The sequence below is a fragment of the Harpia harpyja genome, chromosome 3 (assembly GCF_026419915.1).
Source record: "Harpia harpyja isolate bHarHar1 chromosome 3, bHarHar1 primary haplotype, whole genome shotgun sequence".
Classification (NCBI taxonomy): domain Eukaryota; kingdom Metazoa; phylum Chordata; class Aves; order Accipitriformes; family Accipitridae; genus Harpia; species Harpia harpyja.
This window is the reverse complement of record NC_068942.1, coordinates 63,013,492-63,085,580: the sequence shown is the minus strand read 5'-3', so window position 1 is coordinate 63,085,580 and position 72,089 is coordinate 63,013,492. Positions and strand designations below refer to the sequence as shown.

General features: G+C 40.6%; 1 protein-coding gene across 1 annotated transcript; it reads left to right on the top strand.

The window, feature by feature from the left end:
- Positions 1-17,201: 17,201 nt before the first annotated feature.
- On the top strand, positions 17,202-57,153 carry KCNK10 (potassium two pore domain channel subfamily K member 10). The gene is made up of 6 exons (XM_052783754.1): positions 17,202-17,517; positions 28,168-28,285; positions 31,761-31,921; positions 50,171-50,357; positions 53,513-53,655; positions 55,654-57,153. Exons 1-6 carry the CDS (start codon positions 17,296-17,298, stop codon positions 56,275-56,277), a joined length of 1,455 nt encoding a protein of 484 aa, XP_052639714.1. The 5' UTR covers positions 17,202-17,295; the 3' UTR covers positions 56,278-57,153.
- The last annotated feature ends 14,936 nt before the right edge of the window (positions 57,154-72,089 follow it).

The following is a 72,089-nucleotide window of genomic DNA, read 5'->3' as shown; positions in this document are numbered from 1 at the left end:
GGAACAAAAGGCAATCACTAGCTACTATGTGTGAAAAACCTTAGTGATGAAAGAATTATAAAAGAAATGGTACTGCAGAAACTCCCAGCTGAAATGAAGGAAGCAGCTCACACATGTCCAAGACATTCCCCTAGGTTAACTCAGATCTGTCACTGATTACTTAAATATTAAGACTGCTAAGTTTGGATTGCACAAGAAAGGGTTGTGCAGAGAGGCCTTGGGTAGCAGTAATCATGACAGCTACAGAAACATCACCAGACCTACCTCTTCATGATGCTACAGCTACCATACTAAATTGCCTTCATGGGAAGCAGAGTTCATTACTGGGTTACAATGATATACTGACATGGTCAACTTTGCGACCTGATTTTCTCGTTGTTGCCATACATTATTTGTTGATTCAGTTTTCTAAAAATAAGCATCTGCTGCCATTTAAGGCACTGTAAGGCAGCTGAGACATTTGCATCAGCCTGATACATATGATAATGGACCTAAGGGAGACCTCTGCCCTTCTGGAGCAACAGCTTAAGGCCAATTAGGAGATCCTAGGACCTCTCACTTGGTACTATGTAATATGGATGGGCAAATGAATTACGCCATTTGAGTGTGACTTAACTGGAGAATAAAACACCTAAATATAGGTGGGTATCTGAAATGCAGAGGTATTCTAAGTTTCTAAGGACCTGCTATGGTTAGGGGAGATATAGTCAAATATGGTTCATAGAGCCTGGAGAACTTTCAGTATATGTCTGGTTTAGTGTCAGCAGAATCACTCTCCAGGCTGCACTGACCAATTTGACCACATCTGTATTGACTCTAATGGAATGTATTCCAAGTTACAGCAAAGGAAAGAAATGAGACAAGGGTTGTTACTGCTTGTATTTTGAACTTCAGCTCAAATGGCTTTGGATAGCTTCTCACTAGGAGGATTTAGGGCAGGTATACACCATGTATTCCTGGTGGATTCATTCTCAATTTGTGCATGCTTTGGGGTTACAAGAAATTACACCATCATGGTTAGTGCAGTTCTGCTGAAAGTTATAAAATACTACTTTGAGCTTGGCATTATTAGCAGTGATTTCATTTGTTTTCAGCAGCTCTGAGTGCAGGAGAATGAGTTCATGTCCACCTGCTATACACTGTGTAGGCATACTTTTGGTTAGGTGAAGCTTAATTGTGGGCAAAACTGATTAGAGGGCCACAGCTGCCTCTTTCTTGAGTCTGATCTGTGAATGCATGTAGCTACATGTCAGTGATGCAGTATGGCAACGCTATGAAGTACTGAGACATGTTAGAAGCCATACCATATCAGCAGATGCCATCCTTGTGTAGCTATAAAGTTTTATCCTAGTTCAAATTACAGCTGTATTTCTACAGTATTATCTGACTAGAAGCTGAGCATGAAATAAGAAAATTCTTATGTAATTCAGTTGTTGTACTAGACCCCTTATAACCTAAGCTACCCTAAATTATATACTGTATAGCAAACTCCAAGCCAGCTTTGTGCAGCCAGAATCAGCCTGGCATTGACCTGGAGCTCTGTGTGCCTGACCAGCCTCCCAGTGACACTGTTCATCTGTTCTGTTTATTATATACAGCTGTGAGCAGCATAATGGGTCTGAAGTCTGTTTAACCTACTTCCTTTTGCTTACCTGAGCTCTCTTTGACTCACAGTCACTTTCCAATAATTGTCTGACATGCAGACTGGACACGTAAATCATTCTGACTATGGCAGCTTTACTGGTGCAACTTACACACCGGAAGTGTAAAAGAAAAATGTGTATGTTATAAAGAATTTAGAATCAGAGAAAATAAAAATGGCAATGCTGAACAAGTGCATTTCAAACAGCAATTTTCTATTCCTTGTGAAGATCTTCTCTGCACAGAGTAGTTTTGTAATAGCTGTCTTACATTATATGTATTCTTCATCCTGTTCCAGAATAGGTTTTCAAAGTATTGAAAGGCCTTTGTTCACTTTAACTAAGACTGTTACTGTGTATAGGAACTTAACACCGCTAAATAGACTGGATCCTCAGGATATGCAAATAGTATAGCTCTAGCGAACTAAAAAATAGCCCAACTGATGTGCTGCTTACAAGATTTCTGACCATTACCACATGATGAAAGATCCACTTCTATTGCTGTTGCCCAGAAAATTTGAGAAATTATCACTTAATTGAAGTGGTGGATCATTAATGACATTTGCTTGAATTCAAAGTATTTTTCTGTAGATTCCAATCATTAGCCAGATTGGGGAAGACACCACTAGACTGATGCAGAAATTCGTACTTCTTGTTTTTACAGAGGAGCATCAGTATGAGCTCTTTAAGTATGGTCAGTAATGTGCAGATACCTCTGTAAGGATGCCCCAAGAAATCTTGCAGGGGAAAAATTAGTGCTGACAGTATTCTTATTCTGGGTTAGAGTTTATATTGCATGTGTTTTGCTGGCCTTACTTATATGTAAAAGATCTGTTCCTTGGCTATTAACCTGAGAGAGTCCTGCAAGAGATATTGTACTGCCCCAGCTGAGCAATGTATTGGCATCTCACGGTTCCAGTCTATACTATAGTCAGTGGTGCTGCTAAAGTCCCCTTCGCATGACTGAGGTGAACAAGAGATTCCTTCACTCCACTCTTAGGCTGTACCCCTGGCAGACAGCCAGCATCAATCACATTTCAAATGTAGATTAGATAGCTTCCTGCCAGGAAGACCAGCATGAATCTTTACTTCGTTGTTTGTCTCCTCCACTTGTTGGCTTACCACTATGTTTCTGTCAATAAGAATGTTCTTCCCTCTGTACACAGGTGGTCTTATGCTAAGTTGCAAGACTTAAGTTTCCTTCACTGGTTGGTCTGGCCATGAGACCCTTCGCTGAATTTCTTTTGTGAATCCTTGAGATGATAGGATATTTAGAAGATCCCAGTCCGGCTGCTCTAGCAGAAGGACACCAGCTAAAACCCTGACCCTACGTCATCCTATGGGCACTTTGAAGCAGAACACCTTGAACTCCTGTGGTGGGTGATTCAGACTCTTCCTAAATGTTACTGGAATCCTGGGACATGTCCTGGTGAGGAAAAGTAATCAATTCGTTTCATCCAACAGCATGTCATGGTGCAATGGATTTTTTTTTTTTATTAGTCTTTAAAAAGAAGATTATGGATGAGCAGCTGCATCACTGCTTCAACCTGTCTGTTGTTCATTGAAGGGTGAAGTCTGCAGAGAATCAGAGAGCAGCTATTTATTTCTTGGTGCTTGTACTTGAGGCTTGTGACATACTGACAAGAAAGCAGTTTTTCTATATATTACCTAATAAGGAAAAACAATGGTATGTTCATCTCTTCTGACAGAAGCTCTTTTTCACGGTCATCTCTATACCCAAGATCTTGAGCCAAAAGCACTTGCTTCCTACTTGGCTCTTGACAGAGCAGAGACCTGCATGAACTAGAGCTCCCGATTTTAGCAAGAGCACCAAATACTGATCTAATGCTAGGAAAACAGGTTTTAGCAGTGATCTGTTGGTTTTAGTCTTATTTCAGAAAGGAAAAGGTGAGAATTTTTCTTGGGTTTCTCTGTATTCAGTTTCTCTATAAATAGCTTCATAAACCTGATGATAGCACTGCTGCCAGTGAGTGTGTTGGAACAAACACATTCACCAGTCTTGAAGCAGGAGGGCTCCTTGTTTGGGACTTGCCCCTGTCAATCACTTCTAATCTCCCCTCAACTCTTCCTGCTCCTGACTGTAATGCCCTTCTACTCTGTTTTCCGTTTTCCAATATCTGAAGTTCATTGATGAGTCCCGTCACATGTGAGCATATGCTTGGCTCCTTGCCCTGGGCTCAAGTGTCAGAGGCAATGGGGAGCGTAGCTGAGTGCTGAGTGCCGAGAAGAGGAACTGAGCAGGGAGTTACGGGTATGCTGCCTCCCACACTGCCAGCACAGTTGGACAGAAGTGAGGGACAAGAGCAGATGGATGGATTTGGAGGAGGGCAGGGTGGAAAAGAGGTCAGGGGAGAGAGAAAGCAAAGCAAGGGAGACAAAATTCGAACTGCCCTCCAGCAGTGTACAATCTCACTCCAGCACAAGACAAATCTCCCTCAAGTATTCGTCTGGACTTGGCAGCTCTGTAAGTAGTGCTACAAATGGTGTCAGTAGCAGTGCATCTTCATGTTAATGCCAGTAAGTGTTAGCTAGGAACTACCCGAGGACTGCTGTCCTGAAGCCAAACCAGAAAGAAAAAAATGAAGACGCTTTCAGCTGTTCCTGGAGTTCACGTCCTGCCTTAGCACATCCATTCTTTCGACTAGTGAGCTGTCACATATGCCTTAGAAAAGTGCAGTGCCTGGGAGAGGGAGGAGGGAGGGGAAAGTATCCCAACATCCCATGACCGTGACTTTTGCAGAGATTTTTTTAATGTCAGGGGATGAGTTCTGGCTGATACCTGCGCAAGCCAGCCTTGGGCTTCCTGTTGTTTCCCTGCCATTTGCATAGCCTCAGTAGGCAGGAGCTCTGAGGCTGTGTTTGCAAGAGCCTAACTCTTAGGCAGGCCATTTTAGGTTCGTGGGCAGGCTCTGACTGCAGTTCTGACAGCAGAGAGGCTGGGTCAGAATCTGGAAGTTCTTGTAAATAATCAGCAAGAGCAGCTTACACATGGGTATCATATTTTTCCTTTATAACCAACAAAAGAACAGAGTCTGATTTATGGCTGTCTATTAATCTTGTAACAGACAGACCAGCATTTTGTCATGTATAGTGGAAAACAGCATGTCCCCTAAAAGAACTTGAAGATTTGCTAATACATTGATGACAAATCTTTGTACCTGCTTGATGCACGTATGACAAAGACCTTGTTTCAACCAACTTTTGAAATTACTCTTGAATTTAATTAATTTGCTAACATCTCTGTGGCAGTGTTTACATGAGACAAACTGTGAACACATACAGTATTGTTTTTCCTCAGTGTCACAGGGGTTTATCTATTATTTGAGAAAAGCTTTGAGATATTTAGATAATAATGAAAGATTATTACAGACTTGGCACAACTGATGCAAAGCAGAATGTTGAGATGTGTTTGACTATTTTACATGGAAGGGGAGGGAAAGGATTTCAAGAGCATTTTCCTGCTGTGAGTCAGGACTAGAATATCAAGATGAATGATTTTGAATATTTTTTTTTTTTTAATACCCTTAGCATTTCACCGGTTTGTTTACAGATTCTGGATGATGAATACAAGCCTACAACATTAGACTGTTTTTCTTTGTTACCCTTCACTGATAGCTTTTCTTCTTGGGTCCATAGGGGTATGCAGGGCACAGATTGAAAACACTGACCTAAATGATTTCTGGCAGATGATTTTATGCCCTGTTCTTACCTACTTCTGATGAAGGAAATTTCAATATCTCAATGGCTGTTCCCATGCTTAGCTATCCTTGTAGCTAGACTTTTTCCTAACACATTATCCCCTACTTTCTCGGTACAGATTAATCAGTTATTTCTTGTCCTATTCTTAAGGGATTTAAGGAAGAATTCATCACTGTCTTCAGTTAGTCAGTGTCTTATTTTCATTTGTGAGACTACAGTTCACATTTTTACACTTAGTCCGAACAGCTTTTTCATTTATATTAAGATAATACTTTGGAAAGTTGCAATGAAAATCAAAGTGGAATTTTGAAAAGATGACTGCGTTGATAATCATTTTGTGTCATGAAGAAATTACATTTGAATATGTGCTGGAGTTTGATTTACTGTGGTTCAAACCAAGACAAGAGATCAGTCAAAACTGATTGAAGGAAGAGACTGGTACTTCCCATATTCTTTAAACACAGATCCAGTGTTTAACGCCTCCTGTAGTTTCCTAAGTCATTCTCTCCTTCTATGTTCCTGTACTCTTAACACTCAGTTACAATGAAACGTGTCAGTATTTAGCCACCATTCAATATTCTGGTGATAAGTGAAGCAGAGAAAGATGTCGAATAGAGCAACCTTTTCTGTGCCATTCAGAAGTTGCTTCCCTTTTCTGTTAGCCTGAAGAAAGAAAAACATATCTTCGTCTTCATTGGTTGCTAACAATAAGCAGTCATATGAAAACTTGTGCAGAAGCCAAAAATGGACATAAAGTTAAAGAAATAAAGTACAGATGTCCAAAATAGGAGTGGCTTTTTTTGGGTAGGTCTTACAACATACAAGTCTTAGAGCAGGAGAGTGGATTTCTACTCCAGCCTCATCGTTTGCTGTGTGATCTTGGTTAAGCAGTTTCTTTTTTGTTTAGGCTATACCTACACAGTTGTATTCAGCAAGAGTTGAACGCTGCTGTCTGAGCTCGGCCAGCCCAAGGAAACTGTGAACTTGAACCTATCTGGTATAGCACTGTTTGGAACCAAATATGTCCTGCGAAGTGGCTAGGCCTATAAACAGAAGCTCAGGACTATGCTAACAAAGCTACCCAGCTTTTCTTGGCTTGAACCTGGTTTCTGTGCAAATCTTAATGAAAGCTGGATCAGTCTGCAAGAAGGAGCCTAAAAAGACTTTTGAATTCCTCACATGAAAGATTAAGGAAAATTATTGTTGTCCAGCATCAGATTTTTCCAGAATGATTTGAAAGACAGTGATGTATGGTTATTATTTCTATTTATAATATATTCAAGGCAGTGACACTCCTGTTCTAAACACTGCTGATGTTAGGGCCCGTGTTCTGAAGAGTTTATTCTCTATGAAATAAATAATTATAATATGTAACTATTAATAAGGACATATATGAAAACTAATTTAGGATGGGATTTGTTGGCATAGTGAGATTTTCTGGGTTTTATATGGTTAAGGGCACTGAGATTTTAGTCCTGCAACCTTTTTATTTTCTTAAGCAGCCATTGTGAGTTTTTCCTTTCCCTGCTTTGAAAGCTCCTTGTGAGATGGATGCTTGAACTGCCATTCTTCTGTGCTTTAAAGAATTTACAATTAGAAATGGCAGGGCCTTTCAGAAATACAGTAAGTATAAAAATGGTATTCAGACTCTCCTCTCTTTCTCACTGTACTTTCTTGCCTAAAATTAAATTATCTTGTACGTACTTTTTTTCTATATCTTTAGGGAAACTAGGTTCAGAATTGCTAAAGCAAAATGGTAGAATACCAGAGTCTTTCAACAGCCTCACAAAATCCATTGAAAACAAAGGAAAGGGACATGGCATAGCTCAGAGGAATGGTAATTGCATAGACTTTTTAATCTTTCACACACATGTTAAACTAATCACAACTAGAATAATAAGTAATCCAACCAGTCAAGTTTACCCAGCACCCAATTTCTAGCCATTTGTCTGCAAGCAGACTGTAGTTTTCTTACATTTTTACAATTGTCAGTCACAGATATCACATTGTATTGCTACTTTTCCTTCATTGGTTAAGAGTGTATACACTTCCTGCCAGCATGAAATATTTAATGAATTTGACATTTAGCTTTATGTGAAAACGTATGCTGCTAACATCCATTTTCTTAAATGTGTATAGAAAATGAGTGAAATAAAATGCTTATGTTTCTGGGAAGGAAAAATGAGAATGAAAGATGATAAAAAGTGAAAAAATCAAATCCACTCAACAAGACAAATGAATGTTTTTGTTCCATATTGACCCAATGTCATGGTTTAACCCCAGCCAGCAACTAAGCACCACGCAGCTGCTTGCTCACTCCTCCCTGCCCCAATGGGATGGGGAGGAGAATCAGAAAAAAAAGAAAAAATCATGGGTTGAGATAAGAACAGTTTAATAATTGAAAAAAAAAAAAAAAAGGAAAATAACAAAAAGAGAGAAATAAACCCCAAGAAAAACAAGTGATGCACAATGCAATTGCTCACCACCTCCCGACCAATGCCCAGCCAGTCCCTCAGCAGTGATCTGGGCCTCCCGGCCAACTCCCCCCATTTTATATACTGAGTATGATGTCCTATGGTATGGAATATGCCTTTGGCTAGTTCGGGTCAGCTGTCCTGGCCATGCTCCCTCCCAGCTTCTTGTATGCTTCCTTGCTGGCAGAGCATGGGAAACTGAAAAGTCCTTGACTTAGGATAAGCATTACGTAGCAACAACGAAAACACCAGTGTGTTATCAACATTATTCTCATAATAAATCCAAAACACAGCACTGTACCAGCTACTAGGAAGATAATTAACTCTATCCCAGCCAAAACCAGGACACTCAACTCCAGTAGAGAGTGACAAAAAGGCATTATTGTTGGAAGGCTGCTTGTTCTTTCTGTAGCTAACTTATGTTCATCACTGTAGTTTAAGTTCTGATCTATACATTGATATTCTTAGGGCATGATTGTAATGGACTGATGACTTTTTCACCGAAATCCATATGCACGCTCTGACTGGTGAGACTCAGAGGAAAAACAATGCTGAACAATACAGTCTGAGTTGTGTCCTCATCTTTATTGCCCCTGTGCAAACTCTCTGTAGTGTGTTGACCTTGGCTGGCTGCCAGATGCCCATCCAGCCGCTCTCTCACTCCTCCTCCTCAGAAGGAGAGGGAGAGAAAATAAGATGGAAATGTTTGTGGGTTGAGATAAGGACATGGAGATCACTTAATTACCATCACGGGCAAACCAGACTCGTCTTGGGGAAAGTTAGTTTAATTTATTGCCAATTAAAATAGATTTGGATGGTGAGAAATGAAGACAAGAGTTAAACTACCTTTCCCCTCCTTTATTTTTTTCCTAGGCCCAACTTCACTCCTTCATTCTTGAGTCCTCTTCCTGCTCCCCACCCCACATGGTGCAGGGGGGATGGGGAATGGGGGGTTGTGGTGAGTTCATAACAGTTCCTCTAGGCTGCACCTTCCTCCTCACGCTTTTCCCTTGCTCCAGCATGGGTCCTTCCTATGGGTTGCAGTCCTTTAGGATAAACCTGCTCCAGCACGGTCTCTCCATGGGCAGCAGTCCTTCAGGAAATATCATCCTGCTCTGGTCTGGGGTCCTCCACGTGCTGCAGTGTGTCTGCTCTGGTGTGGTCCTCTCCATGGGCTGCAGGAAAATACCTGCTCCACTGTGGTCTCTTCCAAAACTCACACAGGCTGCAGGAGAATGTCTCCTGCAGCTCCTGGAGCACCTCTTTCTCCTCCACCAACCTTGGTGTCTTCAGGATTGTTTCTCACACTTTTTTTCTCATTCATCACTGCCTACACAACATTTTTCCCTTTCTTAACTATGCTTTCACAGAGGTGCTGCCAGCTTTACCGATGGGGTCAGCTGTGTCCTGCAGTGCGTCTATTGGAGTCAGCAGGAACTGGCTGTGTCCGGCATGGGGCAGCCCCTGGCCTTCTCCCACAGAGACCACTACTGTAGCTGCCCCACTACCAACACCTTGCCACCTGAACCAAGTGTACTGTCATGGAGACCAGATAGCCAGGTACTTGGTTTCAGTCAGGCACTTGCTGCACAACTAAATGGAAGCAGCGATACTCTGGTAGTATGGACAGTAGAAGTTGAGAAGATTCCCATGGGATTTGTCCTTTGGAAGAAACAGCTATCAAATAGGAGTGATGGTGTCCTTCAGTGGAAGGCAAGATTCATTCTGACAACTTACTGCATAGCTAAGTTTCTTGTCTGCCACTGAAGAAGCTCTCCAGGAACAGAGAAGAGGCTTTGGTTCCCCTTAGTTCTTCTGATTTGCAGTGCACCAGCATCACCACTCTGTGAAGGCTCTCATAGTTGGGAAGCTCCTTCTACAGAAAGAGAGACCTTAACTCGGACCACACTGATTTCTTAATTTCTACCATGTTCCAATTTAGGCTGTTTAAGTTTTTTTATTTTTGCCTAACTATAGTTTTCTAATGAAGAAGAATGAAAGCCACATTATAAAACAGTGGGTTTTTTTGTTTTCTCATAACAACTGCATTCTAAATCAATTAAGCAGTTGGGGTATTCCAAGAGCTATTAATTACTATGTTTCAATTATAACTGATGAAGCAGAATTATGTAGATTTTTTTGGAAACGTACCGAGATCCATGATTTCAAGCACTAGCTTGGAATGTATGACAAATTATCAAAATTTGTAGAAGTCTTTTGATATGACATTTTCTGCAAAGCTGCTGCCAGGGATGGCAAAGCAATGGTTAGGCATAATTCCCTCTGGTACATATTGCTGACATTTCTCTCCCCACCAACAGAGAGAACTCAATATATGAACTTTTACTTTATTTCACTAGCATTGTCCTACAATAGGAAGCAAACAGTGACTGTATTCCTTACACAGTTTTGTAACCTAACATACTCCTTCCTTCTCCCTGCCCCACTCTGGGAAAGGAGCAATTGGGAGCAATCAGTGCTACTTTCTTTCTAACAGCACATTCAATCTTTTTGATTTAATGTATGTTGCCCTTTCTGCCTTTACCTGTCTCTCTTTCCATACTTAGTTGAATGCCTTGCCACTGATGACTGCATTTGCAGCAGACTGCTCAGATGTTGCTGAAGTCAGCAGCGTTAATACTGCATTAGAGAATCCACTTCAGGGAAAACAATGTTAGATTTAACCAGTGGGGTACTGCTGCAGTGGAAAGCTATATGCTCAGAGGCACTCTGTGCATTTTCCAAACAAAGAATACGTCAAGCTTTGCTTTCATGAACAGTAAATGTAACAGTAATGCTTCTCACTTCAATGGCAGTTTGCAGCAAAATGCTGTACAAACAGTAGGGTGAAATTCCCCTGCGTGCCAGGCTTGCGATGACTTTCACTGCTCAAGTCGTGTGGTTGAACACTTTGGGGATATGCAGAGGGACCAGGGCCAAAATGGTGTAAAACTTGTCAGCGCTGAGAGCAGTTTTCTTGATCCATGGCTGTTTGGATCCTGTGGTCCCCAGACAGCAGTGCTTATTATTATGCCTCAGTCCAGAGCAACAGCCACAGGGATACTAGTGTTCTGCCCCATATGTAATCGTAGCCTGCAGGCAGGATTTTGTCTCCCATTTCTTGATCACAGCTGAAATGTCACCTGTTAATTAGCTCACATCATGCAAAGATGTTGCACAAATGCAAAGGCAGACACAATCATTGTCTACTGGGATTTTTGCTCTAAAAGCCAGACTTTCTAAACTGGCATCAGATTTTTGAGTGCCCAGTGTGTAAAAATCCAGCATTCATTGTGCTGGTTAAATGGATGCTCTCTACTTTACAAAACCTGTTAAAAAACCACAACAGACATAGATGAAGAATGGGGGTGGGGAGGGGCCTGAAATAGCAAGCAAAGCAGGTGGTGGAAATGATTAGCCATGTCCTCGTAATGCAAAATTTTAATGGCTTAATGATGTTTTGGTTATACATGGACAGAAACTTCCACATTTCATTATTTCTGTCATGCATATAGCAACCCCCTGCTTCCTGTTGGACGTACAAATTCCCTTCATCCATAAACCTGCATGCATTTTCTGTTTGTGACATATTCATGAGAAGTTCATATAGCTGATATCTTAATACACTGATAGCCTCAGCTCTTCCTCTAACATACCTCTTATCCTTGCTCTGACTTCCAGGCACAGCCCTGCTGTCTTAACCCAAGCAGCCAGTAGCTGAAATCACTTTGGGGATTCTGTGGGAAGGTTGTGAAATTGGAAGCAAATGCTAGATACCCATATCCCCCAGGAACTTCTGTTTGGAGATAAGCCAGAGCCTTGGAGTGCAAGATCATATGTTATCCACTGGTGGGCTGCTCATTTGCCTGCCTTTCCACGCTGTTCAATCAGGAAGCCTTTTGATGTTATCTTCAGTGTGTGGCCATTTCAGAATAGGGGTATGGGGGAATCCTAACAACTAGAATACCCTGCCCAGTGAAAAAGAAATAAATGAGGCTCCCGCTAGGATGCTAAAACAGTTATGGCCAGTGGAATCCCTTCATCCCCCAGTCCTTTACGATCCATTTTAGAGAAGATAGATCCACCTACTTTTAGTGGCCAGTTCAGGGAAGCTGTAGCGGACTTGGCTGGCACCTCACAGACATTTCCGAGTCTTGGTGCTCCAGGTTTCTGTTCTGCAACTTCATACACTTGACAAAATATCGTATTTCTAAATTACTTCAGGAGGGAAAGCTGGCTTATTAAGTAGTGCTAGGAAGGTTGTACAAGTGCTGATAACCCAATGTAGGATCTTGTGAAAGCTGTAGGGAGAATGATTTGCTCATGAATTTTCTCAGTGAAACTGGACTGCATGATAAGATTACTTTATAATTCGAACTAAACTTCTAGTTTTAAGACAAAGATAAGGAAGACTCCACGAGAAATTTTGAGTGCTCGACTATGTAAATGTTTGAAGAAAGCATAATTTCCTTTCTTTAAAAAAACATCCCATCATATTATGAGGATTTTTGGGAAATATACTGGTACTTACCTTAAGATGCACATCAAAGAACCTTTTTACTTGAGCTGAAAGTACTTTGTTGTCTTCCTTGGCTGGACCCACTAAAATGGGAGATGAAATGTCCGGTCTCATTTTTGATCAACTCATGTATTAAACTTAAAGCCAGCTGCTGGGTTTATGAATGCATAAGTATATATGCCTTTAATCTAATTCTGTGCTGAATCCTGTGAAAGCAACACTTGCATCAGATGTGTCAAGAATACTCTACTATACTCTCATTAAAATGTACATACATTCCTGTGTGCTCATGTAGCACAGGAACATGAAAGAAAATAAAGTACTAAATAAGACACTCCATTAAACCTGACTTACATTTTTCACAGAAAAAAATTGTGACAGCAGTACCACAGAGGAGGGTATGTTAATTTAAAAAAATTGTATTTGCTTTAAACAGTTGAGAAACTCTCCTCTAAAACCAGGTTTCTTCAGTATCTCCTATGTTCTTGGCATATTGGGTAAGATAGTTGCCAGGTTATAGGTCATTGTGGCAAAGCCATGCTTAATGTTTTCATAATCATAAGCCAGTTGAACATCCTCTCAGAATTTTGGCTCTTATTTGAAGCTGTCCCTCTGAGGTAGCTGTACTTTGAACCTCTCTGTCTGGAGATTTTTCCCTTTAAATTAGAACTATTTTCACAGAGTCATAACAGGTTATCTAGCTCACCCTGTTGCTGTAAAGCAAGGCCAACTATACCTAAATATTTCTGGCAGAAATTAGTCTAACCTGTTCTTAGAAACATCAGTCTCCTAAAGCAAAGCATACCTGCAGTAATAAAGGACAATTTTTAACCTTAAGCAATGTCTTATGGTATATCATTTCAATAGCTCCAATGTTTTACATTACAGCGTTTTGCTTTAGAATAGAATATTTCAGTTGGAAGGAACCTACAACGGTCATCTAGTCCAACTGCCAACTGCTTAAGCTGGGTTAAGTTTTGCCCCAGTCTTCTTGATGGTCAGTCAGTAAGAGTTTTGATTCCTTCTCATCAGTGTTAGCAGAAATCTCAGGTATTTAAGCTCCTCACATATCAATGGGAGGCCTGTTTGCACCCTTCGTCAGTACCTCAAATGCAGGTAGTGAGGTACTCTTGGAGGTGAGCAACTGTACAGATCTTAACATTTTAATTTGACTTGTAACATCAACATCTTCAGCTGCTTTATTTTGAAGCTTATCCAGACAAACAGGAACCCACCTTTGTTTCCCCACTGGCATCCTCTTACTGGAGTAAGGCCTGTGTCGAAACACTGGTGTGTTTCTTTGAGGGTACCTGTTCCTTTGAGGTTACCTGTCTACTAATATAGTGCATGTATATGAATGGAGCTTCATCATGGCTTTCAGTGAGGCAGATTAAGTCTTCTTTGATATGATTTAACAAACACACATGGATGAGACTCTGTTCTGGGACAAGCCTGTTCTGACAGCAGCTTGTCTTGAAGAAACATGGATAAATAAAGCAGGGATTGTTCTGCATTTATTGTAAACATATCCTCTTCTCTTTTGCTCTGTGTCCTAAACTATAGTCTAAACTATCTCTACAAATCCAAGAATTTATGTAGTCCTTCATTTTCTTAAACTGTTTGTATACCTCTGCACATTGTTATATTGCCACTGTAGTCCATCCTTTGATCTTCGTAAAACTTCTACTTGTTAAACTTCTGGAAGTTTATATAGCTTTTATGTTTATATGTTTGTTCAAAAATTGTACAGACATGGATTCTTACAGGACACTCGTGTTTGTTAGAAAAGTAAGCACTATTTTATCTTATTCTACTTGGTGAAACCATGGTTCAAAGGTGAATGGTAGGACTCTTCTGAGAGCAGAGGATCATGGAGGCAGAGTTCCAATTAGAAATCGGGACTTCTGATACCATACCATGTGCTCAAGTCACTAACTCCACTCTCTTGTCATAGAGAGTGAGATAGCTGCTATATGGAGTATCTACACTGGTTTTCCAATATCTAACTGCTGCTTAAAATCTACCCTGAAACATCTGTGGGGTATTGACTGCAGTTGTGTTTTCTGCATCAGCTTTGTAAGAAGACCGTCTCTGTTATACATAAGTTGCTCAACTAGCTGCTTTAGTAGAGTCTTCTTGTGTATTAATTTATATAATATAAAATACTTTAGGATCAACATTTTGACATATACTTAGGGTAGCTATTACTAATAGCAGAAAATGAAAGATTTTAATGCAATTCTTCTTAGGGAACGAGTTCTTTTATTTTAGAGATAAGCAAGCCGAGCACAGTAAGCCATTGAGCTGTTTAAGTGACACAATATTTATAAGAACATTTTACGTTCCCTACCCTGAACTTCCCATCTTGTTCTTAAATCAGTACAACACATTTTCCTTCCAAGATGGAATTAAACAGGCCATGATTTTACTGTAAAGCTGTTATTAACACTTTGCCAGAAATATGATTTGAATAAGAAACAACATTTATACTATCAGAGAGGGAAAGAAATCTCACAAAAGCTGTTTTACCAGCTCCTGACTTCCTTCCTCTTTACTTATCATTTGTGGGATATCAAAGTCAGGCATCTCTCACCACTGACAGGCTCAACCAGCCTACACTGGACTATGCCAGTCATGGTAAGGTGGATATCTGTTTCAAAAAATTGTAGCATGCTGTTTCTGTCATATGAATTCTGCTCTCTTCTTACCATGTGAGCCTCAGATCCTGAGACTATTTTGCTGAGTAATCTCAAGTGTGCAAAATCAGCCCTCAGGCTTGCAGATTTTGTGTTGATTCACAATATACACAGTAGTTATTGGCTCTAACTAATGTAAATTAATTGAATTCCATGGAATCCATGGAAGTTATGTTACACTGGTTTACATCAGCTGAGCCACTTCTGGGAATACTCAAATTTATTTAGTTCAGTAAGGAGACGTTGTGACTCAGATTTAAGATATTTGCCTATAGAGGAAGGAAGATTATAACAAACAGCTTCACACAACCTCTCTATTTTACGTTTCTTCTGAATGCTTTTCTGATATTTCCTGCTGAAACTCACTGTATCTATTACAATAATCCTTTCCTTTTAGGAGATGTAGAGAATGAAATAATTGATCTCTTTTACAAAAAATGTGACTTCTTTCTAATACTGTCACTCTTCTCCCTATTGTCACAAGTTCTTAGAACTTACGTGAAATATATCTGGAGGTAAGAGAAGTTACCTTTTAAGTTTGATATCATTCCATCCTAGCTGATAAGTGTTGGGGACCATAACGACCTTTTGATGGTCAAACTGACCAGCTGTGCCACAGGGTGTTGCAAAACTGAGATAACACACAAAGGGGATCAACCACAGAGGCTTTTCCTCTGATCTTGGATCCTTTCTAATCTAATTAGTATCTGGAACCTCCAACTCACATGTGAAAAGAAATATTAACTGTAAGTGTAAAGCAACTATAGATTTCTGTAGTTTATCAGTTAGCAAGTAAGCTGGAAGCTCTATCCTTAATGCAATGCTTCAGAGATGTATTGCTTCTAGGAAAACATGACTGTAGTAAACAGCTGAGTTCTTAAATTATTCAGTATCATAAAATGGTTTCTATTGGGAAAGAGTTGTAGCCCACTTCAAACCCAAGGTGTAATCACATTGTATGTTCAAATTGTATAGAATCAGTTTATGGTGCCACTCTGATCAGATGTTGTAAATCCTTCTGCTTTAATTTCTGAGCATAACAGCAAAGACACTTTGGGAATAACTTCAGAGAATGCAGCTAAAGTGACTGTATTTTAACTGCAATCTGATTTAGGTCTGATATGAAATAAATCAATCCGGTTTCAGAGAAATTACAGGCCAGTGACAGCTGCACCGTGGTAAGATTACAGCAGGGATTTGGTTTAAAATGAATCCAACATCTTTAAAGCCTGCATGTGGTACCATTATACCAGTGGATGCTGAGGAACCCGGCCTCATTCTGCCATTGCTAATGCTGGCAACAGAGAGTGGGGAAGTGTGATGCTGAGACACCTGAATTATCTGGAGGCAAGCCAGCTTTGATTCAGATGCCTTAGTAGCTTGGCACAGTGGTCGGGCTAATAAGTCTGGCTGGAAGTCAGGGCTTATTAGCTCTGATGTACTGCTAAGGTCACATGGGCTATACAGTGTCTCAGTCCCAAGCTGGGAGGTCCATCGTTGTGCTTGGCATGTGAGTCACTTTGACCTCAGATATCTAGTATGCTTTGGCTGAAGAATGATTTATGCTAAAATTTGTAAAGCTTCCAGGCTTCAAGAACATTTTCAGAAGTGATGGTTTTGTGAATCTATGTGAATAATATGGGCCTGCTTGTGTTGGTCAGCCAAACAGCATTGTAGTTTACAAAGCATTTTCTGTTTCTGTCAATACCAGGCCAGGTAGTGATCACTGATCATTGACAGTTCAATTTCTTAGCACTATTAATACTATTAGTGTTATGATTTAAGGACATAAATCACTGCCAGGGTCCCTCACCAAACACCACCTTGTGTAATTTATATCCTAACTAGTAAAAATTTTCATATTCTTATTGGATAAATGTTTTTCTGCATCCTTCTGAAATTTTTGCATATGCAACTGGCCTGTCTAGTTCTAGAGGTAATGGGTGAAGCAAACCGTTGGGGTGGCTTGTGTATGGATGGACACATGGAGCCTTCCAGATGAGAAGAATCGCATGTACGTGAATAACATGGTTTATGCGAGAGTCTTGAAAATGGTATTTAGGGAAGTTGTATATGAACATCAAGGTCATACCCTTATGGATTTGATTTTGAATAAGATTTTTTTACTTTGTGTTTCAGTGGCTGTTCCCTCAGCAGTGCCAGCTTGTGAACCTGAGCCCAAAACTAACGGGCATTATCCAGCTCCACGACTCTCCGTTTCCTCCCGAGCCACTGTTGTTGCTACCATGGAAGCCCCTTCTCAAGGCCTGCAGACAGTCATGAAGTGGAAAACAGTGGTGGCCATCTTTGTTGTGGTGGTAGTTTACCTGGTGACGGGAGGACTCGTCTTCCGTGCCCTGGAGCAGCCCTTTGAAAGCAGGCAGAAGAACACAATCGCACTAGAGAAGGCTGATTTTCTTCGGGAGCATGTTTGTGTAACCCAGCTAGAGCTGGAGACGCTGATTCAGGTAGGCCACGTGAAGAAGACAGTACTGCCTGGAAGTTAGGATAAACAGCTTGGTGGTTCGTTGATCAGGTGTGTCGGTGGGGAACAAAATTGTTCACAGAGCCCTTGCCATGGGCAGTGTGGTCATTTTAAAGTCCGGGAAACAGAAACTATGTCTCCAAAACATTGTAAACAGAGGTTAAATGTATTCACTAGAAAAATGAAAAACGTGTGCAAAGAAAATCAGAACTTAATATCTGGAAGAAATTTTTGTGAGATGTGACAGATTTGCAAGACATTTGCCCATCATCTCTGTAATTTTCAAATTATATTAAGTTCTTAATTCTTCCTCCAAAATTAAACACAGCAACTAAGAGAGCAAACAGAAAATGATAGGTGGGAATTTTAAAATAAATATTCAGCCAAGAATTCTGAACTTACTGGTATATTAATTTACAGGTTTACTGTTGTGAATTTTAGGTAAATGAATGATGATGAAGTATACAATTAAAAATAGAAAAAAATTGGCATTTAAGAACTACAGAATTTTTAGTCTGGTCTAGTATGCAAAGCTTTAGAATCAATTTTCAAGGAAATAAATATCAAGTATGTAGCGATAAATGTAATGGAAAATGGACTAACATGCAAGAAAGATCTATCAAGGATAGAGTTATATTTCATTGATTAAAACACTAGGCAAGGAAAGTATTATGGATCTTACAAGACTTCAGTAGAGTATCTTCTAGGATCCCATGTAGAAACCTATAAGTTAGCCTGGAGAAAATAGAGATTAGATAAGAAACGTGAGATACCTAAGGAATATATTCCAAAGTTGAACTTCAGCCTCATATTTCAGACCTGAATTTGTGTCTGAACCTTCCAGGAGCACAATGTGTTTCCCTCTGGGTGTTGCACCAGAGTTCTGTTGTGATTTCAGGGTGTTTGAAAGAACACAGAGCTATCCCATGGATTCTTGTGTCCATCCACCCAACTGTGTTATAAAACCCTTTCTATAAATGAATCAGATTTATAAGCTGCATATTTCTTTTAAGAAGCTGTTCCACTATCTTATTGCCATGATGGAAAAAGCATTCTCCTACTTTTCAGCCTAAACTTGTACAGTTTCCTTGTACTTTGTCTTCCACAGACAACGTCCCATTGCTTAATTGATTCTTCTCCCTTGCCCACATGTGTAGACAGCAATGCTCTTCTGCCTTTCCCAAGCAAAACAAATTCTTTCTGTTTCTTTGCAGACAGATGTGGGCTCTCCCTGCTTGTGCTCTGTGTTCACAGAAGATGGGTCAGTTGTGAGTCAGAGGCTGCGTACCTGTATCTTTGGGCAGCCTGGTACTGTAGCTAAGAAGCCAAACCTGCTTCAGCAAGAGGCGGTATTGTGCTGATGTGACTATACAGCTTTTGGGTCAGGGCTGGCTTGGATCACATCCTTCATCTGTCTGCAAAAGACAGGTGAACATGTTTGGTTGGTAGCGTGAATTCTGTTCAGGGATACTGGTTCAGATGTGTTTCTCATGGCAGTGTTGCAGAGATCTGTATTTCCCTCAACTGCTTAGGTATAATGTGTGCTAGCTGTTTAAAGGATTTTTAGAAAATACTAAAAGCAAGAAGTTTGTATTCCCTTGATGGGAATGCCACCATTAAAAGATATGCAAAATGCTTTCTTTTCTAGCAGAAAGCAGAGCACATAATAGGTGCAACAAGCAAAGCACCTCAACAGGATGGTAGACTCCTGCATAGCAACTGCAGTACAAAGATTTCTAGATAGCCCCTATTCTCTAGCCTATGCTATGTACCAGTTTTAATTCTTTGTTTTACACAACATTTTTCCTTCTTTCACCTCAAAAGTGGTGACACTAAAATGAAAAACAGGCATAATGTGTCATTAGAAGGCAGATATTCTGAACAAATCTTATCATCTCCTGAGATTTCAGTATGTCCTCAGGCATTACACTGGGTAACTGGGAATCATTTTGCAAAGGTAAATTAAATGGGTTTAGCAGCTTAGCACGTGAATGTCTTAAGGCCAAGTGATGTGAAATATTGAAACAGATTTGTCAATAAAGAACAAGTTCTTTTGGATTCTTCTGTATGTCTGGAGGTGAAACTGGCTCCAGGGATGTAGTTGGGTATGCTGTTACAGAAAACTGTGATTGTAACTGACTTGCACAGAAGAACAGCGAACCACTGCTTGAAGATAATGTCAGGGGGTTAATGTGCTTTCATGCCTTCATGTTGATGATCTCAAAAGTGACTTCTCCCTGGCTGGCACAGTGCATTTCTGCATTGCACCAAATGCTGCATCTGCCTTTACAACTGTGATTTCAGACTGATGTGGCAACCTCCATGGGTTTTGGCTGCTGTGCTGTGTGCGGTCAGCACCAGGCTACCGCTAAGGGAGCTATTTATAATTAATGTTATTTGACTACCTGAAAGCCTTTAGATGAACACAGATCATACTCTCCAGAATGACTGTGTTGATTCACCTCTGTGCTTTGGAGAATATGGAAAAAATACAAAAAGAGAGACCTTAGAACTGGCTTTTATCCTTTTACTGTGGGGGTGGCTCTGGAACAATCTTTTAAGGAGAAGAGAAAAGGAGCGTCATGGTCTTTACAAGGCCAATGATAGAAAAAATTATCCCTTTGCCTAAATTTTGATCTTTCAAAGGATTCTTCTTTGGAAACCTATAAGGAAGATGTACTGCACTGTATGAGGAAGCTGTTGTAATTCAGTGCGGATAAGACATCCTTTCCAACTTGATCTCCAATAACCCATTGCAAATATTAGCACTGGTAGCACAAATGTGAATTGCTGTGTCCAGACTGTGAAGTTCGTTCATAGACTTTGGAATTAATATAGTGATGAAAGCAGTGCAAATCCCTAGGAAGATTCAACGTATTTTAAATTTGTATTTACCTCTTGGGTTTTGGTTCAGGTCTGTCTAATACTAACACAAGGACAGGTAGTTTTTTCTTACCAATAGCAAGTATTTCACAGTGCAGTCTGTATTGTCCAAAGTCACCTGAAGTGGAAGTTCTTAACAGTACATTTTTGAAGCTCATTTCTGCTTCTGAAGACATTTGTTGCAGTGAAGCAAGTTCATTATTTAATACCTCATGTGATCTACAACTTGTCACAATGGTGAATACCAGAATAAGAAAATGACAGAATCGTGTGCTCTATCTCAACACTTTTGACTTTTCAGAGCTAGAGAGAAGTTAAATCTAGAATATGCTAAAAGGCAATGAAACTTCAGGTGCTTCAAGTACATTTAGCTGTATTGTACCCATCTGAACAAATAACAGAAGGCAGCAGGACTCAAGTGACTGGACATACAGATGAAAAGAAAAATAACATTAGTAGTTACACTTGCTAACATATTACAAAACTTTTTTGTTGTTGTTGTTCTTGTATGTCATGGCATAAGCTTATTAGTAGCTGGGGTCAAAAAGAAGTCATCTTGCCTTTGTAATAATGCAGACTTAGAGTGTATAATGGGGAGGTTATGCCTCTCAGATAGACCAGATGTTATCTATCATTAGGGGAGGCAGGCAGGAAAAACATCAATGTGTTCTGGCAAAGTAATTCCTTTGCACCTGATAAGGGTATTCACATTCTGTTTCTGTGTAGCCTGTGCACCCTGTATGAGTAAAAACTTTTGTAATGAGCCCTGCTTTCATAATGAGCCCTGCACAATGACGTAAGATAGAATCATAGAATCATAGAATCATAGAATCATTTCGGTTGGAAAAGACCTTCAAGATCATCAAGTCCAACCATTAACCATGCCCCCTAAACCATGCCCTTGAGTACCCTGTCCACTCGCTTTTTGAATACCTCCAGGGATGGTGAATCAACCACTTCCCTGGGCAGCCCATTCCAATGTTTGACAACCCTCTCAGTAAAAAAATTTTTCCTAATATCTAACCTAAATCTCCCTTGCCTCAACTTGAGGCCATTTCCTCTTGTCCTATCTCCAGACACCTGACAGAAGAGACCAACACCCACCTCACTACAGCCCCCTTTCAGGTAGTTGTAGAGAGCGATAAGGTCTCCCCTCAGCCGCCTCTTTTCTAGACTGAACAACCCCAGATCCTTCAGCCGCTCCTCATAAGACTTGTGCTCAAGGCCCCTCACCAACTTGGTTGCTCTCCTCTGGACACGCTCAAGCAGCTCTATGTCTTTCCTGTAGTGAGGGGCCCAAAACTGAACACAGTACTCGAGGTGCGGCCTCACCAGTGCCGAGTACAGGGGAACAACCACCTCCCTGTTCCTGCTGGCCACACTGTTCCTGATACAGGCTAGGATGCGATTGGCCTTCTTGGCCACCTGGGCACACTGCTGGCTCATATTCAGCCGGCTGTCAACCAGCACGCCCAGGTCTTTCTCTGCCAGGCAGCTTTCCAGCCACTCTTCCCCAAGCCTGTAGCGCTGCATGGGGTTGCTGTGACCGAAGTGCAGGACCCGGCACTTGGCCTTGTTGAACTTCATACAATTGGCCTCAGCCCATCGATCCAGCCTGTCCAGATCTCTCTGTAGAGCCTCCCTACCCTCAAGCAGATCGACCCTGCCTCCCAACTTGGTGTCATCTGCAAACTTGCTGAGGGTGCACTCAATCCCCTCATCCAAATCATCAATAAAGATATTAAACAGAACAGGGCCCAACACCGAGCCCTGGGGAACACCACTCGTGACCTGCCGCCAACTGGATTTCATCCCATTCACCACAACCCTCTGGGCTCGGCCATCCAGACATTTTTTCACCCAGCGAATAGTGCACTTATCCAGGCCACAAGACGCCAGCTTCTCAAGGAGTAGAGTGGCTTGCTACTGTTAGAAGTTGCTTATGTTACTGGTGGGCTGCTTTCTTATTCCTTTTCCTTCAGGGTTTAATTTAGGAGTCTGAGTGATTACAGTATAAAGAAAAAATCACCCACCTGGGAACTAAGTCATATTATCAATGTCCACTAATGACTACAGCAACTCATTAGAGTTAGACTGTAAGCTGAAAAGGAAGCAGAGCTGGAAATGAGCTAATCAGGCTTTACTGGCTAATTATGTTAGTAAGAGTTCATATTTTGGATAGGCATTTTTGATTAGTGTTCTGAACTACATTCACCCTGAAGGTAAGCAAAAAGGGGAACCTCCTGCAAAGATGTTTCAGTTTTCAGCTGGTTCACTAGTGTCATAAGCCAGTTTGTCTTTTCAGGGTGTTTCCTTGTAAAATGAAGAGAACTTTGTTGGCTTTCATGTGCTAGAAGAAAGCTCTAGGTGGAGCAGAAAAAATAAGTGTTTTAACTATGGGGAAGACTTGCTTGTTGCTGAGGACAGGAGAAGACTATTTGAACTGTGAAGAAAAACAATGGTAAATATCTGATTATTGAACTTTCTGCCTGTGCCTCTGGAGGTTGTCTTCTATATGTCCCAACTTCCCTTCTGCCCCTGATCTTCAGATCTCTTGTGTCCTGTCTAAATTGGTGCAGGGACCCTAGTTTGTAACTTCAGTCCAGAGAGACTCCAGTTGTATAAGAGACAAACTGAGCCTAGGATGCTGCAGAAGTCTGCAGCTGTCCTGTAGCTATCTATGTTGCTTCCAGAACTTAGCTGAGAAGTTTGCAGGGAGCTAAGCCCTTTGGACTTAGATCTCTGTGCATGTCCCTTGTTGAATGCTGTAGGTCTGCCCTCAGACACAGTGCATGTACAACAATCAAATCACTACAATTGTAGGTAGGTCACTCTCTGGCTGATTGTCACCTAAAGACCTTAATGGGATAGGCAGAAATATTTAAGAGATGGGCTTTCAAAACTTATACCTTTTGATTATACCTGAACAAAAATTGCTAGCCTTGGTCCTTCAAAAATGCTGTTGTGGAAAAGTGAATAAATGGGAATTTATGATGAGGATCCCTTAATCACTGTATGAGCGGTGGTGAGAATAAGTAGAGAGGTAAGGAGTATAGAGAAAAGTTATTAAGGAATTAGTCTTTAAGAGCTGCTTGCTAATGAGAAGCATCCTAATAATTGTAATAGAGAAAGATCAGAGCATGAAAGGCAATTGAAACAACTTTTTGTATGCTTGATAGGAATCTGCTTGGAAAAGAATTGTAGAGGGAGATAATCATTATTGGATTAGCATGATCTGTGGAGAGGAATTAGTGGAACTAGAAAAAAGATGACAAGAATTTTCTTTCTTATCAAATTCCTGTCCTTGGTTACACATAGGGTACATCCTTTGAGTAGCTCAGCACTCAAGAAAGGTATCATGCTTGTCCTTGGAAAATATTTGTCTTCTTCATGCTTGAGATCTTACTGGAGAAATTAAAGAAACATGAACAAGTGAACCAGATAAAAGCCCTTCTTCCCAGAGAACCAGAAACAGTCTGGTTCCTGTCTCCTCATCAGCTGCACTAGCTCCCAGCTATCTTGTTGCCTATGGGCCTAACTCCAGACTTTTTCTTGATGCAATTGTCTTAATTAGTGACCAAGGAACCTAATACGTTAGTGAAGGCTGGTGTGTACTCACTCACGCACCAAGGAGGATCAGATATGTGAGTATCTGGGCTCAGTGAGGACCCCCTGACCCCAGGGAACAGGGAGCCGGCAGCTGTGGACCCCACCACCACCAGCCAGGGAGCATGGCTGGCCAGGGCAGCCAGGGGCATCTGCCAGCCCAGACTATCAGGTACCTCCCTGGGGACGGGGACAGGCGGAGGCTGGGCTGGGACATCAGCCCATGGGTCAGGCCCCAGCTCGTCGGAGCCTGTGGCTGGGCAGGGCAGAGCTGCGGGGAGCTGGAGCCCGACACTTGTACAGCGTCACTGGGGCAGGGACTGAAACAGTGAGTAGTTTCTATTTGGTATAAGGACAATATAATTGATTTTATCCATAGAGAAGTGATACTATTTCGATCTTATGTCATGGGGGAGAACTCTTGACACCTGGTGAGACAAGTTAGTGTTCACTATACCTTTCTTTGGACTTTGAGTCCTGTGTGTTAACAACTAGGCAGCCCAGGGTGGGCACATGCCTCATAGCCTTTAAATATTGCTGCCTGAATATCAACAGGTGGAATTGATAAAGCTTGTTCCAGATTGAGATGGAGTCTGGATTGCACTTACTTTGGGAATACAAGATTAAGTCACCCAGTATCACAACATATGCTAGGCTTTTGCTGTGGGGTTTGCTTTCAGTCCCATGCAGATTTACCAGACCATGTCTTCTTGGTTAGAGAGGAGCTGTAGTGTGCTGATACCGAAGGGACTCAGAGTAAAATGCACATCTATACAATGATAGGGAATCAAACTGAAAATTGTGATCAGAAATATATGTTTAAAAAAAAATAATATTGAGCACTTGGATTTACTTTGGTATTTTTGTCATTTCCCTCACTCCTATCTGCCTATTGGATTTAGGGCACATCTGTTACTTGAACAGCAAGAAAGACAATTTCAGCCCTTTGAAGTATTCCAAGTTATTGCCTTCTCTGAATGGGTGGCATTTCAAAAGATAAATTACTATAGATTAATAGTTATTCATTAAATAAGAATGCTTTTTGAATTCATAAAAATATTGAAAAAATCGTGTGCACTGTGCATGTAACTCCTCTTGAGAAGGAAGAAGGGATCAGGAGAGGATTACGTGTGAAACAGCTATGGGTACTTTGATGACCTATTACTTTTGATGATACCTCAACTATAAAAATACCTGATACTACTAGTTTAAAATGTCTTAAATATGGAAGGTTTGCCAAAAGAGTGGTTAGCACTCTGGAAATTGTTTCTTTCCCTACTCCAAGATAACTTGAGGATGCAACTCTTCAGGTCATGCTGCAAAGCCTATCTGAAGTTTCACAGATGGGAAACTGTTGTAAAATTTCATGGTCTGTGTGAACTGGGAGAGTCTTGCCAGTGATAGTGTCCTTGTTTGAGTTTTGTGTCAGTCTTCATCTAGCAGGATACTTCTGTATAGGTGGACTTGTGGTGGTGGTATAAGGCATCCTTTGCTCATCGCATGACCTGAAATTGCGTATTTAAGTGCTGCTAACTGCAGGGCTGCTCTCCTCTTACCGCTCCCTTTCTGTCCTCCATCACTGTATGCAAAATACTGTGTATTAAGAGGTAGCATTGGGATAGTTGGATATTTATAAATGAATGATGTCAGTCAATCTTTAAAGAAAAAAAGAATTTGTTCTGGATAAGGAGGGAGCCTGAGAAGCTCAAAGCTACCTAAGGCAACAGAAGGCTCCTTCAGTTCAGGGGTTAGTGCTTGGCCCTAATAGACTTGCTAAACTGTGTAAACTCAAATGTGATTAAAGTGTTGTAATTAGCTCGCTGACATTCACACACTCAAGGGGAAGGCAAGCAGCATTCCTTGGCAGAAGTAACATGCCGGGGTAGCTGACAGTGTGTCATGGCCTATTTAAACAGGCAACCTGTCTGTTATGCTGATTTATGGTCTTCTGGGTAAACAAACAAATGATCTCTGCTTTCACACCACCTGCACAGCAACTGGTACAGAAGCCCTTTCAAAGGGTTTGGTCCTAAACACTTCCTTTCTCTATATCCCTGTTTCTTGAGGTATGGACAGGTGCTGAGGAACCCTGGCTTTCTGCCCACATGAAATACAACCAGTCCAGTCTGGAGCTTACTCATGCTGTAATTTCGCAATCAGCTCAGCCTGCCATGTAGCAGCTCTACTGTTAAAAAAGGCTGTCCTGTACTGATCTCTTTAGATATACTTGGCCTCTGTTCTTGCCCATGCGCCTCTTCTCCCACTCCTTTCCCTTTTGTGGGGCAATGTGATGAATAACTTAAGAACTGGGGAGCAGATTAGCTGAAACTAGCCCAAGGAAAAAAATGTGGTAGAGGAACATTTGTGACAATGAAGTCAGTTGGAAATAGAGGCAAAAAATGAGTGAGGAAAAGTGCAAAATGGAAGAGGAAGAAAAGAAAAAATGTGATAAATGAGCCAATAGAGGGAAGAGGTGAATGAGGAGAAAAGTGTATCATGAAAGCTAGGTATAGAAGAGGTGTTAAATGGATGTATTTAAAACTCAGTGCTAAAAGCACAAGAGAATAGGAGGTTATAGAGAAGATCAGGAGAAAAATCATAGATATGAACAGATGAGAAGTGGGGCAATGGTAAAATAGAATGGTTAACCTTGCTTTACACAGGGACTGTATAGAAAAAGGTGAAATAAAAAATCACAGGGACAATTCATAGATCATAAGTCAGAGGGAAAAGAGAAGTGGTTAAAGAAATAGAATAAGAAAAGTCAAAACAACCTTGTATCGATAGGTGGGAATTCTGTGTTGACCAAGGTCAAAGCAAGAGAGGATGTAAGAGGCAGCACTTTGCCTTTCTTGTGGAGCCTGGCAATAAGTTCGCTGAAATAACCAAGGCTGAAGGCCGGTGGCAATGTTTAGGAGAAGGAGCAAATATCAGAGTGAGAGAGAAGGGGGAGATCTGGCAGTGGCATGATAACAGCAACATGAAGTGAGGTTGGAACAGAATGAGAAAAAGGCAAAGAGCTGGAAATGGTAAGAGGCAGAAAGAGAGAAGCTTGGTTCCTTTGCATTGGTTTTATGGAAATTAATCTCAACTGGGAACACTTGGGAAGGAGAGGTTTACTTTGAAAGGCAGTAATTTTAGCTGCTGTTCCAGAGGTCTGAATTTCTCTATGACAGGCAATAGATTGCATGAGATTTACAAGCAACTAGAGAATATGTACCAAAGGGCATCTCAAAAGTGATCTTAGACCAATTCAGCTAAATGTGCCGGATGCTGATGAGAGATTTATTTCTGTGCTTTGGAGGCTGATGTATTTAGCTCTATCTTCCTTTGGACTGTGAAGGTGCAATGAAAGGCAAATGCGTATGTCCCCATGATACAATATGGTGCACTTTTAGAAATTCCCAAGCAAACTTGCAGCAGGCTGATATGTCTGCCTGGTTTGATTCAGTGCTGTGTGAGTCATAGGACAGTGACCTGGAAGCAGTATAGCTACCTCAGCTTCTGTTCTGGATTTAGTTCATTCAAGCACTAGCTGGGAGTCTCTACCACGCTAGACTTGTGGACATGTGACCCTGTCCAATGTGGCAACTGGGAAGTCCTAGCTGATCACAAAGGTGTTTCATGATGTTGCCATAGCTATCCTATTTGTTAATTTCAAATGGGATATATATATCCTATTTTTATTTTAGTTAGCATAAAATACAAATAACTTAATTATTAGTTGTCTGGGAATTAAAATCCCTGGCTGACTAGCTTCAGTTGACTTCATGAACATTATTTGTACTTATCATGCTTCTTGCTGCTTCTAACATCAGCTGTTCCCATTGGGGAATTTTTCCTTTGGCAGTTATTTCTACAAGAATGATATTTATGGATCTCTTTGTGGTGTTGGTCCTCTACTTCTCAATTGCTTTGTATCTTTTATCATTTGTCTATGCATTGTATCTTTCTTCCACCTTTAGTTCAGTCTTATATTCAGCTCTTGTGTACAGAGGGTGCTACTATACTTTGAGCAGGTATTAAAAAGTTTAAATCTAAGCTGTTACCATGGTCCTAGAAATTTCCCTTTGGAGCTTATACTGACTTGCATAGCATATGGTAAGGCATGCATAAGGCTGATCTCTTGTCTCTTTCTTTGCAGCATGCTATTGATGCTGATAATGCTGGAGTCAGTCCCATAGGAAATTCCTCTAACAACAGCAGTCATTGGGACCTTGGAAGTGCCTTTTTCTTTGCTGGAACAGTCATCACAACTATAGGTATGTTTATGTTTATCTTTTAAAATACATGGTCACACTGAGACCTGGATAATGAAATAAATTTAAGTAAGGTAGATGACAAAGAAATAAAGTGGCTGAACTGTATTTTTCTCAATTCTCACAAGGCATGCCTCTGGTATGTGTCAAGGGCATTGAGTCTCCAGGTTAGTATCAGAAGCTGTTTACATAATTGGGGTAGAATAGCAATGCTGAACTGAAAACAAGTAGCACTGATGTAGCTAAGGCTTTATAACCCTGTTCTTCATGTAGATGCAGGTGATTTTATTTCTCACTAAAAAGATCAAGAACCAGTACCCGATGAAATAACTATCATATGGTTGTTGGGAATTTGGATTTTAATATTATAGATTAATTTACCCATAAGGGTAACTTTCTTCCTAAGTACATCAATTAATTTTGGCTTATGCTCTGAAGTTTGATATAATTAATTCTTCTTATACCCTGCTCCTTGTAACTGGAAATGTGTTCACATAAGTACCACATCCTTTTAAAAATCCTTCCTTGCTTTCATAGTAATAATTGCAAGGGGTTCCACGAATTGTACATTGTGTAAAAAAAGCTCCATGATTTTTTTTTCCATTCTAGAATTCCTGACCTTGAAATATTGACATATTTCTCTGTATTAGATGAAGGGTATATTGAACTGCTCCATTTACTTTTCTTGAACCACTAATTTTATGAAGTTCATTATTCAGGCCCTTGTCATCTGTGTCTCCTATACATTGTATCCAAAGTACTTTGTCCCTTGATCTCTGAATGCTGGCCTTAGATATGCTAAGGTTTTTGTCCTCTCCTCTGTGAGCCAGTTCCTTTATTGAAGATTCTCCAGGCAGCTTGGATTTCAGAAGATGCCCTGAAGGGAAAAAAATGATAAACTGGTAACACTGATGATAAGGTTAAACTGCTGATAGTTATACAGTGGTTTGATAATTTTAAGCTTGATTTCAGTGCTGTCTTAGTTAGAGGTCAAGAGATCTCATTATTTGGAAATCACTGGCGAATTACTGCTTTTTATTTGCATTGGCTTTGTGTATTCTGATTTAAATACGGGATAAAGTGCTTTTCCGCATTATGGCTGTGATACACACACTGGTGACTGTATAGACAAATAATCTGACAATCATGTAATCCTTCATTAAAGTATGAGAATCTGACTGAATTCTGCAATTTCTTTATGCAGCTAATACAACAAAAAAATCCTATGGCAGTTACAAGGCTCGCTGTGGTGATCATCTCAAACAGTGGAGTCTGTGCCTTTGGCTCCGCCTTTTCTGTGTTGTCAGGGTGAGAGTGAAAGAGCGATTGGATGGAGTGTACTCCTCTCTGTGTTCCTCTATATACTAAGCTACATTACCATGTATTTTTAATGGTAGCATAAAACCAGGGGATGGAGAGAAAGAAAACATTTCTGAATCAAATGTAAGAAAACCCTCCCTTAATATTTGTTTACTTAATAGACCCAAGTGACAAGCTTTTAAATTACTCATTAAAATAAATGCCACTATGTAGGCATAGTTTATGTAGGCATATTCATTGACATCTGCTATTTAAATAACTTATTGAAAAGAGCTTGGATTTTTGCCCATATTTGCTTTAAGTTCTCCGTGAATGAGATTTTTATAGGCTGCATAAAGTCTACGTATAGTTTCTGGGCATGAAACTTATTCTATTTAATCCACCAGAGCCGTGTTAGAGCTCCTTTTAGGCAGACACTCAGCAGACTACCTGGTCAACCTCAGTCCACTGGCCTGTGTAGCCTGGATTTTCTTGGACTTCCAGGACAAACCTGGATCACAGATACAGCCATGAAAAGGACTGTGGTTTCAGGGGAGGCAGTGTTGTGCATCAGCATAGTCCTTTCACCATCCCATGACAGAGAGATGTATCCAGTGCCAGTGTCACAGACCTAACAGGATTAGCACCTTGAAGCCCAGCCTTAATTCCCAAGGACCAGGGGGAATTGCTGTAGATGAAGCAGACACTCTCTTAGATCACCATCTCTCTGGATGCTCTGCGTTTCCACTTTATCTCATCAGTGATCTGTGATTGCGTGATCATTTTTAATTTTCAAATAATTATGTATAGTCAAAATACACATCTCTATAACATTTCAGTGAAGATACCTGATCTTGAATTAAAAGGTGCAAATATTACTGCCACAATTGTTTTTTCTTTTTAATGTTAACATTTTAACAGCAATACCCTGGCTACTAGAGTCATAATGCTCTATGTAGATTCCTACAGTTAAATTCACATGGGTGATGCGGGGAAGAGAAGTGCCTGAAAAAACTGTGGTAACTAAATGTAGTTTACTGCATAGAATGGGTGGAGAGCTGTCCTGTGCATTCATCAGCATGTTAGACTTTTAAGAATACCACAGAGGAGTGCTCCAAACAAGATTCCTGCTACCTTCCAGGGTGAAAAGGGCCCATTATTCATGCTTTCCACTTGTCTCTCTCTAGATTGCCTGATCAGCTTCCTATTTACATGTTGGCTATAGAAAAGCCAAGGTAAAGAGGATTGCAGTGTTTTGAAATAGTTGACAGAAGACCTACTGATCATGATAGACTTGGGCACCTAAAAGATAGTCCATCTCTCTTTAGGTGCCCTGTGCTGATAATTAGACCTTTTCTGCCAGTGTCAGAGGTTCCCGGTATCTTATCTAGAGTTACAAGGCTGGAAACAGAAATCAAATGTGCCCAAACATGCTTGGGCCAAAAAGAGAGTTTTCAGTCAGGATATGCAACTGGATAATTATGTCTTGGTCAGAATCCATCATCTTTTCAACAGCCCTGGGCTACCCGAACAGAGGGTGGAAGGCAGGCATGTATGTGCCTTTATTAAAGGATCAATAATGATTTTAAAATATAAATGGAGTAGGATCTTCAGAGGGAAGGCTTAAAAACTTCCTTGTTAAAACCTATTAAAAAACCTCATGAAATACAAACGTTAGGCTCTTTATTGTCAAATTGAAAGGGGAACTGAATGAAGAGTTCAAGGGCGGATTCTTGTAGCGTGGGTACACTTTGGAGGCTGCGATGTGACTAGTCAGTGTGATGAGTGGCTGTGGAAATTATGAGCTAACCACTGAAAATGAGCCTTGTCAGGTGAATCACACTCCCATCAGGAAGTTATTGGCACAGCCCAAGAGGAGCAGCAGCACACAGGCACCAGGCCAGGACAGAGTGATTTTTGTGCCATGATAAGTCAAGCCAGATTAACTAATCAAACAACAACTCTAGATAGGACCTGAATCTATAGAAAATATGGGTAACTGAGGCTACAAGAACTAAATCACAGAGGGTAGCTCATCTGGGAAATGACATCAGGCTGTGGAAAGTCTGTAAATGGGAATTACATGTGGAAGAAAGGTATCCCTGCAGGAACAGTCCATTAATTTTTCTAAAAAGCCATGTATAAATTCTGAGAGTCTGACAAATGTTTTTCTCCTCAGGGTATGGGAATATTGCTCCAAGCACTGTTGGAGGCAAGGTTTTCTGCATCTTGTATGCCATCTTTGGGATTCCACTGTTTGGCTTCTTGCTGGCTGGGATTGGAGACCAACTTGGAACCATCTTTGGGAAGGGTATCGCAAGGGTGGAAAAAGTTTTCAGAGTAAGCTCACTGTCAATTTTTTGCTTAGGTTGAATGAATTGCTTTTAATTCTGTTGCTATTACTTGCAGTCCTTTTTACATGTTGAGCGCCATGAAATATTTACATGTCTAGTTGAGATGATGCTTAATCTCCTTAGGGGCCTCTGTAGTGAGTGGAGAGAAATAGACTTCTCTAGATGGTGGTTGCAGGCATTATAGATCAGGCTCTGAATTTCCTTCTTGAGGCTATCTCTCGGCAATGTATCTCCTAAGCTAGGCTCCTGACAAGGACTGCCTGTAAAACAGCCTTCAGGTTGCTTTGGACGTGTGTGTCCATTCACTGAAAATAGCGAGAAGGTAGTGTAACTTCCGGAGGAACAGGGCTGCAGAGTAGGTCCTGATGTATTACTAATAAAGCCTAAAAGACTTGGAAAGCAGGGTTACTGGAGTGAATGTGAATTTGGGAAGAGAGATGGCTGAGTGGTATACTTTCACTGCAAGAGGACAGATGCATTGGAGTAGATCTACAGCTGCAAAAACTGGCATAACACCACTGACTGGAATTGTCTTCATGGTATTTACCTGCCCTGCCTACCATGGGTACATCCTACACTAGATTTCTGTATAGACTTTTTCATATGTAATTTCCCTTCATGTTGCCAGTACCCTCTATTTTTGAGTCTGTATCACCGTAAGCAATTCTTTTGCAAGCAGTCCCCCAGACCTGGCAAATGCTGTTTTGCTAATTTGCCGATGGTTCTCTTCAGGGATTCTCTCTTGGTTCCCTTGGAGGTGGCGTAACTGGAGGTAAGTCTTTCCAGGGATGGAGTGAATGAGAAGCTGTCCAAGCTGGTTGGACACATGCAGTTTTAATTATCGCATTTTGAAAAACAATTAACAAAAATGAAAAGCAGTGCTAGGTCTTCCCCCACAGGCCTTATAGCTGAGCCTCTAAGATGGCATTTACTAGCTACTGGTATTATTTGCCTTCTAGTGGGTCCTCAAGGGCAATTTTGGACAGTCCAGCTTGTATCCTTGGGGAAGGGAATGGGAAGAAACTTTGCATATGTCCTGGACATTATAATGTATCAAGTTTTCATGTGCATATGCCTCAACACTGCTTCTGTCTGTCTTCAGTTGCCTCTGTTTATCCTATTAACCCTTAGGGATCTTACATGGTTGATGTCAGGGCAGCCAAGAGCTCCTGAAATCCTTGCAACTTTGTCATCATCTGTGCAGGTGGATGGGATTTGAAGGCAACTTGATCTTGCATTGTGGTCAGGATCATTTCTGAAGCTAGGCAAGAGGCAATATGCATACACTGGCAGGCGAGGAGAGGAAAGTTTCTCTGTTGGCACAGCAGTGTTTTCATCCAATGCATTTCCTTAACAGCTCTCTTGCTCCACTCAACAGTGTAACTGTGAGCATGGGCCCACACCACTCATGGGACAGCTTGCCCCTGGCATCCCCTGGCATAGCTGGAAAGATGAAAGGAGGATTCCTCCCCCAGGAGTTGTGCTAGTGCACTTCTGCTGCCTCTGACATGACCTGTGTGGAGCCTCACCAAACCTACATTAATTAGCAGCACAAATTAGAGCCTAAGAATGCCACATTTGGTTATTGCAGTGATCAGCCCATGCACTCTGTGGGAATTTTAAGAACAATTTGAACTCCATAAAGGGGGAAAGAGATCTGCTCTTATCAAATACTCACTATACTGCCAGTATCAAAAGAATATTTCAGCAGAAGGATCTGGACACATGCCACTGCTCATCTTGTAATCCAAAATGTTGCCGCTGTTTTGGTGTGTAGATCACCAGGAAAACAACTATTCATTTGTGACTAGGTAAGGCTGGAAGTATTTCATTGCAAAATAATGCTTCTAAAACAGATACTTTTCATGTACCAGTTTAGGAACGGGAAGCACTGGCAGAGTGACGCTGCCTGGGATACAAGGAGGTATCCCAAACACCATGCTTTGGCAGGTCTATGCCATCTGTCCTACTGTAGAAATCGTGTTTGGTACAAGTAAATAAACATCAACCAGGTCAGAGACATAAACCAAAGCATCCCTTACGCAAGCCCTACCTACTCAGCTACTGATTTTTCCTATATGTCCCATCTTCAATAATCTGAGGCAGAACCTGGCTACTAGTCTGTTCTCACATGCATACAAGCGTGATTCCCCAGAAAATGGATATGTAGGGTGCCGCCAGATTCACTATCACTGGTTACAAGCATTCAATATCTGGGTTCAGTGATGAATCTGTCCTCCTGGCCCATTTGAGAAAATCACATACAAACTCAAAATCTACTTAAAAATTTGACAAGTCTTGTAATTATTTTCAGCTGGCAAAGCTTTCCAGACACTACAGAAATGAAATATGCATTCCAAGGTGGCACAAAACCATAAAAGAACTATTGCTATCTTACATATGTGAGGGATCTTATGAACGGCCTGAGACTGTTTCTATAATAAACAGCAGAACAAACCCCATTCTTTTGGCTTGCTCTGTACACACAGAGGCTGCAAGCATCTAAAGATAGAAAGTAAAGCACTCCATAGGCAGAGTGCACAGTTACAGAATGCAGCAGCTGTCATTATCATGAGTTAAATATAGGCTAAATTCAGATAGTCTTTATTCAAATCTTGTAATGAGTGTTTAGATTCTCACTGGAAGTAGATGGGACAAGCATAACCTGACAGATCTTCCCGCATCTTGCAGTTCAGTACAGATACAGGCATTCAGCCTGGGCACAATGTGCTTCTGAGAGTGCTCCAGGATTTTCTGGCTTTTGAGGTGAAGCCACTGTGAGCAGTTCCTGGACTTGGTTACTGCTTTCACTCCTCTGGCTTACAGCATGAGGCTGAGGACAGGTCTGGCAACACAGCTGGTAGAGCATGAATTGCAATACAGGGATGTGAGCAAGCAGCCAGACATGGATGGTGGCAAGGCTGCACCCCTGAAGCTCATGTCTCAAGAAAATGCACTACTTTGTGCAGGCATGCAATGCCTCTGTAGACAACTTACACTTCACGAACCAGGGACTTGTCAGAACAGACACATCTACTCCCTGTCTCTGAGGTTTTCAGCTTATAGAACCTGTTTGCCCATTGATCTCTTGGGAAATGGTGTGCACTAGATTTAAGAGACGTGTAAGTGTTATGAAAATGATATACACCTTTTTTCTTCTTTTTTTTTTTTTTTTTTTTTTTCTGAAAGACAGCAGTAGACATTACCTTAACCTTGAAACAGTCTGAGGAAAAGTAGTTCTTAGTTGGATGACGGGGCTGGAGCTGGGGCAGGAGTAAGAGCTGGTGGAAAACTTTCTTTTAGCAACTACCAAAGCTCTACTTTTCCTCAACTTTGTTGTTTGTCTTTCTGAATACATGAGATCTACCCTAGCTATTCTTTACCTTAGAGAGTCAACTTCTTTTTAGAGATTTTTGGCTTCTCTGATCTCTTTTGTTACTGTACAAGTGACAGAAATTGTCTTTACAAATTCCTTATCCAAAAATGAATGGAAAATAGCTCGTGGGAAAGAAACGTTATACAGGAAAGTAATGTGCAGAGGAGGAACACTTAAAAATACAGTCTTTTTTCTTTGTCTCCCCTCTGTCTTTCCATTTGTTCTATTATCTGTCCCCTTGCTCTCTCTCATCCTCTTCTTTCCCTTTGCTCACATCAAACCTGTAGCATTATACCTGACACCAGTGCAGGACTGGTGAGTTCTCAGCAAAGTTTGCAGTTCAAAAAGCTGTTCGAGGTTTCCTTGAAGTAATACCTTTACCTCTTCTTCACGAGGGTAATGCCATACCCAGGGACCCCGTCTGCTTCCTGCCAGGCAGCCCCCACCCTGTGCTTTATCTTCCAGCCCCATAGCAGCATTGATTCTTCTCATTTTTGGCAGCTGAATCAAACTTTCAGATGAGACCATTCCCAAAGCCAGAAATTGAAAACCAGATCACTGCTTAGGCAAACCAGTGAATTCATGCTGGATTTGCGCTGTTGTTACTGAATTCAAAATTTGGCACACGGTTAATAGATAAATGTATTATAACCTAAAAGTGGTACGTTCGCTAGTAAGAGCCTATTTGTAGTTCTGAATATACAATGTGACACGTGTGTTTTCGAACAGATTAAATTAATGGAAGACTGATGGAAACGTTTCCTCTCCAATTCCTGACAGCTAATCAAAATATACCAAAAATCAGCACAATCTCTTTTATTTTGTTTTATTGCATTTCGTTACTAGCCAGCATCAGTGTGTTATTACACCCACTGACGATATCAGCATCCTATCTTTTCTTTTTTAATATGGTGTTATTCACTGTGATTTTCTGTAAGGAAAAAAGCTACAGTTTTTTAAAAACACTCACTCAAGAACTTCCACAGTGGAACAGTCCAGTGCAATGATCAATCTGCCATCTGCTGGCATCCTGTCTCCGGACAGAGCTGTCAGGATGGGGTGTGAAATTCAACCTACTGGTGCATGTACACAGTATTATTCCAAAATGATACGAGATTTATGAGCTGAAATGTCAGCATTCAGAGCTTAGCCTAACAATTTCCTGGGACATTTCCACCAAAACAAAATGGCTGAGAAATATAAAAAGTCAGTCACCAGAAAGGAATCCTACATTTCCATAATCTAGTAAGAATTTCTTATTGTTGCAGTAAAGACAGTAGATCTAATTACATTCTGTTATTGGTTATTAGCACTTTGATACCATAGAAACCAGCCAGGAACAGGGCATCAGTGTCCTAAGACTGGAAACACTGATTTGTAAACAGTGTTTTTAAATGGACAGGAAAATATATAGGCAGAGAAAAGGGTGTGATAGTATCAGATGGCAGGCTGGTTGTGAGGCAGAAAGTTCTAGAGGGAAGAAGCCAGATGGAAGTTAAAGACAAAGTAAGGCTGAGAGGTTGAAAGCAGTGGCTAGGGATGATAGAGATTAAGTGAAGCTGATGTGAAGATAGTGCTAGGAGAATGGGAAAGTAGGAGCAAACAGCCACTCACTACATGGCAAAGGAAATTTTCCCTCATAATTCACAGAATTCCCCTTCACCCGCAGAAGTAATGTTTCATAGGAACTTGGTAAGTTACCCACAGGAAAACCTTGAGGAAGAAACGCAAATGCTTTCCTCATACACAAGATCACCTTGTTACGGAAAGACCAAAGGTGATGTAGCCTCGGAGAGAAACATTATGCAGACCACAGAGTACGCTGACTTGAAACATTTTTCATTTGATTCCTGTGATTCTGTGCCTCTCTCACTAGTTGGGAATTTGGTTCTTTGAAGCTGCTTCTGTTTTGCTCCCCACACAGCAGAATAACTTGCTCAGGAAAAAATAATCTGTGTGGTGAGAGCTTGTACAGATAAAAAGAAGTGTTTTAGAGCACTGATTTACAAACCCAGAACAAATCGATGTAAGCAATCTCAGCTCACTATCTGTTCTTTTGTGTGTAACAACTTAAAGGTCCATCTGAGAGTCACAGTTCCCTGAGCAACATTAAAAAAGGGGTGCTTGCAGGTCAACAAAGGATTGGTTTATGTATGTAGATACTTTGGTGATATTTATTTCAAGTAGTTATGCACCTGAATGTACATTTCAAATCTGAGCATCCTGAAATTTAGAGGTGATTTAGAACAAAACCTAGACCCAGATCCAAATTTTGCAGTTAGGTATCACTAAGTTATCTTAGTGAACTATCTAGATGTACAACATAAAAAATCTAGATACTTTCTAGTGCTTGCCAGCAATACATCCATAGAGACTTACGAATCTGGTGAGTATTCTAATTTCATTTTCAGTTCCTCTGTTTTAAATCTGAAGACATGTTTTTTGTAAATTAGCTGATGATAAAAGTGAAATTAAGGAATGCAGGTACTGTAAGAATCCATAACTTGCAGTATTTGCGTAGGAACTACACAGAGCATGGCAGAAAAAGAACCTTGGAAGAGCAGTATACAGCAGTTAGCATACTGAACATGGACACACCGTGCTCTACCTCTGTTTATTTCCACTTGTCTTCCTCATCAAACTTTATTTAGACCAAAAGTAACTGTCTAAAAACAGTCAGTGCTGTGATGTTAGACTCTTCTGAATCATTTGTCTGTAGCAACTTAAGGCTGATGTGCTGTCCTCAGGAAAATAAGGCCTCAGGACTATGACTTTTTAAGCATATGGAAGTTCAAACAGTGTATATCTCCCACCATACTGGAGTGGATTATGAACCACTTCTGATAAGTGCACTCCTCACTCCATCCTCTTGAAAAGGAGTTTCACCCTGCAGAAAACAAGAGGGAGTAGTGAGGAAGCATGTGTCAATCCTTCTCTCAAAAAATATTGTCTGACACCTTTTTAAGTGAAAATACATGAGCACTCCTGAAATCCAGGACTTCATTGTCAAGACAGGTGCTCCAGTTTGGAAAACTCTGAGTGCATTCTCCTCTAGTTCATCGGTAACTTATCTGTTACAAAGAGGACTGTTAGTCTCTCTGTACACTACAAATGTATTCTTCTCTCTGGTCCTTCCTGCCTGGACTCCTTCAATGCCCTTCTTAACAAGAGTTGTTCTAATTGCTTTTCTTGGATGTAAAGCAGCCCAGACCCAGGGCCATCTGGACATTTTACTGTACTATGTCTAGCAGAAGAGTGACCGTAGATGCTTATGAAGTTGAACTGGAGGATGAAAGACAGGAGTGGTAAATTTACAATGCCTGCCTCTGAAACACTTTTCTCCTTGAGATGCTGCAGGCCACATCTTCTTTCATTTTTCTAACTGGTGCTTTAATTGTGGTGATGGAAAGACAGCAGGAAGTTTTATTTTTGCTTTTGGTCGTCACCTGTTTTAGTAGTCCTTGTGCTCCAGTGCTCAACAGAAGATACAGGCAAATGATAATCCTATGGGTGAACCAAACAACTAACGGTGCAGGCTGTGACTTCATTACATGCAGTGACTCTTCATCCACCAGAGCCAAATTTGTCTCTGGATTCTGTTTTAGGTTCAACCACTGGCTTGTGGTATGGTCTTGAATATGTTGCTTTTACTCTTTGGATCACTTTCCCCCTCCATTGTATTTGAGATGAAGGAAAATATCTTTTTCTGCAGAGTGCTCAGATAGTACGCTAGTACTAAAAAATTCATGGCAAAATCTATGGATCCCAGCTTTTGGCTTTTTATTTCCTCTAACTGGGTATTTAATTCAGTTAGTGATGCTTACAGCTAATCTGCTTCAGGGAAGGTAACTTAAGTGCAGCAAACCTTTGCTGATTTGTTCTTATCCACTGGTCTGTTGCCAAGTATGAGTTTAGAGTCTAAAGCTTGCATGGGCTGGCTGTGGAGCACATCTTTCTTTAATCCTGCAAGTCAATAAGCCCTTCCAAATTGGCATATAATTTAAGGGTTAATATTAACTTAAACAGTTAAATTCAGATCTTGACATGTCTGCAAGATCTTTTAAACATTTTGGTTTTACCAACAATGTCTGTTAGGCCTGTAAGGTCTTGTGAGAAGTATAGCATCAGCCTGAGGCAACTTCAAAGAGAGGATCATGAAGGTCTTGAACTGAGTCTGCCTCTAAAGAGAGCCCCAGGAGGTGTTGAGCCTCGTGGTAGTTGAAAGGGCATTCCTGGGGTTGCTAGAAAGAGAAGGCAGCAGCTCTAAGAAGGGAGAACAGTCAACGCCAGGAAGAGAGAATAATTGCTCCAATTTTAGAATCAAATCAGTCTCAATAAAAAAATGATAGTATAAATAGAGGAGGAAAGACTATTCTAAAACCAGGTTTTAAAACTAGCTTAAATCCAGAGTATAGTGTTATCTGGAAATCTCAAGTCAGCTCCAGTGCACCAAAACTGAAACCCAATATGCATTGAAGTCCATCCCCCAAAGTAATTATCACTGGTATTACTGTAACACCTCTTTCTGTGAGTGTTAGGCACTGCACAGTGTAGCTGTTGACTACAGGGCACTTCAGAGGAAGTCTTGTACTGTTTTGCCCACTTTTGTGAAGCCTTTTAGTATCTTTTCATTATTGTTTTGTTCATTATTTAGAATTATTAGAGGTTCAAACCTTAAATAATTCTTCTTACTGGAGTCATACTCTTGTCACTGAACTGCAGTGCCCATAATATTTTACAGCTCTTAAAAGCAGAATATTGTACAAAAGCTAGTCAGGAATCCATGATTAATACAAAGGCTTTATTTATCACTGTTCAGGTATCTATCGGTATTACAGTAAATTGTAATAGTTGATTTTTCATTTAGGAAGCAATTTTCATTACTTTGCTTTCTGATTGTGGATAAACTGCAGCTATTGTAGTATATGAACCCAAGATCCCGTTATCTTCAGGGTTTTTCTTCATCTACTTAGCTTTTTTTTGTAGGGTGCCTAATATTTTAGCACCTGTTTGAATGTTTACACAGAATTAATTAATAAACCAAAGACAGGTGTAGTAGGTAATTAGTGGCTAAAAAACTGATTTAAGTGCAAGGTAAGAGAGTATTTGGCAATTGACACTTAGTAGAAAGGTTTCCAAACCCTTCTATGGATGATGGATCAATCTATGGATGATGATTTATGATACTTAAAGAAGAACATAAAAACAATAGAGTAATGAGGAAGTATGTTTTCAGGAAGGGGTTTTCTTCCACCGTTAATTTGAATGTACTCGGGCTATTTTTTATGTACATCAGGGATTATCTCTGGAATATGATCTCTGTCGTTTTGCCACCTATTGTTCCCTCTATCTGCTTCTTTTCTGTTTTCTGTGGTGAAAAAAGATGAGCACTATTTCTTTCTTTATATCAAAGCCCAGTCTTTGCCACCTCTCATTTGGTTTGAAACCAGTTTAGTATTCAGAATGATCTTAGGGTAAGCAGTGGCAAGGAGTTGCATTTCCATGCAGATCCCGAATCCCAATTTTCTTGTTAAGGAAGTGAGTTAAACGGCCCTTCTTTATGGTTTGAAATGTTCAGGAACCACTATTTTTAAGGGTAAAACTATACCTGCCTGCTTCCTGCAAAAATTACTATTAGTCACATAACTTTTAATTGCAGTGAAGTGCACTGGAAATAAACCCTGTGAGTCTCGAGCAATTATCTCTCATGAAACACAAGACAAACAGGAGCTGAAAGCATGATTAACAGTTTACTGAGCAGCTAGGGTTTCTTAGATACTCTGCTTGAAGCTTAAAAAATAAGATACTTCAGTGGAAGCTGCTGATTAGTGCCAAAGAACATATGAACTTTTCAACCATCAGCCTGAAAGTTAAACTCTTTCCTAAGTAGTAATGGTGAATATCCTCTTTTTGTTATTGCCTCAAGTTTTGGTCATATTGCTGTGGAAACTTCTCTGTGTTCCTGAGAGTGCTGTGCTGAAATACCAAATCCTATGTGCCAGGGTTTTGATGTAGGTGTTGCCATCTCTGAAAACCTGATTTATATCCTAAAGACCGTCCTAAACTCAAGATTGTTTAAGTTTGCAAAATAGGGGGTAAAGGAAAAGCAAGACAGAAATGCAACTGCAACACGATGTCACTCATAATACAGTAATTGTTGATCCCCTCTCTCCCCCAACAAATACGTAGAGCCATTTTTGTTAGTGTTCTTCAGAATATCCTCCAAAATTCCTGTAGGCAACATTTTGGGAAGCATCAAAGACTGAGTGTGAGGGGGGTGATGGATCTTGAAAGGCAATAGATAGAAATTACTTCATGAGGGTACTTGTACATGGTGCCTCATCCCAGCCATGAGGACTGTGCTACTTTCCCGCTCGAGATGCTGCTTCAAGGTTATGTACAGGCTGGATGAAGGTAGCAAATTTCTTAATTAGATGCTGAGCATATACTCATAAATCTAGCCTTGCTGCTACGTGGCACTTTTCTTTGCACCATCATAACAGCATTTTACTTTTTCCCCTGAATTGCACTGATGAACAAGATGAAAGCATTGACTCAACACTGATCAAAAACCAGGGTTACCAGGAATGACAGGGTAAAATCCATTCAGGTACAGGGAATTGATGTGGAACAACCATTATTAACCCATTTTTGCACTCCCTGCGAGAGGGGAATATAGGTGTAACTCAGAAAGGAGCAATACATTCCAAATTCGGTCTCTGTGAGCATCCTTTGAAATCGCTTAAGTCTGGAATGTGCCATGAGCCTCTGTTGTCCTTTGTCTGCTTCAATGTCTGAGAAAAGCATATATATACATGGATCCCTCTTATTCAACATTTTTTTTTTCTTGGGCTGAACACAGCTCAGCCAGAACAGAGGTTTGGGCTCATTATTGTTATTTTTGTTTCTTCAGTAGCGTAATAAGCAATGTACAGAAATTAGTTGGTGCATATCAGAAAGCCTTATGTGTGCTTTCTAGAGAGAGGAAGAAGGCTGAAAAGGAGTATATCAAGCCTAGAAAGTTTCCAAGCCAGTGTTTCTGTATTTTCATAACACAGTATCAGTACTCACATTATGACTGCAGCAAGATCCATGCCTAGAGGTTTACAAAAATAACATTAGAGAAAGCTGCTGCTCTGTGAGAAGCTTGCTGCATGTTCTGTCTGGATCTAGAAAAACACCACACAGAAGTGTGGTTTTATGGGGAAAAACAGCGATGTAAAAACAATCCTTCTTTACACTGACCTGTGCCTTGCATGTATTCAGGACTGCCTCTCCCAAGCTTAGTAACAAATGTGAGTGCTTTCAGCTTTTTATATCTGTCTCCCCTATGGTACTTTCTACAGTTAAGAAATAGGGAATGGATTTTGCATCTTCTTGTGCAGCAATAGCAGCTTTCTTTATAAAACATGAGAATTAAAATAGCATTGAGGCACCAAAAGAGCTAGTTAGACAGAGTGGGGGAAGCCCATCTCTAGTTGTATGGTTCAAACTACTGTTCTTAACCTATGGAGGTGTCTGAAATGTTGTATATGTTTTAAAATACATTATTTAGAATTCTGCTGCTATGCTTTCAAGGGGTGTTGCCTTCTTCATTAATGTGGTGAGTAAGCCCTGGCTGGCAGCAAGCACCCACATAGCCGCTTGCTCACTCTCCTCCCTGCAGTGGGATGGGAAGAAAATATGAAGAATGAGAGTGAGAAAGCTTGTGGGTCAAAATAAAGACAGCAAAATCACTTACAAGTACTGTCATGGGCAAAACAGACTTGACTTGAGGAATTTAATTTATTGCCAATTAGTATAATTTTTAAAGTACTGAGTTGGGTATTTGGAAATAAAAAAAAAAGGCAAACATTCAAATTGCTTTTCTTCCCCCTTTCCCAGGCTCAGCTTCAGTCCCAGGCTCAGATCACTCCAGACAGCTCTCCTCCACCCATTTTATTGCCACAGGTCACACTCAGTCCCTCCAGTGCGGTGGTGAATGGCACAGGAGTTGGGGTCAGCACACAGTGGTTTCCCTCTGTGGCAGTACACTTCCCCCCCACATCCCGCCAGCAGGAAACAAAACTTCTCCAGGCAGGGAGAAGGGGAAGGAAAAAAACCCCTAAACCCTGGAGGCCGCAGGTTGAAATTTGAACTGGCCAATCGAGATGCGCCAGGTACACCGAGGTGACCCTCCTAGCCAATAGAATTAAACGACCACAGGTCAGATTCGACAGGGGTATAAATGGGGTCCCGCCAGAGGACACGTGGGAATCAGTCCTCCTCGGAGCAGCGGGTCTGCAGTCGGGGACTCCCCCTGGGGTCGGGGCACCGCCCGAGGTAACTCCTCGAGGGAGAGAGTCCTCAGCTTTTAGGTGAGTAATACGCGCGTTTTGGAGCCATCACTTTAAATCTCGGGGATTCTTGAGTCAGCTGTGTAGTATTAATTCTCTTTACATCATTGAGCCTGTGGTTTATAAAATGTTACCGGACTTCTAACTAACTTTTTACTGAAGAATAAATCTGAGTTTTAAGACCTGTTGGATTTGGTTATGTGTGCATCCGTAACACCCTCTGCCTATCCTTCCTTCTCAACTCTTTTCCTCTGCTCCAGCGCTGGTCCTCCATGGGCCACAGTCTCTCCAGGGAAGTGCCTGCTCTGCCATCGAGCACCTCCCACTCCCCTGACCTTGTTATTCCCTCCTCTGCCTGTCCAGCATTTCTGCCCTTTCTTAAATACACTTTCCCAGAGGTGCCACCATCGTGGCTGAGGGGCTCAGTGGTGTCCTGCAGTGGGTCTGTTGGAGCTGGCTGGTACTGGCTGTGTTCAGAGAACACAAAAGAACAAAAGATTCATATATTGTTCTTAGATGTTATCTCCAAGCCAGTGATATTTAAAATACATTTTGTTTCAGTCTCATTTTGAATGTGAAAGAGCTAGGACAAGACAGAATGAAATCCACAGTGACAGGTATAGGCAGCAGTGATGTTGATGCAACCATACCGCTGATCACTGAGGAGCTCTGTAAGCCCAGTGCTGTGCCAGTCTTTCTGTACAGCCTGTTGAGATGGGCATCACACTTTACTGAGGTATGTGCCAGGCTCTGGACCAGAGGTCACTTGCATTTGACCGATCTGAAGGGCAAGCGGTGTGAACCTATGTCTACCTGCACTGTCTACACTAGCCTAGCAAAAATGTTTTGACTAAGGACATACCTAATGTTTGTGGCAAAGAAAAAAGTAGAACCCATGTATCTGATATTCTGTTTTATGCTTTGAGTACAAAAACTGGCTTTCCTCTTTTTAAAATATTTTGCTCTGGAGAAAGTGATTTAGAAGACAAGCTGTTTAATTAGTGCGTGGGCAGAGACAATCTGTTCCAAGAACAGCTGGCAGCATGGGAGAGACATAAAGTTAAGAGTAGGTGAAGGGGACAAAAGGAATGTTAAGGAAATGTGTTTTCTTTGAGGGAGTGCTCCAAAATGCAGAGCCTTGTGGAGAGATGAGGACAGCATGTTCCATGAAGGCATAGTATACTAGTACTAAAAATATGCCATTGGTCATCTAGCCAAAAAGGTAAACAACGTGCTTGGAGTCTTGGGGATATTTGTCAGGAATTCAGAAAAGAAAATGTTTGGAAGACAGAAGAACCATCTGAGCTCACTGTGAAGCAGCAAATGTTCCTGTGCTATTTTTGGTTGAGTAGTACTCTATATTGGGGGAGTTTCTGTGAAATGGGAGGTGACACTACAAAATCTTGGAATATGCATATTTGAAATATGCTGTTCATGGAAGTAATATATGTTCCATATATTTAGCATTTAGCCTAGTCTGAAAAGTGGCTGTAGCATCTTTTTTATCCCATGCTTAATGTCTTCTACTTGGAAAAAACAGTATCTACTCCATTTTGGAAGGACTATATATCATGCCTGTGGCCTCAGCTTGGGAACTTAAGAACCTTGTTTGGTCCTGTTGTTGTCAACATTTAGGTCAGAAAAACTGTGCCTGAATTAATGACCAGAGAGAGAGAAATAAAAGGAGATAGAAAAAGGGATTTCTTTTAACTCCTGAAATTATTGGATAAGACCAAAACCTATAAGACCCCAGTGTATGTAATCGAAAACAAGGAAAGAGCAAGGTCACACTCATTGATGGAAAAGATGCATAAGAAGTAAATTCCACTGATAAGGATGTCTCCATGAGAATGTCTGTCCTCACCCCTCTTGTCACTGGAGCAGATTGACATTAGGTTGTTTGAATTAATAGGAACAAGAAGATGTTATATGCAGTGATTTTGCCTGTTTAGCACTTAACTGCTTGAGAGTAGGAAGGCTCTCCAGAGAGATCTGGACAGGCTGGATTGATGGGCTGAGGCCAATTGTATGAAGTTCAACAAGGCCAAGTGCCGGGTCCTGCACTTCGATCACAGCAACCCCATGCAGCGCTACAGGCTTGGGGAAGAGTGGCTGGAAAGCTGCCCGGCAGAGAAAGACCTGGGGGTGTTGGTCGACAGCCAGCTGAATATGAGCCAGCAGTGTGCCCAGGTGGCCAAGAAGGCCAATGGCATCCTGGCTTGTATCAGAAATAGCGTGGCCAGCAGGAGCAGGGAGGTGATCGTCCCCCTGTACTCAGCACTGGTGAGGCCGCACCTGGAGTACTGTGTTCAGTTTTGGGCCCCCAAGACAGGAAAGACATTGAGGTGCTGGAGCGCGTCCAGAGAAGGGCAACCAAGTTGGTGAGGGGCCTGGAGCACGGGTCTTATGAGGAGTGGCTGAGGGAGCTGGGGCTGTTTAGTCTGGAGAAGAGGAGGCTGAGGGGAGACCTTATCGCTCTCTACAACTACCTGAAAGGAGGTTGTAGTGAGGTGGCTGGAGATAAGACAAGAGGAAATGGCCTTAAGTTGAGGCAAGGGAGATTTAGGTTGGATATTAGGAAAAATTTTTTTACTGAGAGGGTTGTCAGGCATTGGAATAGGCTGCCCAGGGAAGTGGTTGAGTCACCATCCCTGGAGGTGTTCAAAAAGCACATAGACAAGGTACTCCAGAACATGGTTTAGTGGGCATGGATGGTGGTTGGACTGGATGATCTTGAAGGTCTTTTCCAACCGAAATGATTCTATGATTCTATTCTATGATTAACCACCTTAAGAGTAAAAGCAGCACCTTCATTAGTAAATGGAAATGACCCCTCATAGGTTGTTATATGATTGAAAACTTTCCATCTTTTCTTCTAAGATTCCTACTTTAATCTTTTCCAGATTATCTCAAGGTGGATTTAAATTGAGGCCTTTCTCATTAGCAGGCACTAATTTATTTATATTTGATGAATGTCTCACAAATTATCTGCTCCATCAATGTGGAGAGTACTTGTTGGTAAAACAAAACTAAAAAAAAAAAAAAAGTAGAAAACAGCTCTTTCAAAAGTGTTTTCATTTTACTTAAACCACTATGAGATGAACTACTATTGCTGGAGAAAGGCCTCTCTTACTGTTTCGTTTTGACACAGAAAATTCTGCATTTATGCCACAAAATGGGCTCAGAGGATGTGTTAGCCTGGCTGGAGTTACTCAGCTATTTGCCAGTGTTTGGCTTCAGATTGCAAATACTATTTAAAACGAAAAGTTCCTTCAGTGTTAGAATCCTAAATGCAATTCTTGTTTGTTAGTAAGGCCAGCGTACAGCTGGAGACCATTTTCCACAAGGCTGTTAAAAGTTCATATACTGTGGGAACACTGGGTATACCTAAGTTTCTTTGACAGGCAGATCTATTACACTGCAATGACCTGCAGTACTTGATGAGTTTATTTGGAGCCTTACTACAGAGTCCTGGATGGTAAAACAAGGCCAGGTAGGAGGAGGGAGAGGTGGCAAGAAAAGCAAGCAAGTGGGAAACCAATTCTATACCATGGTGACCAGGGCATTAGGCTGGAAAAAGAGAGCAAAAGTATCAAAAAGGCATAAGATCGCTGTTCCTCTGAAATATACTGTCCTGAAGAAAAAACTTCCTTTGCAGAACTTAGGGGATTTTTTTTTTCTGTTCTTGTGAAAATACCAGCCTAATTTTTCAAACTCAGTCAAAGTCAAAGGCCTGAGGTATGAACCTTTCAAGATTTCTCAGCCATTAGTACATATATATATATATATATATATATATATATGTTTTTAATAATGGCTTGGTACAGTGTAATACTGCAGTGGTTTAGGCTAATCTAGTCTCATCTTAATACAACTGTGCCAAAACTGGAATGTAAAGGCTGCATTCCTTATTCCTGAGAACCCGGGCAGCACAAAATTATGTTCTTTGTAGGAAAATAGCAAGGCCAACTCCCTCCACAAGGAAAACATGCAAGCCAACCTTTTTGTAACGTATGATTACTACAATGTACATATTCCATGAATAATGACGTTTATGCCTTAGCATTTTTTGGGTCTATAGCAGTTATACTCTACTGTGAATATCCCCAGAATGCATATCTAACTGTAAAAAGACCCCCTTTTCACCTGTATGTTGAATTTCATGTGTCACTGTCCATTAAGTAATTCTGCTTCTGAGTATTGCTTTTGTGCTCTTTTCAGTAGCTCTAAAAATGCTGTGCTTGATTCACCATTGCTTTTTGACTTCATTTGTACCAGTGGAAGAGTAGGGAAAAAATAGAGCCTCAGCTGCTCCACTTTTGTGGGAGTAACTGAGATGCACAATAACCATGAGTCAGGCCTTTCTGCAGAGCCTCTCATTAACATCGTTAGTGTTTTTACTTAAAAAAACCCAACAACCTTTGGCTGAATTTATCACTCATGAACAAGTCGATGTCCTGACCATTTGGTACAGATTGGCAGGCCATTCTTTCCACTCCTGTTTTTACCATGAGACAAGACAATCCTGATACATATTGAAATGCATTTTAATGTTGCTGTATGGGGACTGGAGGAAGGTTTACTATGCATAACTTTGCTTTGCTAGTAGTGCTTGGCAACCCCAAAGTACTTTGTCCAAGGATTCCCAGTACTATACAGCACTGCATGTGCCTTGTAACTTCCACCGTAGCGAGGTGTCTGCCATTTCATTTTTACGTGCCAGGAAACTGAAGCATTTAGTGGAAGTGAATAAGTCATGTTGACCAAACCAGTAAATCAACAAGAACTTGGTTAAATCTTGGTCCTCCATGACCAAAAGCAAGTGTGCCAGTCTAAGACACCATGTAGCATCCATGCGATCAGTTGCTTTCCCTTCACTACACATAAGTAAATGAAATCCTGCCATTGTGAATGTGTGTCCATAACTCTTAAAGAAGCTAGATCAGCCTTTAGTATTTTAGCAAACTGCTCAAAATGGCTCCCCAGGAAAAAAGGAAATAAGAAGTCAAGTCAGGTTTTACATTCTTGTGTTGTTTTTCGCCTTGGTTCTTCAGTGGCAGTTTTTTCCATGTCTTGTATTTGATTAATCTTATTTATGGCATTGTATTACTAATCCTATTTAACTGTTTTTGTTCAGCCAGACACAGAAAACAATGCACACACAGAAAAAGAAAAAAATTCAACATAGGGATAATAATGTCAAACAGTTTCAGAACTAAAACTATTTCTGAAATATAGTGTATTTGTTCTGCTACCTGTGTTCTAAATGCAGAGTATCCCAGGTCACGAGTGCCTAATGATGGTCAGACATTGCACCTCTAAAATAAACACTCATGCTTTAGTAGAAGCAGTAGTACTGCTCACAAATTGGCTAGATATTAACAAGTTCAGGCAATATCGCCCCTGTATATTATAAAGATAACTTGAGACATTATTTCCTGTCTAGTCAATGTCCTAATCTGAAATGAGATCTCACTTCTGGGTTAAGGGAGATACTTGATTTGGAAAACTAATTTGGAAATAAGTCACTTACAGTGACCTCCACATTTGTTTTCCAGGATAAATACAGAATTTACACTGCCACTGTAATTAATCCACAGTAAGATTGCTAGTAATTTCTAGGTTTCTTGTGAAACTCTATTGAATTTTGAGTTTACTTATAGCACAGAAAATCTGAAATAAATCCATCAGTTATGTTAATCCAGGCTTGCATCAGTATTACTGGAAACAAAATCTAGGGTTTATATTAAATAAAGTGAGAGTTTATATGATCTAGGAGTGTAAAATGTTGCAATTACACTGCTCATATTTGTATTCGGTTTGTAGCAGCCAGTAACACACATACTCTTTGTTCAAGAGCTTTCCAGTATGGATTTGCATAGGTAATTTTATCTCAGGTTGTTTGGTATTGACATACTCCTTTATTTCTGGAGTAAACCGATAATATAGCTATCTATTTTTGAAAAGGAGATTTAACCTTCATGTTTGTGAATGAAATATGGAAATCCTGAGTCAAGGAAAGTCTAGAAAACCCGAAGCACATATTATTTCTACATAAAATCTCAGGGGTTTAGAAGAAAAACAGGGTTTATTTTCATTTCAGTCTTGTCTTGCTTGTTGAATGCTTGGGGCTGGTGAGGCAATGTGGGTGTACATATGTATGTATGGAGGTGTGAATGTGCACTTTTTCTTATACATCGAACCTGAACTGGAGTGTACTGGAGCCTTTCTGAAGCTCAGGACTGTTTTTCCAGGCTGTGTTTCTGGTAGGTTAGTGACTGCCTAGTGCATGGAAAATGGGAATCACCATTTTTCTGGGGCCAGGTGTAGAGGTTCACTATTGCCCGGGGAGGGCTCTCACTAACGGGGAGGGAGGGTTCTTTTCTACCTAATAAGCTCACAAAAGGCAGAAAGAGAAATACCAGGTCACACCAGCATGATCAGTCTGCCATTCACAAGGTATACAGGCCCAGAAATCCACTCAAATATGTTTTTTTTTTCTTTCGTTATTTCCTTTTTCTAGAAAAAGCAAGTGAGTCAAACAAAGATTCGGGTGATCTCCACCATCCTCTTCATCCTGGCAGGCTGCATTGTCTTTGTGACCATTCCTGCAGTTATCTTCAAACACATCGAGGGATGGACAGCCTTGGAGTCTATCTACTTTGTGGTTGTCACTCTGACTACCGTTGGCTTCGGTGACTTTGTAGCAGGTGAGCAGCTTTGAGCCTAGGTGCTGTTCATGAGGGCCTTGGCTCTTAGAATTTGTTTTCTGGTGTAGAGAGGATGTTTTTCACAATGTGTTATATTCCAGTGAAATGATGCCAGGTGTTTCTGTTGGGGTTACTGTGCAATAGGACACCAGGTTGATTTAAGATCCAGGTGCCTTGCCATCTGGAGACTGCAAGCTTTCAGCAGTGTAGATAACGCAAGCCTGGGAAGTCCTGATTATTCTTTATCGTGCAATGAATTATGCACAAGTCAAATGACTTTCCCATTGAGTTCAAGATTTGTATTAGTCCATTAGGTCTCAATCTGAGGCTGATTGCTGAAGCAAGTAGCCAAAATGATGAATGGATGAAGCTTTTAGAAAGTAGGGCTGAGCCATAAGACTGGAGAAATCTCTGGTCGGATGCAGTAGTGGGCTCCTACTACAGGAGCTGCAGCATTTCAGAAGCTGCATTTTGTTCTCTAACCTTGGCAGAAATTTTGACATTGCAGTTGCCCTGTTAAGGAAAACTGATGTAGGAAGAGAAGGACTAATGGGGTATGCATCTCAGTGCTAGGGGGATACTCTCCAAGATTAATACAGTACTAGCAGGAACTATAAATATCCATCCTTATCAATTTCCAAAGAGTGAGTCAAGATTGTTGGCTGGAGAGATGAGAGATTTTTTTTTTTTTCTCTCTACTGCCTTGCTAACAAAAAGGTGGTTAAAATAAGTTGAATTTTTTTTCCCATTAGTGCATGACCCTTACACCTCATTCCTGTTAGTGGTCCTAATTAAAGGCATTAAGATGCCTGTGTTACAAACAGCCACTGTTTTGTTACTTTCCATAAATCAGTGAAATATGAATGAGTTAAAAAACATCAAATACAAGTGCAGGAATATATAAAATTTTCTTTGCTGAAGAGCTGTAGACAAGCCTTTTTGTAGACAAGGCTGTGATCTTCCTTTTTTTATGACGTAGTGGTATAGAAGACATGAATTATTGAGGAAAAAAAGGCACCGAACAAAGAGAGCCCCAGATATGAAAAAGAAGCATTTTACGAGCATTCAGATACAGAAGTGATTGTATGAGCTTGGTTCATTTTAACCACTTAAAAGTGAAGAGAAGGTCATTGATATTCTGTCTTTGTGGTATCACAGTGTGAAATAAAAATATTTCACAATATTTTTCTTAAGCATAAGACACTTTGGTATTGTTTTCTGTAATTATATAATAGTAAAAAAACCCTGAACATTAAATTAAATTGTTCTAAATCCAACATGATTAGGAGAATATAATCCACAGCTGGCTGGCTACTAACAACCAGGATTTTTCAAAAATCAAATGGAGGACCTTGAATGAGAAAACTTCAGAGGTGATCTCATGATAAGAGTTTAAGGCAGGTGATCACCAGGAGATTTGGGTTTCATTGCTGGTTTTGGGACAGATTTTCTGTCACTTTTATTTTCTGTTACTTTAAACTCTCTGTATCTCTGTCCCTTTGACATCAAAGGGAAAATACTACATTGCATTGGGTAAAACCACATCAACGGAGCTATGCTGATTTATTCCACTTAGAACATGTCCTAGCTTTTGGGATTTTTTGTACTACTGTTGGCAATACAATTGTGGATGGAGCCTGAAAAAACAGAATATCTGATAGGCTGAAAAAAGTGGTCTCATACTTTCTCAGTTGCCTGATTACTCCATAAGACAGACCTAGACAATCTGCTTCATAGCGAGCTTCCTCAGGGACACGTATTATCAGAAGAGCCTCGTTGTACCATAGCAACAGCAGCCCCCACCTCCCATTGTTTCCCACTCTTAAACACTGGAAAAAAGAGAGTGATTCATGCGGTGTATGGGGAGAGATTAATATCAAAACCAATATTTGGGTCCCTGCCAATTCTCAAATGTCTGAGCTTCCACAGGGATGTTGGATCACTGTACATACACTCCTACTGAGTCTGGGTAAAATTAAAGAGTTGTAGGAATGTCTCAGATTGCAAAAAGCTCAGGGGCAAACACTGATCTCTGTTGTCCAGTGATTTTAATGGGGGAAAATCCCAAAAGCTCTCTGTAGTCATACAGAGGTACAGACTGGTGTCTAGCTCTTGTCTAACCAAGCCTAGAGTCCAGAAAATATGCAATCCTCTGCCCAAGTCCCCTGGTAGGCTTGCTCTTCAGGCAGAGATTTACTCAGGTACCACCAAAAGTAGTGTTTCTTCACCTGCACTGAGGGATGTGGCTGTGCTGCCTCTGCCACTCTCTCTTCAGCTCAGGGCTGTGCCTGCCTCTCACTGTCTCATTATTGCAGTGCACTTAGCACTGTGATAGGACTGGGAGTCTCAAAAGTGAGGTTGTGGTTGCTTTCTTTTGGAAAAGTTTATTCTATTCTGTGGTAGGTAGCAGCCTGGCTGATACTGCATTTATTTTAGGCTCTTCATAGTGCAGCAGAGTTGCCAAATGTCTCACATACTTGTTTTACCAGCTCATCCTAAAACTCCCATGAAAACAATATAGGACATTTGTTGCTTCATTTGACCCATATCTCCTCTCAAGTCACTGGCTAGAGAATGCATTTCTATAACTGATACTGAAGCAGACGGTATATCCTTATTACCAGGGCTGATGCACAGTTGGCTTCCTCTCAGATATCCTAATTTGGAGGGGAAGACAAAGCTACTTTTCTTTCTTCTGCATATAGGTCTCTGAATCCTGTAGGTAAACCCCCAAAAATCTGGAAACTATAACCTGAGGGCATTGAACTGTAAAGTTTTGCAACTACCAGGCTGCAGGCAGTTCAGAATAAGGAAGACTAGCTGTATCAAAATTTTTCTTGGAAATGTGTTTATGCTGTTGCAAGTACTATCAAAGCAGGAATTTCAGACTTGCTTCAGAGTATGAGCAATATAAAGAAAAGTGTTTACTAGGTGCTGTGGCAGGTCACATAGCAGCAGAACAGTACATAATTTTAAAGAGTTTTAAATTAAGAACAGATGTTCCTCCCATCTGACAGTCCTCTCATCTATTATTAGAACTACAGTAGTGTTGGCAAGAGTCAAGAAATACTTTCAGGAATTTCTCAGAATTGTAGCTATTTTGTCATAATTTTGGCATCTCATGATTCCTAAGCATAAGTATATGCTTATTTCAGGAGGAAATGCTGACATCCATTACCGGGAGTGGTATAAACCCTTAGTGTGGTTCTGGATCCTTGTTGGCCTTGCCTATTTTGCTGCTGTCCTGAGTATGATTGGAGACTGGTTAAGAGTCCTGTCCAAGAAGACAAAAGAAGAGGTATGACTAGTAATTTCTCAGTGGTTTGTCATTTTATGAGAGCTTTAAGTGCCCGATTCCTGCTTGTCTAAAGAAGGATGTTCCTCTGCATGACAAATGCTCAATATTCCCTGTGGTTTACTCCACTGGCTGCCTTTGGTATCCAGTTAGCTCTGATCTCTAGCTCCTTCACAAAGGGAGGAAAAAAAGCAACTGAAGCAACCTAGGCTGTTACACCTCTATCAGTACTACCAAATACGCAGAACACATCAGTAGGATTGCAATTACGGAATAAAAGAGGCCAGCCTTCACTCTGAAACTAGCTACAAAGTTGTAATAAAAAATTCAGTGTTCTCTCTTTAAAAATTAGAGATGCATAGGTTTTGAAGACATTAGTTGGCTCTCTTCCTTATGGGACAAGAACCTGCCATTAAACCAGGGTTTTATATTGAGTTTTCCGACCTTTCCCTATGTCACGGAATATGGCTCTGAATAAGAGTTTAGATTCAGGCCCTTTATTGACTACCATATTATTAAAAATTGAAGAAACTGAGTAATCAGCATCAGGGAGAACATGATTAAATTCACTCAGAACATGCCCTCCATGATTCAAAGACAGTATTGCTAACGTGTCACTCAAATAAGAGTGGAAAATAGAAGGCAATTGCCATGACTCTAGAGCTGAAGCCTATTGTGGAGGACGTTAATAATATAATTTCAATTTTTAAGGCTATCTCCTTCTGCATTACTGGCAAAGCTAACCTGGCAGGGTTAGCCAAAAAGCAGGCATAGACAAAGTTTGGCAGGGGGGTACTTCTGTTTATCATTTATGAAAACATCTGCGCTGCCTCAGATGTGTCCCCTGCACACCTCCGTGAAAAAAGGGGCTTCACAGAGAGTTTGGCAGTCAGGTTGAACATCAGCAGGCACCTACATGTGGGAATCTGATCTCTTATGGTGAATGTGAGATGCCTGCTCCCACAATGGGACACCAGCTCATCTGGCCTGAGGAACCAAAGATGACTTCCTTGTGGATCACTGAATGAAGAAACTGAGTTCTGGCTACAGCAGCCCAAGCAAACCATTGACCTTGGTGGGCTCTTGCAGACATCGTACTCCTGAATCTGTTCTCCTTTAGCTGAACTTTGGAAAAGGCTTGTGTTGACTGAGATATTGCTTGGTCATTTACCTTCTTTTTTCCTCATTTTGGAAGAAATATTTATTTAACACAGCAGCCATGTAGGTGCTTTATTCTTAGCCATTATTCTGCTCTCAGGTGCAAAGGAGTAAAACAAAGCAAAGCAGTGAGACATTTAAGGACATGCTTATGGTGCCCACACAATATGTGTTGACACCTCCTCCAGCTGCCTTGAGAGGGCGGTGTTTGGACAGTTATGCAATGGAAACCTCCATTAAAGACAGCTATATTTGTCCCTGAGAATGACTGGATCAGTCAGAGGTCCACTTGGAATTATCTAATAGGTATTTCCGTTAATTGCTCTGTGGCTTTGTAGCACTGAACAGAATCTTCGGTGGGACTGAACAGCTCCATCCATAAGCAATATGGGAAAATACATTACTGTATTGCTGCACTGGTTGTTGTGCTATTCTGAAGTATATTGGTATAACTATATGTGATTAATTTTACTGAGTCCTGATCATTTACCACTGACATTATAAGTCAAGAATTTTGTTCTTAACCAAGGAGGGATTAGAATAAATACCTGCCATCATGTAACACAGCTATAAAATGCAGGGGGTGGCAAAATGTGAAACAGGCAGACAAGTTATATGCCACACAAGACATTAGCTGGTCACTAGTTGGTGTGTTTAGAGCCTGCCCAGTATAGCCACTTTGCTGCTGAAGTTTGGGTCTAGATGGATGCACTGGAGCTGGGACTGATCTCTGATTCTATGCTAGACAAGAAAGCGCTTGTGCTACTCTTCTATGAGAAAGACTGTCACTTCATTTTGCTTTTGCTTTTTTTATATTCATTTCTCTTTCTTGTTGTTGTAAAGGTTGGAGAAATAAAGGCCCACGCAGCTGAGTGGAAAGCAAATGTGACGGCTGAGTTCAGAGAGACAAGGAGGCGGCTCAGTGTGGAGATCCACGACAAACTTCAGCGGGCAGCCACCATCCGGAGCATGGAGCGCAGGCGCCTGGGCCTGGACCAGCGAGCCCACTCCTTAGACATGCTCTCCCCAGAGAAGCGCTCTGTCTTTACTGCCTTGGAAACAGGACGCTTCAAGGCCTCATCTCAGGAAAGCATCAACAACAGGCCTAACAACCTGCGCCTTAAAGGGTCAGATCAGCTCAACAAGCACGGGCAGGGGGCATCCGAAGACAACATCATTAACAAGTTTGGATCATCTGCTAAGATGACCAAAAGGAAAAACAAAGACCTCAAAAAGACCATCCCTGAGGATGTGCGTAAAATTTATGAGACCTTCCGAAACTACTCCTTGGATGAAGAAAAAAAGGAAGAGGAGTCAGAGAAGATGTGTAACTCTGAGAACTCTTCTAGCACTGCAGTACTGACCGACTGCATCCAGCAGCACTCGGACCTGGAGAATGGAGTGATCCCCAATGAAACCAAAGAAAGGGAACATGAAAACAAAGCGTTACTTGAAGACAGAAATTAAATGTAAAAGATGCTTGACTTGAATTAACAAAGTTAGTGGTTTTATATACATATATATATATATTGAGACACGTGCCTTATACAGACTCCTTATTCAGTCTGAATTATATAGCATTGAAGAATATTTCACTGTGCCATAAAGACTCAAGCTTGCTCTGCCAAAACAATTCAGGAACACAGCACTGCAGAATGGCAACAGAAAGCTACGCACATGGAAATTTCAGCCTGTATAAGATTACCAGGGCAAGACGCAAAGGAAGAGACTGAACCATGGCAATGGCAGCTATATAAGAAGAGCGTTTGAAAGGGATGAAAAAGAGTGTATCTTTGTAATGGAGTATGCATCCATAAAGCCTTCCCCTGGTGATTAAAAAGAGGAGAAATGTTTGGATTGAACTAGAAACATTCAGTAAGGCTTAGTTCATGTTTTGGCACGTGATCCAAGCTAGATTTTTTTTTTTTTTTTCATTTTTGAATCAGATGCATTATCTTTCTAAACTCCAAAAGAATGTCCATGGACACAGCCGCCAGCTGGGTGCTGGTTTGAAAAATCAATATAGACATAGTTAAGGCTCGGCTTGCTCTTTTCATTAAAAAAAAACAAACCGAACAACCAACTCTGTGGGTATTTATCTTAACCAGTGTCAAAAAAAAAAGGAAAGAAAAAATGGATTTTTTTTCTCGTGTAGGAAATATTCAATGTAAGCTCACAGCAAGAAAGTGCATATGAAGAAAGTGCAACATCTCATGCTATGTTGTTTAAAAGAAGAGAAACATTAATTTAATGATATTCGGCTAGGTGTATAAAACAGTGGGCCAACTGTTTTTTTAAAAGAATTTCTCATTCACACTTTCTACCACTGAAAAAACCCTTCAGTTTATTGCTGTAAGACTATGAAGACAGAAGGAAAGCTATAGCTTTTGCATGTCAGGAAACTGCTGTTCTCTGTAGCTGATTCTGAATTTTTAAAAATAGACATAAGACCATATACACTATTCAAGGGAGGGCCAGGGCAACCACAGAATCTCAGGGCTCTCTACCCCTTTTGCTGGGTTTGGGTTTAGACATAAGCTGCAGTCATAATCTCAGAAAAAAAAAAGAAAAAAGAAATTTAGGAAAAGAAGTTGAGAAAAACTATGGTGGTAATCTTTTAAGTGCTTATAGCTTTAAGTGCCATTAATGCTGTCATATTTTGTAACTTTTTAAACAAGTCTTTTGCATTATTTGTTTCCTTTCAGGTACTATCTTTGTTTGACATTTGCTATCTTTCTTCTTGATAAAATCTAAACATGAGCTCTCTGCATTTTTAGACTAAATTGAAATGTAACCAAACTGTGGGCATTTTTTAAAAATCTTTTGTGGTGTCTGGACATATGGATATAAGAAATACAAATGTCCCTAGACTTCACAGTAAATATTCAAAGAAAAGGCTGCAAAATAATTAATGGGAATTGCAAAACACACTAAATTTTGGTAGCCTCAGCCTGTGGGCTACTGTGTTTGTCATTGCAGATAGAAGATTTTGCATGCTGGAAATGAGATACACGATTGCATCACCGATGCTTTCCCTACGCCTTCACAAAATCCTAAATATCCTGCAATTCAAACTGTAGGTTTATAGGTAAAGTAAGCATGGATGTAGAAGGCAGAGACATACCGAGTCTTACAAGCTAGTCAAATATACAGACACCTGCGGGTCATACAGACACAGACTTTTGGAATAGCACGCCCATGTCTGCACACACAAAAATGCACGCTTCGTTTTCTGTGATGGTTTCTGAGATTTTTATGCACAATGAGCCAACTCAAAATCTAACTGGTCACTGAAATACATGATTGCCATGGCTATGAATAGAAGCATGGCAATGCAAATGCAAATTTTGAGTATGCATATTTGCATATCTAATTGACTGCACAATTTGCAGGAGTGAGCCAAATACCACTAGTGCAGAGGAGGAAAGAAGTTCTTAGTATGTTCTGTCTGTTGGTTTACTTCACTTGAAATATGGTATCTTTCTAATTTCATTACCTGTCTGAAAATTAAGGATGAAAAAATAATGTTTGAAAAATTTCAAGTCATTTGGGATTGCTTTAACTCAATAAGATCCAACAGACATTGAATTCTGCTTAGTTCACCAATGAATCTCTTAAGGTGCGGGGCTGTGCTCTGGCTTTAGCTTACTGGAGACAGGGCAGTAAGCCCAGTCCCCGGGGAAGGTTTCGTCTGACTCAAGAGCTGCTGTGGCTCTGGAGGCTTTTGTGCCACGCAGCCCTGTGCTCTGCTTCACAATAACGCAGCCGGCAGCTTGTGGCCATCCTCAGATCCCGTACTCCCCAAGCTGCAGGCAGACCCTGGCAGAGAGCAGGTCTGTTCGAGCACAGGAGACCTTTAGCCCTCCTGTTGCACCTGGTTTTGGGCAGGCCTGGGATGAAGTCCAGCCTTTTGCGCCACACGTGAGGAAGTTGGAAGTCTCACTGAGACGTACAGTGAATCATGTTGTGCTCATTCTGTAGTGCCAGGAGAGATGAAGCATACTTGGATGTACTGAGATTTTATGTTGTTCAGATCTGGGGTTTTCCTGTGGCCTGGTGGGAAGTTAGGAGATAAAGCTAAAATTTAGATTTGCTTTTGAATTCCAAACAAGGTTCAGAAGAGCTCAGACATGTGATTTGGGTCCTGGACATTAAAGTACTGCCTGGTTACACTGTCCTGCACTTTGCTTGTATGAAGGATTAGGTACACAAAAGCATCTCATCTGACTCTGAAAGCATGCAGTACATACAGATTGTGCTAACAATTCTCCTTGGTTACCAAATGCCAAAACCAACACCATGCATGCAGTGTTATTTGTTCCTCAACTGAGTTCTCGCAAGAAATGCTTGCCTGTAATGGAAAAGTCCTGCGCAGATGCACAGGCAGCTGTAAGGGTATGGGAGATGCATTTCCTGGATGTGAAATGTAAGGCTCAGTCATAGCCTGAGCATTTCTGCTGATTAGGGTCAGGGAAAGCAAAAGTCTGTCTTGTAGGACTTGTCTGTGTGAGCAAGGAGTTGGACAGTGGGCAAATCATGGAAAACAAGTCAACATAGACAAAGTGACTGAGGAGGCAAAGTTTGGTGGCCAAATTCAGAACTGGTTGCTCTGATGGGATAGAAGGACAATGCAATCTTGGCATATGCGTCATCTTTAAACTTTCTGAGTTCTCAGTCTGTCCCCTGTCCAGATTCTAACTGATGTGCTATGTGTCTCACTCTAGTTTCTGCCTCGCCATGCCATGCAGGAGTCCCTGGCTGACATTTTATTAGCTGTGTCTTCAGCAGCTCCTGGTTTGGGTTAGGATAGTTTCAGGGACAAAGGGTGATGGTGAATAAACTCCCAGTGAGATACTGAACAGAGCATTTGATGACCTTTTACATGAAAGCAAAATGCTCTCTTTCATGCACACACATTTCTGTGTCTGTGCAACTTGCTGAGAAAGCTGCCAGTCTGCTGCTGGAGTAAATATTTTCTCCTATATGATTGCCTATTAAATACCTCAATATACATCATTTTTATTATAATATGGGAAGTGCAAATGGTGTACTGCTTAGGGGACCAGACAGAAATGTCTGACAACCAAAATGACATTTTAATGTCCTAAATTGCTTCTCCCCTTGTAAAGGACATCCCTTGGTTTTAGTTGTATGCAACAACTTGGGAGAGAATCTCAGTTCAAACATCAAGTGTTTTTAGGGCTAACATTCTCATCCTTTGGCATTTAATAATACTTACAAAGAACTTGTGATGTTATTTCTAGTGAGGCTGTTCCACCATTATTGAAAGTTTTAGCAAAAGGTAGTCTGCGCCATACCCAAAACTCCTTGCTCTAAATTACAGACTTTCACAGAAGCCTGAAAATAAAAAGGCAAACAAAAGGGTGACTTAGTGACTTTAACTCTCAGATCCTGCCCTGAGCACAACATGACTTGACATGGGAATTGGGACCTGAAAGAACAAAGGAAACATGGATCTTCTGTAGCCACAGCCCTCACGCATAGAGGACGACTCAGCTTCTGGTTTCCTACAGCTTTCAGCTCTGCAGTCCCACTTTCTACTGTCTTGTGCAGGAGAATTCTGGCATGCTCCTTTGGGATTCCTCCTGAACCATTAACCGTCACTGAACTTGTGCAGATTTTGCATGAGTGGTTTTGAAAAGGTTTGTAACTTCATCCATGTGGCAGTCTGTGAATTTCATTATTCTTTAATAGGGAACATTATTTCTAATAAATGTTATTAGAAATAATACTAAATAAAACCCCCAGTGATTTATATTCATGAAATCTAATTTTGGTTGTTGCTGTGAAATTATACATCATCAGAGCTTCTGCTGTCTGGCTTTATGATGTCTCTAGTACAAGTCTGTTTCTTCCAAAGCCATTAATGGGCTATGCCAGAGACTTTCTGCAAAATTCTCTAACCCACAATGAATGAAAGTATGCCTATGTGTTCAGGGTGTTAAAAACCCTGTCCTTAAGAAAACCTGCATTTTCCTGAAGAATTTGTGTTTATGCTGTACATGGGCTGTTTGTTTGCCAGCTTTGGTTTTCTCAGGGGCTTATTTGTGTTGTCAGGTTGCAAGATGTCTGCTAGTCTCACTTTTCCCATCATCCGCTAAAAATAAATAACAGGTAAAGACCAAGATTGATGTTATGTTGCATACTAACCTAGAACAAGAAGTCTTCTACTTAACAGATATGGATTTAAAAGGTGACTGGAACTGCTTCAGTCCTTCCGGTACACCTATTTGTTCTGAACTATGTTTTGTCTAATCTAAGGCCAAAATCTGCCCCCATCAACTCAGTGCAGTAAAGTAGAGCTGGCTTGTTCTTTTTAAGCTGTTCAGAGCAAAGACCTGCTGTTTTAACTCATCTCTACAGTGCCGTTTACACTTACTGGGATGGCATTATATCAATACTAAATACAAATAAGCCCAGCTTCAGAAACAGTTCCCTAGGCAATTAAATATCAATGAAAACACAAATGCAAATCCACACAAATCTATGAAATTCAAGTAAAGGCTTGTAGGTTAATGTGTGAAACTAGTTGCCTGAAATATATCATAAAAAAAAAATGCAGATCTGAAAATTCCTTTAGGTTGCCTAATTCCTCCTGAGGTCCCCATCTCCTTTGCTACCAGTAACAGTTACCCTCCTTAACACTATTGCTGATCTGGACCATATTTTTTTTCCTTCTGCCAGTGCAACTGAAGTACATAATGATGTTGGACTCTGTTGACTCATGCTGTTGAAATCAAACACTGAGCAAGCAGTTCCGAAAGCTAATTTGGGGGTGTCCTGATGTAGCCAGCACATGCTCAGTGAGCTAGCTCATGCTGGGTTGAGCAGGTCACTCTAAAGGCAGGTCTTACCACAACACTGGTGAGTTCTCAGGAACCAGTTGAAAAAAGAGCCCATGCAAACATGTGCACATGTGCACCCTTCACATGGCACATGTAGTTGGTTCTTGCATACGGATTTAGTGGTGATGCCTGGCCCGCCATGCAGGTAGATGTGCACTTCTGTGCTCCGTCATCTCTGGTTACAGGTTGTGTCTGAGTTGAGTCTTATCACCGGGAAATACCAGTGCTGCTGCTTTCGGGGGAAAGCGGACATTTCTCTAGCAGGTGGCCTTTTGAGGCAAATAGGATTTGCTTTCCTTGGCTGAACTCCTTGAGAGCAAATCACAGGCAGGTGGTATTTGGCATGTGAGAGAGAATATTTTAGTCTCCCAAATATATTCCACCCACACACTCTTTTTTCCTTGTGAGAGCTGGGTGCTTAAAGAGGAAAGCTTACGGTGCCTATTGTGAGATGTAAGTCAAATATACCAGCTTTCAGCCTACCATTTAGCAGATTCTCAGATCCTGGAGTCATGTAGTAGATATAATTAGAAAAAGGCAGGATTTGTATCTGGATCACAGCTTCCCCAAAATTTGAAGTTATTCAGGCCAGTGTTCCAATATCAGTTTAGACTGAATTTTTTCAGGTTCTGATAGAATTTGATCTGGACCTTGTGGACAGGGCTGAGAAACCATGATTAGTCATTTTCAGCCTTGCATTTGAAAAAAACTTTCTTAAAATTTGCGGAAACATTTCAGTGGGCTGCTGATCTATTTTTACTGATTAACTTTGAATTATAGTATAAGCAATCAGTAAATCCACTTGCAAGGATGTTCTATCTACTGTCTTGTCTCTGTCCTCTCTTTCTCTCTGTAAGATTTTATGGTGCTTTAGAAAGGCATTTTCAGAAAAGGGACAATTTCATAAATGGCATTACCATGGTACAGAGCAGAATGTGCTTGTACCATCTAGATAAGTTTTGCTGCTATTGTCTTTATTTTATGATGTAATGTTTTACAAAGATGAAAAAAAAAAGTTGCAACAAAGACCTTCTGGATGATGAAAACACTTTTCCTGTTGTTTTTTTTCTCTCTCTGTTGTCTTATCATCCAGCAAGGGCAGAGTAGCTGTAATTAATCTTCCCTTTTGTGTATCCCTGTGGAAAACAGTGCATTGCTGGTAATCTAACCATTGCCAGATCTTTGCATTCATTTTTGCCCCTCCTACCTTTTCTTTTTGGTTGACAGTCCAGACTGCAGTGGTTTCTGGGTCTCTAATTTGGGAATTAGTGGTGCTGGGCTGGTTTCAAGAGAGAGGCACAAAATTCCAGCCATACCTCTACTCATACTGAGCCACGTTTCTGCACCTGGTGACCAGTCAGTCGGGAGGCAAGAAGCAGAGCTTTGAGGAGGCTCTGTCTCTCTTTCCTAGTCTCTCTCCATAGAATTTATTTGCCAGGATGTCTGGAAAATTTACTAATGCAGAGAGGAGGGAGGAGGTGAAACTTCTTGACCTTGGGAAGCACAGACAAGGTTGGGGTTGTCTTGTACTGTGAATTCTTTTGTCTCTTTGCAGCTTTTTTGGTATCTTCATGTTGACTGTCTTCTACATGAGGCCTCAGTTTCCCCTGGTGCCTTGTTTTTCTATCAACTTGAGAAACTGCAATACAGGCCAGTCATAGTACACTCACAGAGGGTGCAAACTCTTGAACTACGGTTCCTTTGTCAGCAAATGGGGGAGACAAAAAATTCCTGCAAGCATGGTTGGTATTTCTGTATAATGTATATAGAGACCTCTCATGGCTGAGCCTTCCCGTGACTCTGAAGAAAAAAAGAAATGAAAAAAACCTTCCCTGGACTGAGCAAAAAAGCTCCCCTGTTTTCGTGCTACTCCTTATATGCTGTTTATGCCACACAGTCCATACTGGTTCTTGCTACTTGTTGTGTGTTAATCGTGTAAGTCGACATATTTCCCCAGAGCACACCCCCCCCCCCCCCCCATTTCCAAATTATCTCTCTTCCCCTATGAGCATGTGTCTCCTGATAGGACCTACTTTAGCTACTCTGTATCACTCTTGTTTTTTCTTGCAAAAATGGTTATTTGCATTTTCTAGTTTATGCACATTCTCATTCTGCTTGTCTACTTAATTGCCATTTCCAGGGCATGACCTTATCTAGCTACACCTGTTTGCTCTTTGTGACCTATTGCTTGGGATATACGGAAGGCTACTTTGTTTTTAGAGTCCTCCAGCAAACTGATCTATCTAGCCAGCTGACCCAGATAATTGTGATTGCGAAAGACAATGAAAAAACCCCAAGAGGGTGGATGTGTGACAAGTTGTGAAATACTTTTTTTCCACTCCAAAATCTGGATGCAGAATGCTAAGGGTTGCACTAAGATTCTTGCTGAAACATGATTTTTTTCAGTACAGTCTGCGGTTTTGCATAACACCAACTATTTTTGAAACAAATTGTTACATGGTGGCAAAAAGATTAAAGTTGCATTAAAAAATAATAAATTTAGAACTCACATACTAAAACTGAATAGCGCAGGAAGAAGGATCCCACACAGATTTCACAGCACATTGCTTGGGCTGGCAGGTGTCAAGCTGCTTTCCAGGAAAGCTTTAGATCTTTTCCATGGAGGACACTGGACACTTTCCACACTGTAGGAGGCTGCCTCTGGATCATCCCTTCTTTCCTTCTGGCACAAGGTGCTGATGTTTTTCTTGATGGTGCTCTCTTAATGGTGCCATTTTGTGGGCAGAGTCCCCAGCTCTCTTTTTGGAAAATGTCATTACTGAACCAAATTTAAACAGGATGGATGGACACCATAGGCTTGACTTGAAGCAGTTAGCTAAATGGACCTGTGCCACTCTTTCCTTCTAAGTATTATTATATGACTAGGAAGAATAAAGCACTAAAATAAGGTTGCATTATGTTCCAGAGCATGTCGGGACTGTGAGTCTTGGTCGTGCACATGAAGAACTTTTTTATAATACCCGCTTTATTAAACTGCACTGCAATGTGCCAAATAGGTTATTGGTGGGGGTCCAAAACTGCAGTCCTTCTCTCATATAGAACCATGAGAATCAATTTAAAGAAAGAAGAGTGCAAAATAAGCAAAATAGTCCTACTTTTTAGCAGAAAACTGAATATTTCTTGAGGTGGACAATTGAGTTCCATGTTCAACAAAAAGCAGGAAAAACATGAATATTGTAATACCTGGGGAAAAAAAGAAAAACAAACTAACAAACAACAAAAAAACCCCAGACCAAAATCTCTTCCCTAAGTCACTTCCTCACAGAACATATCTGGACTTCTGTGCATTTCATGCCTTTGCAGGTGGCATTGATGAAAATAGACATGCACACTGCATTTTGCTCCTGTTAACCTTTCAGAGCTAATCCAGCAAGGAGAAAGTCAGCTGGCTATTAAAGTCTTGTGTGCACTACGTACGGAACTAACAATTGCAGTTTATTGCTTCCCCTTGCATGAATATCTGGGCAGAAAAAGAGACACAGAAAATTCCGCAAAGGACAGAGTTCGGCCTGCAAATCTCTTCTTCCTATGAGGGTTTGTGGGAAAGAAAGTACTCAGCATGTTTTAGAGCACAAGCTGGGAAAGGAAGGATTGAAAAAGAAATGAAACAGCATGTAAACTGAGGCTGTTTTGCAAAGAGTCATTAAAGACAGACAGGAACCTCATGAGGTCATTTTTATGATGTCATATTACAGACCTGGGGATGACTTTAAGATGTTGCAGCAGGAAAACCAAGAGCTCTGGCAATCATTGTCACATCTGTTAAAGTGTGTTGAGAGCCTGGAGCCAGGCTAAGTGATACTCCTCCACAGTGTGAATACAGCAGCAGGCTTTTGAGGGATTAAGCACAAACAAACAATGACTGCGTGTTTTGTTACAAGGGAAATAAACACTACCTGAGTAACAACAAGATTTCCAGTAAGCCTTAGGTGCAGAAAGATGCAAGCTGTGCTGTCAGATTTACACTGAAGTGTTTAATCCTCCAGCTGCAGGGGTCTCAAAGACAACAGCCTACTCAACTGTTCAGCTCAGACTCTTTCCTAGAGCAGGTCCATCTTGAGGGGAAGGCATGCTGTGCTGTGAAGCTAATTATATTGTTTTACTTCCATTTCTTTTTCTGATGTAGCTCAATTTGATAAACTAAACATAGTTTGTCAGGTTAAAAAAAAACCCCAAACCAAAACCAAACAAAACCCAGCAAAAAACACCTTATAGGCTGCAATTGTCACCTTTTCCCCTTGAATCCCTTCTGCACAGCTGCCTGCTGAGAATGATTTCTAACAAACAGCACAGCCTTGCTGTTTGAGGGAAGGTATATGACTGGATTTTTCATGGGAAGGAAAAGAGAAGGAATCCCCCTGAAGCCTAGGCTTATCTTAAGATTAACTGGAAAACAAAATTTTTTACTATCTCACCCTGCAAATACCAATTCCTTTTTAGCAGGAAGTTATTGTGTCTTTCACAGCTTCAAAAGAGCTTTAAATGAACAGTTTCATTTCTGTTTTTCATCGCTTAAGTTTCCTGCCTTGGTAAGTCTGCTCTGATCTATTAAAATAGATGGTTTCCTCTCCATAGACTGGGCCTCCCTCACTCAGGCTGAGCACCAATAAATTAGCCATGCCCACTTGCAATTCTGCATGATGCAATCTGATCACATTAGCTCTTATTTGGCAGTTCCCAAACAAGCCAATTTAATGCAACAGCAAAACAGGTTCAGGCTGTGTTTTGCAATTTCTCTTGTCCATCATCAGTCACACATCCTTCCCTGGGTTTCCTATTCCTGCTCATCTGCTCCTCCTTAACACCTCTAGCAAAAGGCCCACCTACAGTAAGTTTAACCCAAGCTCTCTGTGAGGTAGTTACCAATGTATGGTTTTTTGTGTGTGAGGTGAAGCTGTGAAGGCCACAAACACTGAGGTACTTTCTATAAATATGATGGTGACCATCATATTCGTGGTCCTGAGGCTGTTTTAAGCAACCACTATCTCAGCTGCTGTGTGGAACTCTATGTATTGGTCTAGACAGACTTATCTCTAATTAACATGTATAGTAAATTCCCATCAAGCATCCAGATTATGGGAAAATGAGTACACTGGGGACACCTTCAGGTGCTGAAAAAAGTGTCAAAGAAACATAGTGCTGTATGTGCAAAAATGTAGCTCAATAAGAGGAAATACTTAAGTCTTTTCCTCTCTGCGTGCTCTAGCATTGCTTAGTTATTTAGTCAGTTTACCGATCAGTTTGTACTAAAAATTAAAAGGACATCTACAGTTGCTTATGGATCCAGAAAAAGAGCTTTGTTTAACAGCCCTGCGAGCTTTGGAAAGAAAACAGGCTTGTAGAGAGAACCTGCAGACTCTTTGGAGGAGGTTTTCATGTCCATTAATGTGATCATTAATAGCTTGTGTTGCAATCAATATGTATCCGGAGTGCAGAAGGTCAGAAAACATTGGTTGAAATGCCAACCTGTTAAGCAGTAAACTCAGATACTCAGATATGTTGGGGGACCTTCTTTGGCACCTCTGGTCCATTTAGAGGGCAGAAATACCCACTTTGTTTCTGAGTATTTTAATGACCAAAGTCTTACTGGTTTTTATCATTGTAACAAAAATTCTATTGTATCTTGACAGGTACTAGGAACAGTTTTCCAGAGAGGCAAATTCTGCTAAAGAATAAGTTGTTGGGTTTTTTTTTGGTTTTGGTTTTTTTTTTCCCCAATTTTAGGAAAGGAAAATGGGAGTGGATTTGATTAAGGGATACTATGTTTGGATCAGACTTTAAACAGGGATCAAGGATTAGGTGCAAAATTGCACAAGGCTAGCAAAATACTATGGAAAAACCTCAGTCCCTGGGCTAAGAACAGACTGGAAAAGAGATGAAATCTTTGTAAAACTGGAGCTCAGAATTACTGATCTTTCAGTTCAAAGGTAAACTCTCAAAGACAAAGAAGTAATTTGGGGGTTAAACCAAAATGAAATATTATCTTTTCAGTGAAATACAAAAGCAGTAAAAAATTCCAGCCAAATTCAATTTGCATTAAATATCTTTTCAACTGGAACCAAAATGTCACATTTCCATTTAAAATGAACTTTTCCCTGAAAGTTGAAGGAACCGTCTAGTACTTCAAATGAAAAAAAATTGGCTTACAAAGTGAAAAAACACTTTTTCTTTTTTTCTTTTTTTTTTCTTTTTCTTCCAGATGAAATAAATCAACATATTATTCAACTGAATTTGGTTTGTCAACACAAATGAGAAGAGTCAAACGGGTTAGCCAGCAGGAGGCATACATGGTTCAAGTAGGATAAGGCTGCTTTCCTGTTGTACACCCAATCTCTGAGCAGTGCTGAAGCCTGTTCTCACCAGTATGCATTTAACAAAATCACTAGAAAAGACAAGCTAGTATTTGCAAAACCTAGCCTTTTCCCAATAGGAGTTTAATATAATGATCCAAACTTCATGTGAGCAGCCAATCCTAAGGTAAGGGCACATATGAAATCTTAATCATTTAAATTATTTTGGTAGCATAGTAAATTCTACCTGAGTATTAACTTCAGCTCTGGGCAGAGGATGTTTTCTTCACTGACATACTTGTTTCAACTTCATATTTAATGTATTACATTGTATTTTAATAGTCTCAGAATTTCCATGAAGCATTAAGAAGATGTGAAAATGGGAAGTGTAGGACAAATTGTGGTGGTGTTAGTGGCATGATGATTCATATTTATTTACATTTTGGTTTTTAAATTTTTTTTTCAGTGGAACACTTTCTTGCCAGATCTCACATGCCAGGAAGTAAAAATTAATTCTTGTCACAATTACCTAGGAAATATCATTATTCCTACTTTATAGCATAGAAAATGAACTATCTGAGGTTACACAGAAACCTATGTTCGAGCCAGGGTTTTAACTCTGACTTGCTACTATGTGCTCTAGCAGCAGGCCAGCCTTCCTCTCTTGATTATACCATGACTTTCTCAAAGGCACAACTTTCCCTATAAATAAACTGCTAGATTAAACTTTGATAGTATTCTATGTACTATTCTTGTTTTTTTAAAAAATTCATTGTTAAATTTGTAGTCAGGCTCTCACAAATCCCAAAACTAGAAAATGCCAGAATTAAGATTTTCTATGCACCTTAATTCCTCTTATGTCTGCTTTATGAGACAATATTTGATTTATGTTGTCACATATTTGTCATGGGGTTTTTGACTCATGCCCTGTGTTCTGCGTTGTGCTCAGTTATCAAGTATTTTACCTTTTCCTTCTTGTTCACTGTATAAACCCTGTCCTTATTCGTTGCAAACTGTTCCACCTATGCTCTGTAGATTGATATTTCCTCATCGGCTTCTTGGTAGCATTAATCACTAGTGTAACTGGAATGATTCACAAGCATTAACTGCTCTTTCGTGGTGCTACAGAGAGGTAAGGCAGTAGTATTCCTCCATTCTAACAGAGGGGAGGCTGAAGCCAAAAAGTGTCTTTCCATTAATGCTATGGGTTCAGTCTGAGGAGTTGGGAACCTGAGATTTTACTCTAGTATTATGTAGCACTTCAGACCTTGGGCCATAAGGATCCAGCTGTTTAGCAAATCAGCCCCAGAGGTAAGTGTCCAGAAAATAAGGATGAAACAGATTCTGGTCACCTTAGAAAATCCTGGTTATGTGACTTGTTCAGCATTTCCAAGCAGAAATAAAAGAAAAAATCCAGTTTTCTATCATGGGATTTAATTTCCTAAACTAAGAGACCTCTTGCAACTTCTGCATCGGCGATTTTGAAGACAATACTCCTCTTTACTGCATGGTGCTGATTCATCCCTAGGACTATCGTGTGGCCCAAATAAGATGCACCTTTCTTGAAACTTTGGAGGAGATTGTGCCATGTTCCTTTCTTTTCCATTTCTAATTTTCTCAAGTCCTCTATCTCCTTATAGTGGCTCCTTCTCTTCTTTAAGGGTGAGGAGCAATACTTCCAATACAATCTTTTCCTGCTTTTAAGAGTAAGCTTTCTTCAGTCCTTTAAATCAGTGCACTTTTCACATGGAAGGAAGGAGAAAGGTCTCCATATCACATCCTGAAAGGACACAAGTGTTTTAATGAAATTCTGAGCAAAATGCTTGAGGAATGAGATTTGAGGCTTACCCTTTCCTTCGTTCTACACAGAAGCTAGTTTTAGGTTAGGCATCAAAAATGTTAGATATTATAGCACCAACCTTTTAGACACCAAAGAGAGTTACTGGATTTGTCCTGAAATTCTTTCCAAGTTCCAAGAAGAACTTTAGATAAAAAGGCCTGAGCACCTTGACCCATGTCAGAGCAACAGGACAAGAGGAATTTCAGTGCCTGAAGATACTAAGCCATCTGTAAGAAGGAAATACAGCATAGAGAGTTTACAGAAAAATTGCTTTGCTCTCTTACTTGAAAACAGTAGCATGATGCAAATATTCCCCTGGAATGAGAGTGAACTTCTGGTGATGTATTATGAATATCCAGCCTTTTTGTGCCCTGGCTGTATTGACTGCTGCTTTGTTTTAAAGCTGGAAGGAAAAGCGACACATACATAGATAAAAACATAGATGTCTCAGAAAATACTTTGTGTGTGCAGTTCAATTTAAATCCTTGTATAATATCTTAAATTTGCAGTAGACAGTGCATTATTAATGGAATGCTAAAAGCTCCACAAACGTATCATTTTTGCTAGTTAATCAAAAGCTAAATTAAAAAAAAAAAAAAAAAGCCAACTTTCCAGTTGAAGTATTCAGGAAGTCATGGGGTTTCAGATTTCTAAAAGGACTTTAAAGTGAGCATGGACATGTGGCCATGACGATCAGCTTCAGAAATGGCACAGTTTGCACCCCTCTCTCTCTCTCTCTCAATCTCTTCAAGCAGAACTTTCTTTTTGGCTTTGCAACTAGAAAGCAGCATGATTTCTCCCCCTCCCACCCCCCCAAAATGTTTCACAAGTTGCTCATGGATTTTGAGTTACTCTTTGATCGAAGGTGGAAATGATGGCTCAGTTTTGGAACTGCCTGTTGAACTCCCTTTCACATGGTCAATGCACTGAGCCCTCACATTTCTTAACATTCTCTCTCCACCTCTGTTACCACTTCCATCTTTTCATGACTACCTCTTTGTGTCCCGCAAAGGCTAGTAGAACCGATGAAGTAATTGAGAAGCAAGCAAGTAGTTAGCAAGACAGGTCCTGAAATAGGACCCGTCTCCAGAGAGCCCTACTGCACAAGTGTCCAGTCTCTTTTTTGCCAACACTTTTTCTCTTTTGTCCTGCCAAATGCAATATTTTTTTCAGTACTCTTTCTTTGTTTTTTTTTTTTTTTCTTCCTAAGTCTTTGCAAGTATCAGATGTTACCAATGCAAAGTTAAAGTACTCCTTTCAACTTGTGCCATCTGGTGAACATGACACTTAGAAGCTGAGGGTTCTATTGGTTTTGATATAAGACCTTGATTTCTCATGGTCAATTGCCCTGGCAAGTGGGAAAGAACATGAGCTTCTGGCCGAAGACAGGATTACAGCAGGTTGTGAGAAGTGCCCTCCCAAGTCAATCTGGCTAGTCACTCTAAAGCTAGGGAGTGGGCTGTTCAGTGCACTCCAGTATCTCTCCTCCTGCTGCTCTCCTGCACTGAGCAAAAGCTTATGGAACAATCCTGCAGGAAGTGGGGACCCTCATGTTTGTCTCCCATGCTGTCCTTTTATACACAGTTTAGAGCTTCCCGGGTGGTACCCCTCCCTCTAAGCTTGATATTCAAAGCTCTCCTGAAAGCCCCTCCTATCAACTAGACCTAGCCATCTTCATCCATCCCAGAGAAGTCCTTTATGACCAAACACCCTTACGGCAACAGCTTTACTTTGAGCAGCAACCTCCTTTTCTTTTTCTCCCTTTATTGTAGTAATTTGATAAGCTCAGACGGGCTGAACCTAATAGCTTTTCTGCTGTTTCATTCTACTAAGGAAGAAAAACTTGCATTGAGGTCCTGTGGAAGGTATCTTTCTCTTCCAAATCAATTCCAATCACAGATCCCAGTGAGAACTGGATTTGGTTTGCACTTCTGTAATCTGCAGTAAAACCTTTAAGTAGTACAGCAACATTTTGCTTTGAAACTGGAAATATACTGCTTAGCCACTCTTGCTTATACTTCATTGTATTTCCTTTTATTAATACATAATTCTTTCTAAATATAGTGACAATTTGTGGTTTTTGTTTAGTGCATCTCTTCTTTTGTGGGCTGTGATTAGTTCTGCTTTTGTTGTATGTTTTGTGGGTTTTTTCTTCTTTTTTTTTTTTAATTACCATAAAAATGCCCCACTTCATCCTCTGGTGACCCTGTGGAAAATATTGCTTTTTACATGGCTGTTGCAGACTGGGGTCTTGAAGTCTTT

What these genes read in the sequence shown, in the direction of transcription:
- KCNK10 (XM_052783754.1), top strand. Translation starts at nt 17,296, where the DNA reads ATGGAAGCCCCTTCTCAAGGCCTGCAGACAGTCATGAAGTGGAAAACA. An exon ending in CTTCGGTGACTTTGTAGCAG is followed by an intron (nt 50,358 to 53,512) that starts GTGAGCAGCTTT and finishes TGCTTATTTCAG; the next exon opens with GAGGAAATGCTGACATCCAT. An exon ending in CCAAGAAGACAAAAGAAGAG is followed by an intron (nt 53,656 to 55,653) that starts GTATGACTAGTA and finishes GTTGTTGTAAAG; the next exon opens with GTTGGAGAAATAAAGGCCCA.